At 41.1% G+C, this 72089-nt stretch overlaps 1 protein-coding gene across 1 annotated transcript; it reads left to right on the forward strand.

The window, feature by feature from the left end:
* Positions 1–34155: 34155 nt before the first annotated feature.
* Positions 34156–35568, forward strand: LOC132534680 (tripartite motif-containing protein 75-like). Its single transcript, XM_060179148.1, has one exon. The coding sequence runs from the start codon at positions 34156–34158 to the stop codon at positions 35566–35568; it is 1413 nt and encodes a 470-aa protein (XP_060035131.1).
* Positions 35569–72089: the final 36521 nt, after the last annotated feature.

The raw sequence follows: 72089 nt of genomic DNA on the forward strand, positions 1-72089 counted from the left end.
ATCAATGAGGTGACAGATGTCACAGCCAGATCACCCTCACATACTCACCTCTAGCTTATGATGGTGCAGGGAATTGAACCTGGGACTTTGGAACCTCAGGCAAAAGAGTCTCTGTATAATCATTATTCCATCTACCTCTGTCTGAAGGTTAAAGGCTTTATCCACTGTGCTATTAGCAAAAGGCTTTCATGACTGAGGCTCTATCTCTCCCTTGAATATCATTCATTAAACATCACAAGATTTCCAAAAGAAAAAAGATATAAAGAAGCAGTTACAAACCTATAAATATTTAGTAAATAGGTCTTTTTTCAATTCATAACAAATACTTCTTTCAAGAAAAAAAGGATCTCACAAAATTAATTTCTACAAGGCCAGAATAGAACAAAAAGGTTTTCCGGTAGAAGGAATGTGGCACAGAGAAAATCTTCCTAATCAAAATAATCTATGAAAGTCATAAAACTACCCAAAAAGAAAACTAAATAGAATCTATCTCTTCCTAGGGGAATTCCATGGATGTTGAGATTAATGCCTAGGTGTTGATTTTATGTAAAAAAAAAAATCACAATTTAATTGGGACTGGGGAGGTGGAACAGTAACTAACCATTTGGCTTAAAAGCTTGAAGTCTTGAGTTCATTCCTGATCATCACCTGTGCCAGACTGATGTCTGGTTCTATCCCTCTCTCCTGCTAATCTATATATATTTTTAAAATGAAAATTGAGCCAGGCTAGTAGTTTGGCATTATAGCATAAAACTCATTCCTGTGCACATTGTTCTCAGTTCTATCTCCCACACTATATGTATAAGATAATTAGCTAGTTAAATAAAAACTGGTAACAGAATATTTATTTATTTGATAGATATAGCCAGAAATTGAGAAGAAAGGGTAGATAGAAAGGGAGAGAGGCAGAGATACATCTGTAGCCCTGCTTCCTCCCTGCTGTTGGGGAGCAGGGGCTTGAACCTGGGTCCTTGAGTATTGTAACATGTGCACTTAACCAGGTGTGACACCACCTGGCCCCATTGTATATGCTTTAGAACAGCTTCTTCTTCTTTTCTGATATTTATTTATTTATTTATTTATTTATTTATTTTCCTTTTTGTTGTTTTTTATTGTTGTGGTTATTATTATTGTTGTTATTGATGTCATCGTTGTTAGATAGGGCAGAGAGAAATGGAGAGAGGAGGGGAAGACAGAGACGGGAGAGAAAGATAGACACCTGCAGACCTGCTTCACAGCCTGTGAAGCGACTCCCCTGCAGGTGGGGAGCCGGGGTTCGAACCGGGATCCTTACGCCGGTCCTTGTGCTTTGCGCCACCTGCATTTAACCCGCTGTGCTACTGCTCTACTCCCTAGAACAGCTTCTACAGTGTATAAAAATATGACTAACCGGGAGTCGGGCTGTAGTGCAGCGGGCTAAGCGCAGGTGGCGCAAAGCACAAGGACCGGCATAAGGATCCCGGTTCGAACGCCGGCTCCCCACCTGCAGGGGAGTCGCTTCACAGGCGGTGAAGTAGGTCTGCAGGTGTCTCTCTTTCTCTCCTCCTCTCTGTCTTCCCCTCCCTCTCTCCATTTCTCTCTGTCCTATCCAACAACAACAACAATAATAACTACAACAATAAAACAACAAGGGCAACAAAAGGGAATAAATAAATAAAATAAATATAAAAAATATGAATAACTATGTAGACTAATCACACCTAATAAAGTGATGGAGTAGTACTGCAGTTCTCTCTCCCCACCTCTTTGTCTCTCCTTCTCTCTCTCTACCTCCCTCCTCAGAGTTTCTCTGTTTTGTTTTTTTTTCTTTCATTCCATATGAGAAAATACAATGACTGCCAGGAGTGGTAGATTAGTATTGCAGCCCATAACTTAGACCATAGACTCTAGCCTCACTGTCACAAACCCCAGAATGGAATCTAGAGTGGAGTAGCCCTAGGACTGTTCATAAGAGAAGCTCTCTGGCTCTGGGGACAGCTTAGTCCATTCCTAGGACATCAGGTCAAGATTAGACACCAAAGTGGTCTTTTGTCCCCCCAGGATCCATGATCAATCCTGACTGCTCTAACAAAAGAGCAACCACCCATGACCAAAGTTAATCCCTAGTATAACTTAGAAAAAAATAAGGAAAAGCGGTTCGTAGTGTTTTTGTCAAATTTGTTTTTTTGTTTTTGAATTATCTGTATCTTTTTAATCAGAGCACTTCTCAAATCTGGATTGTAGGGCTATAAGGGGTTAACCTTGGACCTCGGAGCTTCAGGCATGAAAGTCATTTGTCTTCTAGTCCAAATGTCTTCCTTTTCAAAGTTGATCTAGTCCAGTGTGAGTTCTTCTAATTACTGCCCTTACATATCAAGCAGAATGTGAAACAAAGTCACAGTTCATCATAAGTGCCTAGAGCAAAGATTCTAAGCGATTTAGAATCCAGTGCCACACAGAACTAAGGCTTCAGTGCATGAGAAAAGGTCTCATGGAAAGAACGCATGTACACTGGTCACTTCCATCAGGAACATCGTCATAAGCCCTCTACTCCAGGAACTTGTCCTCACTATAAATCATAACATATGTTCTCAACCAGCACCACCACCCAATATATATATGCCCTTGAGTCTAGGTCTGGTTTAGGGGGTAAACAGCTAATTTTACTTATAGATTTTCTTCAAGTTTGAGAGCTATTCTTTGCCCTAATCTAACTTTCTAGCCCTGCTCTCAATTCTGACACCACCTCCCCAGACAATAATTTCAGTCCACCTCCATGTTGGCTATCAAGCTCAAGGAAAAATGACTAAAGTCATGGGCCTCTAGGAATACACCTAAAATAGAGTTCTTAGTTTCTCTCCACCCTAAGATCCCTATTCTCATCTACTCTTTTCCTACCTTTGGTTTTCTGCTTATTAATAATTTAGTCATATTACTGCATTTCAGTCACAGGTTGCAGATGCAACTTTGGAAAGGGAAAAACTTAGGCAGGGGAGACAGCATGGTAATTCTACAAATGACTTTCATGCCTGAGGCTCTGAGGTCCAAGGTTCAATCCCCTGCAACCCCACAAATCAGACGTGAGGCACGCTTTGATTAAAAAGATACAAATAATTCAAATAAACAGACATAAATACTTGAGGATATATACTTAAGGACTGATTTTTTCAATTTTGTTTTAAATTATTAGGGAATAAAAATATGCATAACATTCCCTGTGAAACCCTGTGATTGCATTTTTGATCAAATAACCAATAGTCAGAAGATGCCTGATCACCCCAAGATCCTTCTGACTCTTTGTCCTGGTCACTGGCTTATTCTAGTTCTGCTTCCTTTTTTTTTTTTTTTTTTGAGGTTACAAAATCAAAGTAGGTGAAAAAAAGGTTTATTTTAATTTTTTTTAATTTTTTTATTTCTTTATTGGGGAATTAATGTTTTACATCCAACAGTAAATACAATAGTTTGTACATGCATAACATTCCCCAGTTTCCCATATAACAATACAACCCCCACTAGGTCCTCTGTCATCCTTCTTGGACCTGTATTCTCCCCACCCACCAGACCCCAGAGTCTTTTACTTTGGTGCGATATGGCAATTCCATTTCAGGTTCTACTTTTGTTTTTTTTTTCTTCTGATTTTGTTTTTCAACTTCTGCCTGAGAGTGAGATCATCCCATATTCATCCTTCTGTTTCTTTTTTCTTTTTTTTTTTTTCCTTTTCCTCCTCCAGGGTTATTGCTGGGCTCGGTGCCTGCACCATGAATCCACCGCTCCTGGAGGCCATTTTTCCCCCCTTTTGTTGCCCTTGTTGTAGCTTTGTTGTGGTTATTATTATTGCCCTTGTTGACGCAATTCGTTGTTGGATAGGACAGAGAGAAATGGAGAGAGGAGGGGAAGACAGAGAAGGGGAGAGAAAGAGAGACACCTGCAGACCTGCTTCACAGCCTGTGAAGCGACTCCCCTGCAGGGGGGAGCCGGGGGCTCTAACCGGGATCCTTACGCCAGTCCCTGCGCTTTGCGCCACATGCACTTACCCCACTGCGCCACCGCTCGACCCCCTCATCCTTCTGTTTCTGACTTATTTCACTTAACGTGAATTTTTCAAGGTCCACCCAAGATCGGCTGAAAACGGTGAACTCACCATTTTTTTTACAGCTGAGTAGTATTCCATTGTGTATATATACCACAACTTGCTCAGCCACACATCTGTTGTTGGACACCTGGGTTGCTACCAGGTTTTGGCTATTACAAATTGTGATGCTAAGAACATATGTGTACGCAGACCTTTTTGGATGGATGTGTTGGGTTCCTTAGCATATCTCCTGAGGAGAGGAATTGCAGGATCATAGGGTAGGTCCATTTCTAGCCTTCTGAGAGTTCTCCAGACTGTTCTCCACAGAGGTTGGACCAATTGACATTCCCACCAGCAGTGCAGGAGGGTTCCTTTGACCCCACACCCTCTCCAGCATTTGCTGCTGTTACCTTTTCTGATGTATGACAGGAGTGAACTGGTAATTCGTTGTTGTCTTGATTTGCATTTCTCTGACAATCAGAGACTTGAAGCATTTTTTCATGTGTTTCTCAGCCTTTTGGATCTCTTCTGTGGTGAATATTCTGTCCAAGTCCTCCCCCCATTTATGGATGGGGTTATTTGTTGTCTTGTTGTTGAGTTTGGCAAGCTCTTTATATATGTTGGTTATTAAACTCTTGTCTGATGTATGGCATGTAAAGATCTTCTCCCATTCTGTGAGGGGTCTCTTGGTTTGGGTAGTGGTTTCTTTTGCTGTGAAGAAGCTTTTCAATTTGATGTAGTCCCATAGGTTTATACTTGCTTTAGTCTTCTTTGTAGTTGGATTTATTTCATTGAAGATGTCTTTAAAATGTATGCGGAAAAGAGTTCTGCCAATATTTTCCTCTAAGTTCCTGATAGTTTGTGGTCTAACATCCAAGCCCTTGATCCACTTGGAATTTACTTTTGTATTTGGTGAAATACAGTGATTCAGTTTCATTCTTCTGCATGTTTCAACCCATTGTTTCCAACACCATTTGTTGAAGAGACTCTGCTTTCCCCATTTAATAGTCTGGGCCCCTTTGTCAAAGATTAGATGTCCATAGGTGTAGGGGCCTAGTTCTGCTTCCTGATGACATCTCTGGGAGGTCCCTTCTGCCACCCCTGGTGCCCTGGGGACTCTATTCCTTCACTATCTGCACGGAAGTGATGTGCAGCCAGTAGTGATGAGTGACTTGCTGGAGCTGATGGTGGAGCGGTTGGACACGATAGCCAGACAGGAGAACAGCTATGACCTACACTGGACAGGTTCACCCTGGGGCCAGCTCCATGCAGTGCCTTCAGGTCATTGCCCAGAATGTCTAGGACATCACTGTTAAGGCGGACCAGATTTTGTGCCACAGCATCCAGTGTGAGGACCAGTGTGAGGCACCCAGTGACTCCAAGTTCCCTGACTGCTCTGGAGGTGGGGTGGATGTATGCCCTCTGGACCTCCGACCCCTGATATGCCTTCTTCAATGTGGACAGTGCCAAGGGCTCCTTCTTTATCAACTTTCAGTGAGGTTGAATGATTATGAACCCACTGCCCTGAAGGACTCAGAAAACCCAACCAGATGGCTACCCAAAGTGCTTCCCCAAAGTCCAGGCAAAGTCCTGCTCCACCTCCTGGAACTGATGGGCAGTGGAAAGGGAGAGCCTCTGGAGGAGATGGTGCATCTGAGCTGCAGTCTATGCCCTTGGTCAAAGATTGTCCTTGAAGGAGCTGCAGAGTAATTTAGGGGTGCCTCTGCCAACCGGGAGATCTACTTTGCCCCTTCCTTTAATCTCATCTACACTGACTACCATGCCCTGCAGCAGATGAAATAGCACGTGGGCCTCTCCTTCAAGGAGGACCGCTGTTGCATCCAGGACTTTGACACCTTTGGGACAGCACTGAGCCCATATTGGACCAACTGAGGCTACTGGAACATCAATCCTAAGCAGTTTATGACCATGTTCTAAAGTATAGCAGTCAGAAGACAATAGAATTCTTCATAAGCACTGAGAGAACACTGAAACCCTCAGACTCTATAAGCAGCAAGAGTTTCCTCCGAGGATGAAGGTGGAATAGAAATATTTTTAGAAAAGTTAAAAACAGAGCAAGCCTAGAAAGAGGCTGTAGGATAATGACGCCAGATGGAAGCTAAGAGTTGTAAGAAACAACACAGTGTACAAACTACTGTATTTAACTTTCAACTGTAAACCACTAATACCTTAATAAAGTAATCTAAAAAAGAAAAAAGAAATAACACAGTGATTAAATTTAAAAAGTATTAAATAGATATTTTGACCTGTGAGGTGGTGCAATGAATAAAACACCAGACTCCTAAACATAAGTTTCAATTCAATTGTTGGCATCATCTATGGCAGAGGGATGCTCTAGTTCTCTCTCTCTCTCTCTCTCTCCTCTCCTCTCCTCTCCTCTCCTCTCCTCTCCTCTCCTCTCCTCTCCTCTCCGTAATACATACAGGAATCTATAAAAACTTATTATGTCATCACAGCACCTAAGCATGTATAGTAATGTAATTTACCATATAAGGATGATTTTCATAGAATAAATACCTCTTCAGATCCCTCTCACCACTGTCACTGGTCATCTCCATCAGGAATAGCCCCTATCGGGCCTGGCCCTGAATGTGAATTAACAGTGGTAGGGAATGTTCCATTCTCTGAAGGGAGGTTGGATAGCGTACTGTGCCTATTACCCGAGGATGTTGGGTCCTGAAATTGGCACAGCCTGGAAATTTCCTAGCCATGATCATGGAATGTGAGCTCAAACCTACAGGGTTACAAGGGCTACTGTGCTGACTATGGGCCTCAGTTCAAATCTGTGGGGTTTACAGTCAACAATATTTATAAAATTTTCCCATATTTGGGAGCTACTCTCTTCCCTGATGCACTTTCTGGTTCGTTTTCCAACTATGACACCATCCCCCAGACAATAGCTTAGGTCACCTGTATATTAGATGTCAGGCACAAGCAAAAACTAGTAGGGTCATGGGCCCCTTGTAATATACCTAAAAAAGACCTACTAGTTTTTACCAAAACGGAGACCCCAAATCTTCATCTGCAATATTCCAGCCTTTAGGTTCATGACTAGTCAACAATTTGTTCTGCTTCATATCGTAACTCTTTTTCAGTCACCAGATTCCAGATGCTACCATGATGCCAACCAGACTTCCCAGAGCAGATTAACCCACCAATTTGTCCTGGAACCTCACTTCCCCAGAGCTCTGCCCAACTAGGAAAAGAGGAAGACAGGTTGGAGTAAACCCCATGTTCAGCAGGGAAGAAATTACAGAGCCAGACATTCCACCTTCTACACTCCATAACGAACCTAGTTCCATGCTCCCAGAGGATTAAACTAGGAAAGCTATCAGGGGATGTAATGGGATATGGAGTTCAGGTAGTGGGAATTGTGTAGAATTGTACCCTTCTTATCCTATGGTCTTGACAGTGTTTTCATTTTACAAATAAAAAATTTTAAAAAAGAATAAATACCTGTTCAGATGTAATTCTGATGTTGGGACAATTCTCTAGAGGGCTGGTTCATGTAAGAACCTAGAATCAAGCACCAAGACACTGACAAATTCAACTTCAGTATAGAAAGCTTATTCTGGCACTATTCCTGCTGTATAAATTAAGTTTTAGACCCAAGTGGTGAGTTCCATTTTGCTTTTCAAAAATAATTAGCTGGTTTAATTATAGTCTTACCCTTTTCTTGGTCAGCACATGAACTACATGTAATGCATACAAAATAGAGGTGGTCACGTTTTCATTTGTGTTATCTCTTCCATTATTTTGACACTTAACTTTTAAAATATTACTTGTTTATAGTATAGGGACAGAAAGAAATTGAACTAGAATGGAGAGTAGGGAGAGAGGGATAAAAGTCACCTCCACACTGCTTCACCAGTAGTGATGTTCCCCCTCCTGACTTTTACCTCAAAATCTTTGCCAATAGCTGGGGAATTAGGGTAGTTTTTTTTTTTTTTTTACCAGAGCACTGCTCAGTTCTGGCTTATGGTGGTGAGGGGGATTGAACCTGGGACTTTGGAGCCTTAGGCATGAGAGTCTCTTTGCATAACCATCATGCATTCTACGCTCCACCCATATTAGGGTATCTTAAGTAAAATAGGAATGTTTCCCGTGTTTGGTTTTAGACTTAGCTCCTTACTAATTCTTTCATGTGTGCTGTAGATGTTCATTGAAGATGTTTTGGTGTTCTTATTTCTCTTCTAAAGCTCATTCATTAGGTGTTTGTCCTTGTTCTAGATTCTAGATGTGGCTGTAAGGTTCTTGTCACACCTCTTTTCCTTTCCATTATTTATATGAGGTGGAAGGAATCCTTTATCTTCTTTTTCTCTTTTATTCTTCTGTTCATTCTTCCTCTCTCTTTTTCTTGTTATTCCTTCCTTTCTCCCACTTACTTTCTTTCTTTGCCCCTTCCTTCTTTCTTTTTATTTCTCCCTTTATTTTTTTTCTCCCTCATCTTTCCACTGTTTTCTGTTAGTTAAAACAATGTATCAACTTAAACATATGACTGTCTCTCTGACATACTAAATAAGGTTTAGGAAATGGTTTTTGTTTTTTACTCTATTTCATCTCAGGTCCATCCCTCCATAATAATATTAATGTTGAGAAAAAAGATGGAAGATGTTTAAGACCTTCTGACTTGAGTCAGTGAAATTCTCATGTCACGACTATAGTGGTACTTATGGATCTAACATACCTCCTCTTGTCATACATTTTCCAGATTTGTAAGTGCTTTCAAACTCTCTTTTAAATACATTTCCCTATTTTTGATAAAGACAAAGTGGGAGGGAAGTGGGAGGGAAGCTGGTAAGAAGAGAGAGACAGAGAGACACCTGCAGCACTGTTTCACCACTGGTGAACCCTTCAGTTGGGGACCCGGGCTTGCACCCAGGTCCTTGAGCATAGGAACCTGTACAGTCAACCAAGCACCTCACCACCTACCCCAGTACTTCATCTTGCAGGAGGAAGTAAAGTGACAGTTTCAAACACCGCTAGAGGGCGCCATGTCTGAAAAAGTTAGGAAAGCGCCAAACACCTCCACAAACGCATAGTTCAAACACGCATAATGGGCACAGCCATGGGCCAGAGCCATAGTGGCATGCAGACCAAGTGCATGGTAGTTTGCTCATGGATATAACACTGAAGAACATTTCCAAAGACATGCCTGCTAGGTTCCTTCACATGATGGAGTATTTATTTGCAAAATACTTAGACCAGGCCTCAAAATAAACTTACGTAAAATATGCCATTATATTAAATAGCTGAGTTCAATTCTAAAGTAAGATGATTGGGCATATACAAATGACATGCAAGTTGATCAGTCTTTTATGTTCTTTCCCCTCTTTTTAATATTTTTTATAATTTTCATTTATATTTGCCACCAGACTTATTACTAGGACACAGAGCCTGTGATACCAATGCATCTGTTATGTAAATTTTTTTTTTGTCTCATAGAGAAAGTACGAAAGAAAGAGGGAGGGAAGAAAGAAAGAGAAACAGAATCTATGAGAGGGGCAGGGAGAGGGAGAAAGACACCTGCACTTTTAAAATATTACTTGCTTACTGTATAGGGACAGAGAGAAACTGAACTAGAATGGAGAGATAGGGAGAGAGGGAAAAAACGGCACCTCCACACTGCTTCACCACTAGTGATGCTCCCCTGCGGACTCTCACCTCAAAATCTTTGCCGACAATTGGGGTATTAGCATCTCTTAAGTAAAATACAAATGTTTCCCATGTTTGATTTTAGTCTTACCTCCGGCAACACTACTCCATCACTTTATTCGCTTTGATTAGTCTTCTTACTTATCCATCTGTGTTCTCATTTTAGAAACTGTGTAAAACATATACAGTAGCTCACTGATAGCATCAAATAATATGCCACCTGCTAGGTTAAGAAACTATAACACAGGGCTGGGGAGACAGCATAAAGGATATGCAAAGAGAGTTTCAGGCCTGAGGCTCCAAGGTCCCAGGTTCAATCCCTCAATCCCAAGCACAGCCATAAGCCAGCGCTGAGAAATGCTCTTGTCTGTCTCTCCTCTCTCTGTATCTCTCATATAAAGGGAAAAAATCTTAAAAGATCATATAATACTATTATCTCATATATTTTGTTTCTAAAACTGTCAGTAACTCTACACTACACATAATATTCTATTACCATTTTTTTGTTTTGTTTAAAATATAAATTCTACTTGTATGTACTTTGGGAGACAGAACTGAGAATAATATTCACAGGAGTGAGTAAGATCTTATAATGCCATGCTACAGCCGTGGCTCAATTTTAATTATAACAGAGAACATTAATTAACCAGGGAGAACATCAATCTGACACAGGTGATACTCAGGATTGATTCAAGACTTCTGTGAGACAAGACTAATCCCATTAGAATCTGTGATATAAGAGGGTTGGTTGGATGAACTGTGGTTTGGCTTCCTTTGCTGTCTGTAATGTGAAGACAACACCTAGACGATTCTAGGACTCCCACTGTATGAGAAGAACTTTGGAAGTTCACTGATTTAGACTGACAGCATATTGGTTCTTCAAATGACTATCATGACTCACACTCCAGGTCCCACATTCAACCCCCAGCACCACCATAGACAAGACCTGAGCAGTGTTCTGGGTAAACATATTAACAATGCAAATAAACTAATTTGAAATGAAATCATGAGGACTGTTTTTGTTCTTTCTTTCTTTTTTTTTATTTATAAAATGGAAATATTGATAAGACTATAGGATAAGAGGGCCATGTTTTCACATAATGCCCACCCCCAGAGCTCCATATCCAGTCCCTTCCCTTGATAGCTTCCCTATTGTGTATCCCTCTGGGAGTATGGAACCAGGATCACTGTGGGGTGCAGAAGGTGGAAGATTTGGCTTCTGTAATTGCTTCTCTTCTGAACATAGGAATTGGCAAGCTCCCAGCAAGTCTCTCTCTTTCCTTAGAGGGGCAGGAATCTGGGGAGGAGAGGTTCCAAGACACATGCTGGGGGCCTTTTCCGTAGAAGTTGTGTTGGCAGCATAGTATCACCTGGACCCTGGTGGCTGAAAAAGAGTAAAGATATAATGCAGAACAAATTGTTGACTAATCATGAACCTAAAGGCAAGAATATTGATGATAAAGATTTGGGATCTCCTTTTTGGAAAAAACAAACAAACAAACAAACTTATAGGTCTGTTTTAGGTATGTTCCAGGGGGCCCATGAATTTACTGGGGTTGCCTTAGCCTGACATCCAATATGCAGGTGGATCCAGGGTTTTGTCTGGGGAGATGGTGTCATAGTTGGAAAAAGGACTAGAGAGCTGGATCAAGAAAGAGAGTAGCTCCCAATTATGGGGAAAGAATATAATATTTGTAAATGTAAACCCCGTGAATTTGATCAGGAGCCCATAGTCAGCACTCAAGCCTATGTAAAGTCTGCATCCCTGTAGGTCTGAGCTCATGTTCAGTGGCCACGGCTAGGAACACTCTAGGCTGCACTAATTTCAGGACCCACTGTCCTCTGCAATAGGTAGAGTATGTTGTCCAACCTCCCTTTGGGGAATGGAACACTTCCTACCATTGTTGATCCATATTGAGGTCAAGGTCCTATAGGGGCTGACAAAGGGGTCCAGTATGTTAGCCCTGATTGAGATGACCAACAACAGTGGTGAGACGGATCTGTTCGAGGTCTAGGCCTATCATGTCTATGTGGGAATCCCAGGGCTCCCTGAACTGGGCCCCAGGTGATTGGGTGGACTGGTAATGGCTAAAGAATCATCACTAAAGGATGTCAGTCTCTTGCCCTTTGGCTTTTTAGCATTTGTAGTATGAGGACTGTATTGACTCAGCTTTATTTTTTATTTTGTTTCAATATGTATGCAGTATATTTAGGGAACTAACAGATTAGTTTCATATTTAATAGGTGAATTCAGGCCATTGACATTTATTGATATCAAAGATTGAAGGTGTTTTAATGTCACTAAATTGTAGATTTTTCGAGTGTTATGAGAGATGGCATTTTGATGGTGGTCTGACTGTTTATAGGAGACCTTTCAGAACTTCTTTCAGGGCAGGCTTGGTGATAGTTGATTGTTTCAACTATTGCTTGTCTGAGAAGGTTTTTAGGCCTCCATCTAGTCTGAATGACTATCTAGCAGGATAGAATAGTCTTGGTTGAAAGCCTTTGTCATTGAGCACTTGATCAATATCTTACCATTCTCTTCTGGCCTGTAGCATTTGTGTGGAGAAGTCTGCTGCTAAACTTATAAGATTTCCTCTGTTGGTGACTCTTTGTTATTCTCTTGCAGCCTTCAGGATCCTTTCTTTATCCTCATTCCTTTCCATTCTCAAGAGGATGTGGCTTGGTGCCTTTAAGTCTGGGTTAATTCTGTTTGGGACCATCTAGGCTTCTTGAACTTATATGTCTTTGATGTCTAGACTAGAGCACTTCTCAGCTATTATGTCCTGAAGAATGATTTCTCTCTCTCCCTCTGGTAAGCCAAAAATGCATATATTATTTCTTTTGAAATCATCCCACAGGTCTCTGTTAATGTTTTCAGTATCTCTTAATCTCTTTTTGAGATCTCTTACTTCCTTTTTAGTTGTCCTCTAATTCATCCTTGATCTAATTCTTCCTTGATGCTATTCTCTCTCCCCTCCACTTTTTTTCTGAAGTTCATCTGTTTTGTTACCCTGTTCTGATACTCTTTGAGCTTGTTCAGTTAATTGTGGTCTTAGTTCAGCTATTTCAGCTTTCAGCTCTCTGACAATCTTGAGATAATTGGTGTTTTCCTCCGGGGTCTCTTTAGTTGTTTCTGCATTTCTGGTGACAATTCTTTCAAACTTGTTACTAAGTCCTTTGATTATTTTTATTTTTATTTTTTATTATTTTCTTAACTACTGTTTGGATGTTGATCTCATTGTTTCGTGCTTTAACCCTAGGGAGGCTTTTAGCTAGACTCTTGCCATGCTTCATTCTTGCCAATCTTTCTTGTTGGTTTAACCATTTTATATAGTATGCTATGAGGTCAGCTCCTCTCTCAGTACTTTTCAAATTACTGATCACTCTTGCCTGGATTGACTTGTGTCTAAGTAAGGTAATTATAGGGTTCACAGTTGTGGGAATTGACAGTTGTTTCAATCACAATTTAATCCCTGAGTTGGGGCACAGTAGCTTAAAAGCCTCTTTTGTTTGTTTTCTTCCCTGTAGGCTGTGGGAGCCTGAGGGCTTTTAAGCTATAAATAGGCTTCTTAATCACTGACCCCTGACCAAAAGATAATGCATGGTGGGGCAAAGATAATCCAGTGGTTATGCAAAAAGATTCTCACAGCCTCACCACAAGTACACTGAGTTGTAGATATTCTCAGTCTCCTGGTGTCAGCACAGGGCCTTCCCCCACCCACCAACCCCCACCCCTGCCCCCACCCTGCTGCTCCAGATTCTGAGGGCAGTAGCAATGGAGACTCACAGTCGCATTTTGTGAGTCTTTGGGGAGTCTTGTCCTCCCTTCTTCTGCCCTCTTTTTTGTTGGTGAAACAGACTGTAGATGTTTTCTCACTGATAAACTGTGAGACTGTATCAGAGACTTAATCTCTCCCTAAGCTCTTCTCTGTACAGGAGCCACATGTGTTTGCACTCACAAGTAATTTTGTGGGTTCCTGAAGTTATTCTATCTCTGTCTTGTTGCAGCACCAGGTGGTCTCCTCGTATATGGTGTTTTATGAGGTCACTCTCTCAGTAATTTTCAATCCACTAATCACACTTGCCTAGATTGACTTGTGTGGAAGTAATGTCCTTAAAGAGGTCAGTTATGCAAATTAACACTTGTTTCAATATCTCAATCCTTGAGGTGTAGACCAGTTAGTGTATTTTTTTGTGTTTTTTTTAAACAGAGCACTGCTCAGGTGTGGTTTATGGTGGTGTCGGGGATTGGGGATTAAACCTGGGACTTTGGAGTCTCAGGCATGAGAGTCTGTTTGCATAACCTTTATGCTATCTACCCCTGCCAAGCAGAGACTGTTAAACCTTCTTTTGTTCTTTATCTTTCCAGTAGGCTATGGAAGCCTACAAGCTAAAGTATATGTAGATTATTTTTAGTTTAATTATTCACTCCTAATCTCAAGACAAAATAGGGTGGGTGAGAGATAGCACAGTGCTTATGCAAAGATACTCCCATGCCCCAAGGGTCCAAAGCCCCAGGCCCAATTCAGTTTCTCTGACATCAGTCAGAACCCAGAAGGTCAGCAGGCCTTGGCCTTGTGAATTTCTTTTTTATTATTATTATTTTTTAAAATTTATTTCTTTATTGGGGAATTAATGTTTTACATTCAACAGTAGTGAATTTCTAAACAAATCCTGTTTGTACTTTGTGGCTTCTGAGCAAATTATTGAATATGCCTGAATTCATAAGGAGAATAATGTGTAATGGCTGCCACTATACAGTCCCAATTCCAGACCATTGGAAGTATATTTCTTATCCTGAGTTGCCCGAACAGGTCTGTGCCACCGATGTCAGCACAGGGCCTCTCTGCCACTGCTCCAGCCTACATGGACAGTAGCAATGAAGACTCACAGTTGCATTTGCAAAGCCTTATGGGATCCTCTCCTCAGATCAGCAGTTTAATTGTTAATCAATCTCACACCAGAGGAGGTGCCTCAACTGGCAAGCTGCAGGACTATTCATAGTCGCTCCTGAGTAGGTTCCAGCTCTCAGCCCAGAAATTTCTCCTTGGGCCCTTCTCTGTCCACAAGCCACAGATGTATGCACTCACCCATGACTTGGTTGTTTTCAGAGTCTTGTATTGTGTTCTCAAGGGATCTTTGCTATTCTTATTTGACTGCGTGAGGAAAGAGACACAGCTTTTGGCACTCTGTAGCCTCACCTCTGGAAATCTCAGCACCTTGAATTTACCTTTACAATGTCCTCACTGCACTTATTCCATGTCACCTTAGGAAAAAGCTACATCATGGGAGGGCGGGTGGTGGCAGACCTGGTTGTGCGCCCATGATACAGTGCACAGGGATCCGGGTTCAAGGCCCTGGTCCCCACCTGCAAGGGGAAAGCTTTGAGAGTGGTGAAGCAGGACTACAGGTGTCTCTGTGTCTCTCTACCTCTCATCTCCTTCCCTCTCAATTTCTGGCTGTCTCTAACCAATAAATAAATAAATAAATAAATAAAGTAATAAAATCTATATTGTGTGCATATCACACAAATTTATTTTACTCATTACTCTGGGTTTGGTATTCTAATTGAATTCTGGCTATTTCTTGGTGTAAGGATGGATTTGTGTAAACAAAACTTTAAGAGTGATCAATGACACTGCTATAGTTTAAACCAGAAAAAGAAAAGAAGGAAAGTTTTGGAATGAGGGACTTTTTATTTTTCTTATTTTTCACAAGTTTTAATTATATACAGATGAGACATAGTGAGAGGAATGAAAACCAGAGCACAAGCCTGAAATACACACATTGGTGGGGTCTTCAATCTAGGGAAGCCTAGCCAGCATCCTGGTGGCATCTGGAACCTGGTGATTGAAAAGAGAGTTAACATATGAAGCCAAACAATTTGTTGAGCAATCATGGATCCCAAGCTTGGAATAGTGGAGAGGAAGTGTTAGGGAGGTACTCACTGCAAACTCCAGTGTAGTCCTGCTTTCAGGTATATATTTTGCAGTAGTTTATGGATACGTGTGCACATAAGCTCTCTCTCATAGAAACTGGTGTATATCTAGGTTATGGGACTTTGTTAGAAAGTGAACTACCTGAGATGAAATTAGAGTGTACTATTAAAGGAAAGGTCTCACCTGAGTAATGAAGCTGAAGGGTTGTCATTCCACACGTGAAGTCTCTGGATACATTCTGAGGTAAAGCATGTTGAGGTAGCAATCGTTGCTTTGGTTAGGTTGTGATCGGCAGATGCAATGTTATTTGGTTTGGATTGGGAGATGCATAGGGGAAAGTGGGCCCTATCCAAGGGTTCCAGGACTGGGGGAAGTAGGGGCTCTATAGTGAAGATGTGAGGTTCCTGCTGTCTTAGGGTTCAAAAAGACAATCAATAGTTAATATTATCATCACATTATTTGTTAATTGGGTTAACTTTGAAAAGTCCCTCTCAATTTCTGCCTGTCTCTAACCAATAAATAAATAAATAAATAAATAAATAAATAAATAATAAACAAGGATAATAAAAATCTATATCATGGACATATCACACAAATTGATTTTACTCATTGCTCTGGGTTTGGTATTCTAATCGAATTCTGGCAATTTCTTGGTGTAAGCATGGATTTGTGTAAACAAAACTTTAAGAGTGATCAATGACACTGTTATAGTTTAAACCAGAAAAAGAAAAGAAGGAAAGTTTTTGAGTGAGGGACTTTTTTCTTATTTTTTTTTAAGTTTTAATTATATACAGATGCAACACAGTGAGAAGAGAGAAAACCAGAGCACAATCCTGAAACAGACAAAACCAAGGATCAAACTCATGACCTCACCCTTAAAGTTCCTATGATTTTGGCACTGCTCCAGTCACTCTCTTATAGTTCAGAACAGAGCCCAGGCTGATGTCTTCTATGAACTAAACTACAACCTCCTAGAATATGGCCTTCAGGCTTCAGGAGATATCATGATAGTTATGACAAAAGTGTTTTCTGCCTGAGGCCCCAAAGGTCCTGAGTTTAATTCAAGGCACTGCCATAGGGTAAGACACTGATTTACCTGGTCCTGAATGATTTGTTCTTTTATTATTATTATTATTATTTTTAAGACTGGATACTTTTTCTAAGGTTTTACATTTTCTCCATATAGAATGTAAGTAGTTGGGTGAACTGAAACACATTTAGAAATGATAAAGGATAAAAAAGAAAAAAAGAAAAAAAAGAAATGATAAAGGATAACAAAGTTATTCTAAAACTTGGACCAAGGAGTAAGGGAAATTTCCCAATCTGTTAGGATATTATGGGCTGGCCATATATATAGTCCATACATCAGTACAGAGGTGAGCAAGAGAAAAATCCATTAAACCATTCACGTTGGACTTACATTCCCACACAAGTCCTGCCTTCACTAAAGCAGACAGACAATTCATATTCAAAATGAAGTTTTCAATATTAATGCAAAGGACATATGCATTCCTGTGTTCACAGCTGCCTCATGCACTGTTCATTAACAATGGATGTGCTTAAATGCCCATTTTCAGATTTCTGGATCAATATTTCATGGATAGTGGTGTGGGAGGTGGCACAGGGAATTAAGCATTGGACTCTCAAGCATGAGGTTCTGAGTTCAATAGCAGACAGCACATGCACCAGTGATGTCTGGTGCTTTCTTTTCTCCTATCTTACTGAGTAATAAATAAAAGTATATATATTTAATGAGTTTTAGTTTGGTTATTGGATAGACACCACCAGAAACTGAGTAGGAGGAAGATAGGGAGAGAGAGAGAGAGTCATCTGTTTCAACACTCACAAAGCTTTGCCTCTTAGGTGGGGATCAGGGCTTAAACAGGGTCCTTGTGCTAAATAACATGTACACTCAACCAGGTGCACCATCACCCGGCCCCAATAAATAATACCTTCATATAAAAAGCAAATGTTAAAAAGGAATGTATGGGATATGTACTCCATGCAAAACTATTTTGCAATCAAAAAAGATGATTTTGTGATCTTTTTGGGGAAGGGGTTGTACAGGAGGCAACCATGCATAGCAAAATAAGTCAGACAGAGAAAGAACTCTATGGTAGTTTCACTCATATGTGGTATACAGAAAAAGGAACTTATGAACTTGCAAAAAGAAAAGAGAGAGAGACAGAGAGAGAGGGAGAGGGAGAAGGAGAGAGACAGAGAGAGAGAGAGGGAGAGAAAGAGAGGGAGAGAGAGAGAGAGAGAGAGGAATATGAAGGGAAAAAGAAAGATTGGAGAATAAGAAAGGAGATGTAAGCAAATATTGGTGGCCAGGCAGTGGTCACCTGGTAGAACACACACATTTACCATGTGTCAGGGCCCAGGTTCAAACCCCTGACCTGCATTCGGGGAGTTCAAGATGGTTAAAGCTCTGCTGCAGGTGGCTCTCTGTCAGGATCATTATCCCCCATCCTTCTCAGTGTCTCTCCGTCTCCATCAGATTTAAAGAATGCAAACAAATTGTCTCTAAGACTTAGTGAGGCCTTTGGTAGTTATCTTTTATAGGCTGGGGACACTAAAGGTAAATAGAGTGTGGAAGTAAACTTTAAACATATAATCTTGTAAGCCTACATTAATGATTTTTTGGGATGCATTGGATCGACCTTCTTGTGGTGCATCCTGTGAGTACCCATTCATTGGGGAAACTGACGATCCTTCCTAGCCGACTGAATCCACATGGATCCCAGTCACTTTCAAAGCCAGCAACAAGCAGACATCAGGCTCAACCTGACGCTGTTGACTGGCTACGGAAGAAGGGCAAACGCTAGAAGAAGAAGAATGGTTTTTTAAAAGGCTTAAATTGATGGTTTCAGCTCAAGGAACTGGGTTTGAAGGCACCTGTTTCCCACCAGTTGGGGTTGAGGAGGGCACAGCTTCAGAAGCTGTGAAACACATCTGAAGATCTTTCTCTGAAGCTCTATCTCTCTATCCTCTTTCCACTTCTTTCTGTGTAATAAGGAAAGGGGATGAAATGGCTGCTGGAAATAGTAGATTCTTCATGATGGCACCAAGCACAAGGAATAACCCTGGTGATAACAAAAATAATTCAAGTTTATTTCTTGCTTTCTTTTTCTTTTTATTAACATTACTTTCAAGAGTTGAAGAGAGAAAAAAAGAAGTGATATGATTGTAAAGTGCTGCTTCTTTGATAGTGTGGGAGAGGGATGGCTCCTTAGATGAATTTAGTCTATATGCTCCCCAGCTTAAGGTGCAGTGTTTCCAAAGAGGAGCATGTGGACAGCACCTTGGAATCTGGGGATTTCTGTGTTGAGCACCTTCACATGTTATATGAAAACACAATAGTGGCATGCCAGGTTTTACCTTGTCATGTAGGGTAAATATGCTTCAGAGGGGGTAGATAAAATTATGAGAACATGTACATTTATATATATATATATATATATATATATATATTATAGGATACTTTTATTCTTCTGGTTATATTGTATCTTTGACATTTTATATAACAGGTAATTTTTTCATATAACACTTTTAGACCTAAATATGTTTTATATGTGTCTCCTTCATTCATATAAACTATATTGCTCCACATTAGCTTTATCTAGTTTATTTATTGCTTCCCATATGTTTGCTAGTACATATAGCGGAGATAAAATGCAAACTTACAAAGACATGGTTGAATAAATATTAACACACACAGACACAAACACAAACACAGAGAGAGAGAGGGAGATGGAGATATTTATATATAGAGAGAGGAAGATGAAGAGAGATGTATATGCAGCTACTATAAGAATGGAAAAAAGGGGGCCTGGGTAGTTGTGCAGTGGGTAAACACACATGGTGTGAAGAACTAGGATCTAGTTTGAGCCCCCTGTTCTCCACCTTTAGGGGGCTTCCTTCGCAAGGACAATCTCATCTTTGAGAAGGGTGCCCAAACTATTAAATGGGGAAAACACAGTTTCTTCAACAAATGGTGTTGGAAAAAATGGATTGAAGCATGCAGAAGAATGAAACTGAACCACTCTTATTTCACCAAATATGTGGATCAAGGACTTCAATGTTAGATGAGAAACTATCAGATAGAGGAAAATATTGGCAGAACTCTTTTCCACATAAATTTTAAAGACATCTTCAATAAAACAAATCCAATAACAAAGAGACTAAGGCCAGCATAAACCTATGGGACTACATCAAATTAAAATGCTTCTGCAGAGCAAAAGAAACCACTACCCACACCAAGAGACCTCTCACAGAATGGGAGAAGATCTTTACATGCCATACATTGTTGGTATGCTTCATATTGGTTTGGTCTCACTCCCCCCCCCCCACCTCAGGGAGATTGTGGTTTAGTCTTTGCCTTTTCGCGTTTCTCCCCGCCCCCTATCCTACATACTTCCTGAGTTCCTGCCACTGCTGCTGGAGGAGAAAGATGGAGGAGCACATGGTGTGGAGATGGTGTGGTGATTAAGGTTGGAGTGTTTGCCCGCTCATGAATAAAGATTAAACTGCGTTCTCAGCTCAGCCCTGTGTTTCTGGTGATCTGTTACCTGCCTGTGACACCAGCCCGGAGAAAACGACAATACATCAGACAAGAGGTTAATCACCAAAATATATAAAGAGCTTGCCAAACTCAATAACAAGACAACAAATAACCCCATCCAAAAATAAGGGAGAGGACATGGACAGAATATTTAATACAGAAGAGATCCAAAAGGCTGAGAAACTAATGAAAAAATGTTCCAAGTCTTTGATTGTCAGAGAAATGCAAATCAAGACAAAAATGAGATATCACTTCACTCCTGTGAGAATGTCATACATCAGAATAGGTAGCAGCAGCAAATGCTGGAGAGGTTGTGGAGTCAGAGGAACCCAGCTGCACTGCTGGTGGGAATGTCAATTGGTCCAGCCTCTGTGGAGAACAGTCTGGAGAACTCTAAGAAGGCTAGAAATGGACCTACCCTATAATCCTGCAACTCCTCTCCTGGGCATATATCCTAAGGAACCCAGCACAGCCATCCAAAAAAAAAAAAAAAAAAAAAGCTGTGTACACATATGTTCTTAGAAGCACAATTTGTAATAGCCAAAACCTGGAAGCTGCCCAGGTGTCCAAAAACCAATGAGTGGCTGAGCAACTTGTGGTATTACTCGACTATTAAAAATGGTGATTTCAAACTCTTTTCAACTGATCTTGGATGGACCTTGAAAAATTCATATTAAGTGAAATAAGTCAGAAACGAAAGAATGAATATTGGATGATCTCAGTCTCAGGCAGAAGTAGAAAAACAGGATCAGAAGAGAAAACACAAGTAGAACCTGAACTGGAATTGGCATATTGCTCCAAAGTAAGACTCTAGGATGACTGGGGGGAGGGATGGGAATACAGATCCAAGAATGATGACAGAACACTGAGTGGGGGTTTGTATTGTTATATGGAAAACTGGAAAATGTTATGCATGCACAAACTATTGTATTTACTGTCAAATGTAAAACATTAATTCCCCAATATAGAAATTTAAAAAAAAAAGTGTAACACAATCCGTACAGCCACATCTAGAATCTAGAACAAGGAAAACACCTAATGCATGAGCTTTAGAAGATAAATAAGGGAAAGAAAAATAGAGAGAAATAAGCGCACTAAAACATGTTCAATGAGTATCTAGGGCACATGTGAAAGAATTAGTAAGGAGGTATGTCTAAAACCAAACACAGGAAACATTCCTATTTTACTTAAGATACTGTAATATGGGAGGGGGGTAGATAGCATAATGGTTATGCAAAGAGATTCTCAAGCCTGAGGCTCCAAAATCACAGGTTCAATCCCCCCCCCCCTGCCCCGCACCACCATAAGCCAGAGCTGAGCAGTGCTCTGGTAAAAAAAAAAAAAAAAAAAAAAAGATATCCTAATACCCCAACTATTGGCAAGGTTTTGAGGTGAGAGTCAGGAGGGGGAACATCACTACTGGTGAAGCAGTGTGGAGGTGCCTTCTATCCTTCTCTCCCTATCTTCCCATTCTACTTCAGTTTCTCTCTGTCCCTATACGATAAGCAAGGGATATTTTTAAAGTGAAGTGGCCAAATAATGGAAGAGATAACACAAATGAAAACATGTGACCACCCCTACTTTGTACACATTACGTGTAGTTCAGACTAGGAAAAAGGTCAGATTATAATTAAACCAGCTAATTATTATTATTTTTTTTTAAAGCAGGAGAAGGGTCTCCGGGAGGTGGCACAGTGGATGAGGCACTGGACTCTCCAGCAGGAGGCCCTGGCTTGGCTCCCTGGAAACACATGTACCGGACTGATGTCTGCTTCTTTCCCTCTGTCCTTTCTTTCTCATTAATAAATAAATAAAATATTTTCTTTTTTTTAATAATTTATTTCTTTATTGGGGAATTAATGTTTTACATTCAACAGTAAATACAATAGTTTGTACATGCATAACATTCCCCAGATTCCCATTTAACAATACAACCCCCACTATGTCATTCATCATCTTTCATGGACCTCTATTCTGCCCACCCACACCAGAGTCTTTTACTTTGGTGTAATACTCCAATTTCATTTCAGGTTCGACTTGTGTTTTCTTTTCTAATCTTGTTTTTTAACTTCGGGCTGAGAGTGAGATCATCCAATATTCATCCTTCTGTTTCTGACTTATTTCACTCAACATGAGTTTTTCAAGGTCCATCCAAGATTGGCTGAAAATGGTGAAGTCACCATTTTTTACAGCTGTGTAGTATTCCATTGTGTATATATACCACAACTTGCTCAGCCACTCATCTGTTGTTAGACACATGGGTTGCTTCCAGGTTTTAGCTATTACAAATTGTGATGCCAAGAATATATGTGTACACAGATCTTTTTGGATGGATGTGTTGGATTCCTTAGGATATATCCCCAGGAGGGGAATTGCAGGGTCATAGGGTAAGTCCATTTCTAGCCTTCTGAGAGTTCTCCAGACTGTTCTCCACAGAGGTTGGACCAATTGACATTCCCATCAGCAGTGCATGAGGGTTCCTTTGACCCCACACCCTCTCCAGCATTTGCTGCTGTTACCTTTTCTGATGTATGACAGGAGTGAACTGGTAATTCGTTGTTGTCTTGATTTGCATTTCTCTGACAATCAGAGACTTGAAGCATTTTTTCATGTGTTTCTCAGCCTTTTGGATCTCTTCTGTGGTGAATATTCTGTCCAAGTCCTCCCCCCATTTTTGGATGGGGTTATTTGTTGTCTTGTTGTTGAGTCTGGCAAGCTCTTTATATATGTTGGTTATTAAACTCTTGTCTGATGTATGGCATGTAAAGATCTTCTCCCATTCTGTGAGGGGTCTCTTGGTTTGGGTAGTGGTTTCTTTTGCTGTGAAGAAGCTTTTCAATTTGATGTAGTCCCATAGGTTTATACTTGCCTTAGGCTTCCTTGTAATTGGATTCATTTCATTGAAAATGTCTTTAAAATTTATGCGGAAAAAAGTTCTGCCAATACTTTCCTCTAAGTATCTGATAGTTTGTGGTCTAACATCCAAGTCCTTGATCCACTTGGAATTTACTTTTGTATTTGGTGAAATACAGTGATTCAGTTTCATTCTTCTGCATGTTCAACCCATTGTTTCCAACACCATTTGTTGAAGAGACTCTGCTTTCCCCATGTAATAGTCTGGGCCCCTTTGTCAAAGATTAGATGTCCATACGTGTGGGGCCTCATTTCTGGGCTCTCAATTCTATTCCACTGGTCAGTGTGTCTGTTCATGTTCCAGTACCAAGCAGTTTTGATGACAATGGCCCTATAATACAGTTTGAGGTCTGGGAGTGTGATGCCTCCGGTTCTGTTATTTTTTTCTTAAGATTTTTTTTGGCAATTCTAGGTCTTTTCTGGTTCCAGATAAACGTTTGTAGCATTTTTTCTATTCTCCTAAAAAATGTGCTTGGGATCTTGACGGGGATAGCATTAAATTTGTAGATGGCTCTGGGTAATATATTCATTTTGATGATGCTAATTCTTCCAACCCATGAACATGGAATATCTTTCCACTTCTTTGTGTCTTTTTCAATTTCTTTGAGTAGTGACTCATGATTTTCAGTGTACAAGTCTTTCACTTCCTTGGTTAGATTTACTCCTAGATATTTTATTGTTTTTGTTGCTATAGAAAAAGGAACTGATTTCTGGATTTCAATTTCTTCTTAGTATTTGCATGGAGAAATGCCACTGACATTTGAATGTTAATTTTATAGCCTGACACATTACTGTATTGCCTGATGCTTTCCAAAAGCTTCTTGCTGGATTCCTCAGGTTTTCCCATGTATACTATCATGTCATCTGCAAATAAGGAGAGTTTGACTTCTTCTCTTCCAATCTGTATGCCTTTAACTCCTTGCTCCTGCCTGATTGCTATGGCAAGAAAGTCCAACATTATGTTGAATAGTAATGGTGATAGTGGGCAGCCCTGTCTAGTACCTGATCTGAGGGGAAATGCTTCCAGTTTTTCACCATTGAGTATGATGTTGGCTGTAGGTTTGCTATATATAGACTCCACTATCTTGAGGAATTTTCCATCTATTCCCATTTTTTGTAGTGTTTTGATCATAAAGGGATGTTGTATTTTGTCAAAGGCTTTCTCTGCATCTATTGATATGACCATGTGGTTTTTGGTCTTGTTTTGTTGATGTGGTGGATCACATTGACTGATTTATGTATATTAAACCAACCTTGCATGTCTGGGATAAACCCCACTTGGTCATGATGAACAATCTTTTTGATATACTGCTGTATCTGGTTGGCTAGAATTTCATTCAATATTTTCACATCTATGTTCATCAGAGATATTGGTCTGTAGTTTCCTTTTTTGGTTGTGTCCCTGTCTGCTTTTGGTATCAGGGTGATGTTGGCTTCATAGAAGCTGGCAGGGAGTATTCCAGTGTCTTCAATCTTCTGGAAGACTTTTAAAAGTAGAGGTATTAGTTCTTCTTTGAAGGTTTTGTAGAATTCATTTGTAAAACCATCTGGTCCAGGACTTTTATTTTTGGGAAGATTTTTGATAACTGTTTCAATTTCATTAGCTGTGATGTGCCTGTTCATGTTATCCACTTCCTCTTTACTTAGTTTTGGAAGTTGGTAGGTATCTAGGAAATCATTCATTTCTTCCAGGTTCTCTAGCTTGGTGGCATATAGTTGTTCATAGAAGCCTCACATGATTTGTTGAATTTCCTGGGTGTCTGTTGTGATATATCCTCTTTCATTTACTATCTGATTTATTTGGGTCTTCTCCCTTTTTTGTTTTGTGAGTCTGGCTAGATGTTTGTCGATTTTGTTTACTCTTTCAAAGAACCAACATTTACTTTCCTTGATCTTTTGTATGGTTTTCCTATTCTCAATGTTATTGATTTCTGCCCTAACTTTAGTGATTTCTGGTTGCTTTGGGGTTCCTTTTTTGTTCTTCTTCTAGGTCTTTAAGATGTGCAATCAGGCTGTTTATTTGTGCTTTTTCTTGTTTTCTAATGTGTGTTTGTATAGCTATGATCTTCCCTCTTTGGACTGCTTTCGCTGTGTCCCAAATATTTTGATAGCTTGTGTCTTCATTTTTGTTGAACTCTCAAAACATTTTGATTTCTTCCTTGATTTCCTCTTTCACGCAGAAGTTGTTAAGAGGTGTACTGCTGAGCTTCCACATTTTGGGACTGTTACTAATCTTTTGCTGATTGTTAAGTGTTAGTTGAATTCCACTGTGGTCTGAGAAGATGCTTGGGATGATTTCAATGCTCTTGAATTGGCTGCTGCTGTCTTTGTGGCCTAACATATGGTCTATCCTTGAGAATGACCCATGTGGATTTGAGTAAAATGTGTATTCCAGTTTCTTGGGATGAATGACTCTGAAAATGTCCAATAGTTCTAGTTTATCTATCTCTTCATTTAGCTCCCTTATGTCTTTACTGATTTTCTGCCTGGATGATCTGTCAAGTTGAGATAGTGGGGTGTTGAAGTCCCCTACTATGATTGTGTTACTGTTAATATATTGCTGTAACTCTTTCAGTAGAGGTGTGATGTATTTAGATGGCTTCTCATTGGGTGCCTAGATGTTAATAATTGTTAAGTCCTCTTGATTGACTGATCCTCTGTGCATTAAGTAGTGTCCATTCCTATCTTTTTTAATCTTATCTATTTTAAAGTCTATCATGTCAGATATGAGAATAGCTGTTCCTGTCCTTTTTTGTGGGCCAATGGCTTGTATGATAGTTTTCCATCCTTTCACTTTAAGTCTGTGTTTGTCTTGTTGAGTTAGGTGAGTTTCCTGTAGACAACATATTGTTGGGTTGTGTTTTCTGATCCATGTTCCTACTCTGTGTCTTTTAATAGGTGAATTCAGGCCATTGACATTTATTGATATCAAAGATTAAAGATATTTTAATGCCATTCTTGTAGAATTTTAGAGTGTTTTGACATATGTCCTATTTGTGGTGGTCTGGTTGTTTATAGGAGACCTTTCAGAACTTCTTTCAGGACAGGCTTGTTGATGGTTGCTTCCTTCAACTGTTGCTTGTCTGAGAAGGTTTTGATGCTTCCATCTAGTCTGAATGACAGTCTAGCAGGATATAGTATTCTTGGCTGAAAGCCTTTCTCATTGAGCACTCGATAGATATCTTGCCATTCTCTTCTGGCCTGTAGTGTTTGTATGGAGAAGTCTACTACTAATCTTATGGGTTTTCCTTTGTAGGTGACTCTTAGTTTTTCTCTTGTAGCCTTGAGGATCCTTACTTTATCCTTATTCCTTTCCAATCTAAATATGACATGTCTTGGTGTCTTTAGGTCTGGGTTAATTCTGTTTGGGACCCTCTGGGCTTCTTGAATCTTTATGTCTTTGGTGTTGTCTAGACTAGAGAAATTTTCAGCTATTATGGCCTGGAGAACGCTTTCTTCCTCCCCTTCTCTTTCTTCCTCTGGTAAGCCAATAATGCATATATTGTTTCTTTTGAAGTCATCCCATAGGACTCTGTTGTTGTCTTCAGCATATCTTAATCTCTTTTTGAGATCTCTTACTTCTTTTTTAGTTGTCTCTAATTCATCCTCAATCTTGCTAATTCTGTCTTCAGCCTCATAGATTCTATTCTCTCTGCTCTCTATTGTTTTCTGGAGTTCATCTATTTTGTTGCCCTGCTCTGATACTGTTTTAGCTTGTTCAGTTAGTTGCCTTCTTAGCTCAGCGATTTCAGCTTTCAGCTCTCTAGTAACCATGAGATTATTAGAATTTTCTTCCATATTCTCATTTGTTGTTCCTGCATTTATGATTACAATTTTTTCAAATTCTTTACTCACTCCTGTTATTATTTCCTTAGCTAATGTTTGGATGTTGAAGTCATTATTTTGTGCTTCACCCTCTGGAGGACTTTTAGCTGGACTCTTGTCCTGGTTCAATTCTCCAATATTTTTTCTTGTTGTTTTAACCATTTTATATATTATGTTATGAGTTCCCTTTATCAGTACTTTTCAAATTATTGATCACTATTGCCTGGATTGACTTGTGTCTAAGTAATTTAATTAAAGGGTTTACCATGGCGGAAGTTAACAGTTTTTTCAATCCCTGAGTTGGAGCTCAGTGGTGTAAAAGCCTCTTTTTTTTTTCTTCCCTGTAGGCTATGGGAGCCTGAGGGCTTTTATACTATCAATAGGCTTCTTAGCTTAATCACTGACTCCTGACCAAGAGATAAAGCAGGGTGTGGCAGAGATAATCCAGTGGTTATGGAAAGAGACTTTCACAGACCCTCAGCTATGCCACCAAGGTATAGGTCTTCTCCTGAGTTTCTTGGTTAGATCTCTGTCCCCTGGTGTCCCTCCCTGTTGCTGCTCCAGATTCTGAGGGTAGTAGCAATGGAGACTCAGAGTTGCACTTGGTGAGTCTCTGGGGAGTCCTTTCCTCCCTTCAGCTGTCCCCTTGTTGTGGAGCAGACTGGAGGTGGTGTCTCCACTGATAAATTGTTGAACTGTTAGCAGTCACTTAATCTCTCCTTAGGCCCCTCCCTCCTCTCTGTCTCCAGCCATGCATGTTTGTACTCACGGATGATTTACTGGGTTCCTGTGGTCATTCTAGTCCTGTCTTGTTTCGGTCCGGGTGGTCTCCTTTGGTATTCCTTGTTGATCCGGAGAGGAGAGGAGAGCCCAGCTAATTATTTTTGAAAAGCCAAATGGAAATCACCATTTCCTCTAAAATTTAAATTATGGTGGGGGTAGATAGCATATCGGTTATGCAAAGAGACTTTCATGCCTTAGGCTCCAGAGTCCCAGGTTCAATTCACCACACCACCTTAAAACCAGAGCTGCACAGTGTTGTGGTGTCTCTCTCTCCATCTCTCTCAAAGAAAAATAAAGTAATTAAAATAATAAAATTAAATGTAGTGGTCTGTGAGATGGCGCAGTGGATAAAACACTGGATTCTCAAGCATGAGTTCCCGAGTTTGATCCCCGGCAGCATGTTTTACCAGAGTGATGTCTGGTTCTTTCTCTCCTCCTATCTCTCTCATGAATAAATAAATTTAAAAAAATAATAAAAAAATAAATGTATACAATAGGAGTAGTACCAGAATAAGCTTTTATACTAAAGTTGAATTTATCAGTATTGTGGTGCTTGATTCTAGGTTCCTACATGAACTGACCCTCTAGAAAATTGCCTCAACAATGAACACATCAGAATGACATCAGAACAGGTATTTAGCCTTTTTTAAAAGAAAATTATTTGTAAAATGGAAACACTGACAAGACTGTAGGATAAGAGGGGTACAAGTCTACACAGTTCCTACCACCAGAACTCCATATCCCATTATGCCCCCTGATAGCTACCCTATTATTTAACCCTCTGGGAGCATGGGACCAGGGTCCTTATGGCGTGTAAAAAGTGGAAGGTCCGTCTCTGTAATTGCTTCCCTGCTGAACATGGGGGTTACTCATAACCTGTCTTTCTCTTTCCCTAGTGGGGCAGAGCTCTTGGTAAGTGGGGCTCCAGGACATATTGGTGGGATAATATGCTCTGCAAAGTCCGGTTGACATCATTGTAGCATCTGGAAGCTGATGACTGAAAGAGGATTAGGATATGAAGCAGAACAAATTGTTGAATAGTCATGAACCTATTGCCTGGAATATTGCAGATGAAGATTTGGGGTCTCCATTTTGTAAAAGGCTAGAAGAGGAAAAAGGGATGGACAAATGGAAGGAGCAATAGGTGAATGTGTGACTCAGAAAGGAAGAGACGATGAAACCATAGTAAATAAAAGGGGCAAATATATACAAATATACAGAGACCTTTGTAGAAATAATAGTTAACCCCTTTCTGCAACCTTAAGATAACCCCCTGTAGCTTACAAAGGAGGGATTGTGGATACAGAATTCTACTAGTAGGAAAGGTAGGAAGCTGTACCTTGGTAACCCTGTAATTTTTTTAAATTTCTTTATTGGAAATTAATGTTTTACATTCAACAGTAAATACAATAGTTTGTACATGTATAACATTCCCCAGTTTCCCATATAACAATACAACCACCACTAGGTCCTCTGTCATCCTTCTTGGACCTGTATTCTCCCCACCCACCCACCACAGATTCGTTTACTTTGGTGCGATACGCCAATTCCAGTTCAGGTTCTACTTGTGTTTTCTCTTCTGATCTTGTTTTTTGACTTCTGCCTGAGACTAAACCCTGTAATTTTGTAGATCAATATCAAATCACTAATACAAATTTTTTTTTCAAGAACTTTTGCCATAACCCAGAGGGAAAACATATTGAGTGACGTACATCAGGGTTCTGAACTCCAATTCCACCCAAACCAGGAAAAAAAAGAGGTAAAAGCAGGACAGTTAGAAGTAGTAATAGGTGTTAGTGGGATTTAGAAAGGATTTGAAGGCAGGACTATAGCAAGATGCATATATATATATATATATATATATATATATATATTCCTAGAAATATCACTCAACCTATATCTGTAATATATATATTCCTAGAAATATATGTATTCCTAGATATATATTTCCAGAAATATATATATATTCCTAGAAATATCACTCAACCTACATCTGTGATATATATATATCCCTAGATACATATATATATTCATATTCCTATATATATTCATATTCCTATATATATATTCCTATAAATATACATATTCTAGATTTATATATTCCTAGAAATATCATTCAACCTACATCTGTGAGCGTGTGAGAACTACTGCAGTTTCCAATGTGGTGACTCAGATGGAGACTCAGAACTCTTGTAGTGGGAGTGGTGTGGAATTATATCCATGTTATCCCATAATTGTGTTCCTTAAGATTAATTCTACATTTAAAAGGAGGGACATCTCATTGTTTTTTAGCTTAATGACCCTCTTTTCTCTCTACTCTCATATTTCTAGAAATAAATAAAAAGAGATCAAGTAGCTCATGGAAGGAGAAACTGGCTCAGACATAGCTTCAGGAATAGGAAGATAGTTGGATAGACCTCTAGGCAAGTCTACACACTGTAGACAGTGAGAAGAACTAACAGAGATCTGAACCAGGAAACTGGGCTGAATATGAATTCAGCACTCATCTGTTCGTTTTACTTACTCTTCCAGTAAGTGTGGATTAAAGGGGGCACTGAGAGGATCCATGAGGAATGAAAAGATGAAGTATGATTATGGAGATTTCCACAGCTCCAGAGAGGCAGGATCCCATGAGGAGAACTGAGTTCCCTCCCAGAGCCAGAGGAGCCAATCCTCTCAGCTCCAGGCAAGCCCCACCCTGCCTTAGATGGAAGCAGTCAGCAGTCACTCAAGGGTGTGTCTCCAAGCTCCACCCAACTAGTTTACTATAAGTAGCCTGGTACAACACACCAAAGCACACATTTTGCTTCCAGACTGGTTGCAAGTCCTTTGTTTGGTAGCACCTGAATGACCAGACCCTTGGAGTGACCGAAAAACCTGCCTTGAAGAGAGCAGACTCCCCAGCTGAGGTAAGAAGACAATGGAGACTTTCTGGGACCATACCTCCCCCCAGGCCCTATGGTGAAGGTGACTGGGAGATATCACTCAACTCTGGGCATATTTTCCCTAATCTCATACATTTTCCTTCCTTTTTTAAAAAAAGATTATTTAACTATTATTTTAATATAGATTTATAAGATTATAAGAGGTATAATATGATAGAGATATAATCGCATACAGTTCTCACCACCAGAGTTCTGTGTAATATCTCCTTTATTGGGAACTTTCTCATTGTTTAATCCTTTGGGAGTGTGGATGAAACTTCATTTGGTGGGTACAGAAGGTAGGAGTTCTGACTTCTGAAATTGGTTCACTGCTAGCTAGACATTGACATTGGCAGGTGAGTCCCTACCTCCATCTTATTTCTGTCTTTCCTTAGTAGAGTAAGGCTCTGGAAGTTGAGGGTCTAGAAGAAACTGGTGAGTTGATGTCATCTGTTCAGGAAAGTCTGGATGTAATCATTGGATTTTGTGGCTGAAAGGCAGTAAGATAGAAACAAGACAGAATGTCTTTTTTTATTATTAATTTTTATTTTTGAGAGAGAGAGAGACATCAGAGCACTGCTCAGCTCAGGCTTATGCTAGTGCAGGGGATTGAACCTGGGACTTAGGAGCCTCAGGCATGAGAGTCTGTTTGCATAACCATATGCTATCTCCCCCACCCAAGACAATGTTTAATAAACAGGAAGCCTAACCTCGAAATAGAGGAGTTAGATGTAAGAAGTGACATTAGGGCAGAAGGAAGCTAAGGAGAGTCTATTTTAGCAATGTTACTAGTAGCTTGTTTTAAAATATATAGCTCACATGAGGGTGAATTAGAAATATCAAATGGGAAGCTTGTGTCAGAGGTCCCAAACTTGATGAAGAAATATCAATGCAATTAACTGTGCCACACTCATCTAAGCCAGGACCCACATCTATTCATATTTAGCACAGGAGCCTGTAAAGCCTCGGAGACCATGTCACACTGAGCTCACAGTCCATAGTCATAGCTGGGAACATTCTAGGCTGAACTCATCTCACAGAAGAATAAGATGGCCCTGCCTTGGGCGGAGGGTAGATAGCATAATGGTTATGCAAACAGACTCTTCGTACCTGAAGCTCCAAAGTCCCAGGTTCAATCCCCTACACCAGCATAAGCGAGAGATAAACAGTGCTCTGGTTAAAAAAAAAAAAAAAAAAGATGGCCCCTGCCTTTTTCAGAGAGTAGGGCAGACACTACCACGACTCTGTCATAGTGAAGGTATAGTCCTGAAGAAGTCTACAAAAGTGTTTACAATGATGTTCCCAGTGGGTGTGGCCAGTGATGATAGACAGGGCTCTCTGAGAGGTGTAGGTCCATACTATCTCTGGAAGAATCCAAGGATTCCCTGTTTAGAATCCCGGCTGACAGGGTGGCCTGGTAGGGACCAGAAGACCATCATTAAATGAGCCAGTCTCTTGCCTTTATCCAGTACTTGTGGTCAATTCTTGATCTGACAAGCTTAGACTGTATCCGAGGTATTAAAGCATTGAATGTCATATGCTGAATCCAAACCCTTATTAGGTTTATGGCATCTGGCCTCAAGTTACAGGAGAAATAGAGCTAGGTTTTACTGGTGTATCAGATAGCCTCAAGTTCTTCTGCATTTACATTTGAAGATTCTAACAAAGTCAAAGGGACAATAACTGTCCTTTACTTCAACTGTAATTTTTCCAGTATTGTTCTTGGATAGTTTTTTAAAATTTATTATACTTTATTTTTTTATTGGGGAATTAATGTTTTACATTCAACAGTAAGTACAATAGTTTGTACATGCATAACATTCCCCAGTTTCCCATAAAACAATACAACCCCCACTAGGTCCTCTGAATCCTTCTTAGACCTGTATTGTCCCCACCCACCCACCCCAGAGTCTTTTACTTTGGTGTGAAATTTATTTTATTTTATTTTATTGGGTAATTAATGTCTTACACTCAACAGTAAATACAATAGTTTGTACATGTATTCTTGGACAGTTTTATGGTGTTTCTTCTGAAACTTATCAATGGGTTACTATAATGCTGATGCTCTATCAGAAAAGATTTAAAAAAGATGGAAAATGTGAGTCTGGCAGTAGAGAAGCAGATTAAGTGCACATGGTACAAAGAGCAAGGATGGGCATAAGGACCCCAGTTCGAGTCCCCGACTCCCCACCTGCAGGGAGTCACTTCACAGGCAGTGAGGCAGGCCTGCAGGTGTCTATCTTTCTCTCCCTCTCTCTTTCTTCCCCTCCTCTCTTCATTTCTCTCTGTCCTATCTATCAATGACATCAATAACACAACAATAATAACTACAACAATAAAACAAAAGCAAGGGCAACAAAAGGGAAAATAAACAAATAAATAAATACAAAATTTTTAAAAAATATGGCAAAGTCTTCTTTTTTCCTTTAATATAGTGAACTCAATAGATAGAACAATTGTGGGAATCGATGTAAGAGATCAAAGGGGAGGGTGTTTAGAACAAAGTAGTGCAGATATCATTGCAGAGTTAGATGCCTTTTCCAGGCCATGGGACTAGAATATCAGGCTTGTCAGGTCAAAGTCTAACTGCCGATGACTATTTGGCACATTTGTTTGAAGTAGATCATAGCCTCTGGTTTGTGGATAGTGATACACAGGTCCCTAGGACATAGTCTACCTGAAACTGAAAAAAAAAGTCATCTGAAATGGAAGGGGATAGTGCCATGTGACAGGAAATGTCTCACCATAATATAGGAATTGGGAGGTTGACATCTCAGGCTTGGCATCTCTGGAGCCAGTCAGCAGTAAAAATTCAGGAGCAGTATAGCATATTAAGGTAGCATTGTTAGTTTTGATTGAGCTGAGGTCAACAAAGGCAATATAACAGGGTTAACTATGCAAGGAAAGAAACACCAAGAAAGAAAAGGAGAGACTAGGAAAATATGGGACTTAAAGGCAATGGAATGGAAAGAGTTCCTGTAGTCTTAGACAAAGGTTCATATAGTAAGAATTTATTATTATTATTACCAAGTGAGTAGTTACAGTAATATACCCAAAGTCTCCAGGCCGGGCTCATCTACTTTCCTCAGATGTAGTCACAACTGTGGGGTTGTTTTCAGTGGAGTTGTCTTGTGGGCAGGAGAAAAGCTTCACTGGTTGCCTCAGTTAAGATTTGAGGAATTTCAAAAAAGAAACAAAGAAAGAAAGCTCCATTTTTGTTTAATTTTCTTCCTCAGGTAGAGTTGAGACTTTTCATGTGACCACAACAGTTTAGAAAATCATAGAAATTAAACTGTAGGTGGTGAGCAGATTTTTGAGCACCAAGCAGGACACCTGAGGCCACTTTCAGGGCCTGCCTTTGTTCCAGAGATCCTCGGCACCAGGATAGAGAGGCCTGAGCCTGTGTCTTGAGAGAAACCTCAGAGCCAAAGGCCGTGAAGAAAACGAGTGTGTTCCAGCCCTTCCCACTGAGCTGAAATGGAGGCATCAGGAATCTTGGAAGCAATCCAAGCCGAGACCACATGTGTCATCTGCTTGGACTACATGAGAGAGCCCGTCACCATTGAGTGTGGGCACAACTTCTGCCAAGTCTGCCTGCAAGCATCATGGCAAGATCATCAGGACAGATTCCCTTGCCCTTTCTGCAGGTACCCTTGTCAAGAGAGGCAGTGGACTGCCAACAGCCAGCTGGCAAAAATCATTGACACCTGCCAGCTCCTCCACAGCAGCAGGAACGAGATGAGGCAGCAGGGCCCTCACTTGTGTGAGAGGCACAACCAGGTGCTGAGCTTCTTCTGTGAGGAGGACTTACAGATGCTGTGTTCTGACTGTGTTCAGCCCCCTGACCACCAGGACCACCATGTGGGGTCTGTGGAGGAGGTTGCCCCCTACTACAGACAGTGTATCACCCAGTACAGCAGTCTCCTGACGAAGTATAAAGGAGGATTCCAGGAAGAAGAAGACAGGCAAAACAGAAGAGTCCAGGAACTGAGAGACCAAGTGACTAAGAAGAGGGTGAAGTTAGCCTCTGAGTTAAAGCACACTGTAGACTTTCTGAACAGGCAGCATGAGGCAGCTCTCTCCAGCCTAGCTGAGGAAGAGAAGAGTGTTCAGCATAGATACAACACCAATAGCACTGCCTTTGAGGACAACATCTCTAGCACTGAGGCTCTGCTCAAGGACATAGCAGAAAAGAGTGTGCTGCCAGATCTGGATATGCTGACCGAGGTCAAGAGGATCCATGACAGATATGGGAGCCTGAAGCCCCCAGCTCTTTACTCTGTCCAGCTAAGGAGGCCGCTGTGTGGTCTGCCTCCACTGCAGTCAGCCATGGAGAAGATCAGGGAGAAATTCAGAGCAGATGTGACTCTGGATCCACACACTGCACACCCTAATCTCCATGTGTCCAAGAACAAGAAATCTGTGACATTGCTGAAGGAAAGGGGTGAAGATCATCTCCAAAGACAGCAGGGAATTCCATTTGATCTCGAAGTCCTGGGCTCTGAAGAGTTCTGTGGCGGCCGCCATTACTGGGAGGTGCAGGTAGAGGACAAGCCTACCTGGGCCATAGGGGTGTGTAGCCACTCCCCTTCTGGCAGGTTGCAGCAGCTCCCCCTCTTTCAGAAGAAGCGCTGGACCATTCAACTGCAGGATGGAGACTATGTGGCAGGAGGTGCCCGTCCTGCTGTTCTGACTTTGAAGACCAAGCCCAGAGGCATTGGAGTTTACCTGGACTGGGAGCTGGGGCAGATTTCCTTCTACAACTTGAGTGACAACTCCCACATCCATTCTGTCTGGCAGACATTTGATGACTCACTGAAGCCTTATTTCTGCCTGGGCCCAGACTCTCTTCCTCTTACACTCTGTGCAGCAGGAGGTTGTGAAGAATGACCCCTGAAATTACCTCATTTGCCTGTAAATAGCGATGATTTATAGTGAGTTGTACAACAGTTAGCATTCTAGAAGTGATTTTCTAAACATCTGATCAGGAAATAAAGAGTCTTGGATGTTAACTCTACCAGGAGTTACCTGCCCTGCATTCTTCAAGCTTAAAGACACGCACGCACAACTGAGTGCAGTGACATCCAATTGCTCAATCCCATGTCTTTTCCCCCATCCTGCTCTGTCTTCCTCTTCCCACATCCTTCTGGTCAAGTGTTCAACTATAAAATCGTTTAAATTAAAGTTTGATGTCAACACCGAGTAAAGAGTTAGAGCTCATTTAATGCTTTTTTGTTCTATTTCTCCATGGTGACTATTCTTTGGGAATAATCGGTAGAAAAAAATCAATGTGTCTGCAGTCTCTCAAGTGTCCAGGTACATAAATCAACACTGAGTCCTGAGGGCTTCCCAAGCATCACATGTCCCAGCTTGAGGCACTGGTCTCATTTCTTCATATCCTTAAGACATAAAATCAATGTTGAGAAAGTGGAAGTGAAGATGTTGAAGACCTTCTGACTTGCTTATCCTATGGAGACAGAGAGAAACTGAACTACAATGGAGCGATAGGGAGGGGGTGGGGGAAGGCACCTCCACACTGCTTCACCAGTAGTGATGTCCCCTTCCTGACTTTCACCTCCGAATTGTTGCCAGTAGTTGGGGTAGTAGCATATCATAAGTATAATACAAATGCTTCCCATCTTTAGTCTTAGTTCCTTTCTAATTCTTTTACATATGCCCTAGATGTTTTTTGAAGATATTTTGGTTTCCTTATTTCTTATATAAGGCTCATTCGTTATGTGTTTGTCCTGGTACTAGATTCTAGATGTGGCTGTAAGGTTCTTGTCACGCCTCTTTTCCACTCTTTATATATGAGATGGTAAGAATCCATTTTCTTCTTTTTCTCTTTCATTCTCCTGTTCTCTTTCTCTGTTTTCTCTTGTTCTCATTATTTCTTCTCTCCCTTTTATTTTCTTTCTTCTTTCTTTCATTGCCCCTGCTTTCCATGATTTCTACTTCATTCATTTTTTCTCTCTCCCTTTCTCCCTTTCTTTTTTCTTTGTCCCTTTCTTTATTTCTTTCTTCTTTCCTTTTTCCCCTCTTCATTTAACTGTATTCTGTTAGTTAAAAAATGTATCAACTTAAAAATATGACTGTCTCTCTGATATCCTAACTAAATTTTAGGAATTGTTTTTTGGTTCTTATTCTATTTCAACTCGGGCACATGCCTTCCTAACCTCAATAAATAATATTAATGTTGAGAAAATAAGATGTGAAGATGTTTAAGATCTTTTGACTGGAGTAAGTGAAACTCTCATGTCATGACTATAGTGGTACTTATGGATCTAACATACCTCCTCTTGTCACACCATTTCCAGATTTGTCAGTGCTTTCAAACTCTTAAATTCATTTCCTTATTTCTGATAAATACAGAGACAAGTGGGAGGGAAGCTGGCAAGATAAGAGAGACCTGTAGCACTGATTCACCACTCATGAACCCTGCAGGTGGGGACCCTGGCTTGCACCCAGTTCCTTAAGCATAGTAACCTGTATATTCAACCAAGCACTTCACCCCCTGTCCCAGTGCTTCCGTCTTCCAGGAAGTGAAGTGACTGCTTCAAACACCGCTTGAGGGCACCATGCCTAAAAAAGTTAGGAAAGTGCCAAACACCTCCACAAACACATAGTTCAAACACGCATAATGGGCACAGCCATGGGCCAGAGCCATAGTGGCATGCAGACCAAGTGCATGTTTGTTTGCTCATGGATATATGACCAAAGAACATTTCTGAAGGCATGCCTGCCAGGTACCTTCACATGATGGAGTATTTATTTGCAAACTACTTAGGTCAGGGCTCAACATAAACTTACCTAACATATGCCATCACATTAAGTAGCTAATTTCATTCTAAAATAAGCTGATTGGGCATATATAAATGACATGCAAATAGATCAGTCTTTTATGTTCTTTCTCCTCTTTTAAGATATTACTTGCTTACTGTGTAGGGACACAGAGAAACTGAACTAGAATGGAGAGATAGGGAGAGAGGGAAAAAACGGCACCTCCACACTGCTTCACCACTAGTGATGCTCCCCTTCGGACTCTCACCTCAAAATCTTTGCCGACAATTGGGGTATTAGCATCTCTTAAGTAAAATACAAATGTTTCCCATGTTTGATTTTAGTCTTACCTCCAGCAACACTGCTCCATCACTTCATTTGGTTTGATTAGTCTTCTTAGTTATCCATCTTTGTTGTCATTTTAGAAACTGTGTAAAACATATACAGTAGCTCACTGATTGCATCAAATAATATGCCACCTGCTAGGTTAAGAAACTATAACACAGGGCTGGGGAGACAGCATAAAGGATATGCAAAGAGAGTTTCAGGCCTGAGGCTCCAAGGTCCCAGGTTCAATCCCTCAATCCCAAGCACAGCCATAAGCCAGCGCTAAGAAATGCTCTTGTCTGTCTCTCCTCTCTCTGTATCTCTCATATAAAGGGAAAAAATCTTAAAAGATCATATAATACTATTATCTCATATATTTTGTTTCTAAAACTGTCAGTAACTCTACACTACACATAATATTCTATTACCATTTTTTTTTTTTTGTTTAAGATATAAATACTATTTGTATGTACTTTGGGAGACAGAACTGAGAATAATATTCACAGGAGTGAGAAAGATGTCATAATGCCATGCTACAGCCTTGGCTCAATTTTAATTATAACGGAAAACATTAATTAACTGGGAGAACATCAATCTGACACAGGTGATACTCAGGATTGATTCAAGACTTCTGTGAGACAAGACTAATCCTATTAGAATCTGTGATGTAAGAGGGTCGGTTGGATGAACTGTGGTTTAGCTTCCTTTGCTGTCTGTAATGTGAAGACAACACCTAGACGATTCTAGGACTCCCACTGTATGAGAAGAACTTTGGAAGTTCACTGATTTAGACTGACAGCATATTGGTTCTTCAAATGACTATCATGACTCACACTCCAGGTCCCACATTCAACCCCCAGCACCACCCTAGACAAGACCTGAACAGTGTTCTGGGTAAACATATTAAAAATGCAAATAAACTAATTTGAAATGAAATCATGAGGACTGTTTTTGTTCTTTATTTTTTTTTTTGATTTATAAAATGGAAATATTGATAAGACTATAGGAAAAGAGTGGCATATTTTCACATATTGCCCACCCCCAGAGCTCCATATCCAGTCCCTTCCCTTGATAGCTTCCCTATTGTTTATCCCTCTGGGAGTATGGAACCAGGATCACTGAGGGGTGCAGAAGGTGGAAGATTTGGCTTCTGTAATTGCTTCTCTTCTGAACATAGGAATTGGCAAGCTCCCAGCAAGTCTCTCTCTTTCCTTAGAGGGGCAGGAATCTGGGGAGGAGAGGTTCCAAGACACATGCTGGGGGCCTTTTCCGTAGAAGTTGTGTTGGCAGCATAGTATCACCTGGACCCTGGTGGCTGAAAAAGAGTAAAGATATAATGCAGAACAAATTGTTGACTAATCATGAACCTAAAGGCAAGAATATTGATGATAAAGATTTGGGGTCTCTTTTTTGGAAACAAACAAACTTATAGGTCTGTTTTAGGTATGTTCCAGGGGGCCCTTGAATTTACTTGGCTTGCCTTAGCCTGACATCCAATATGCAGGTGGATCCAGGGTTTTGTCTGGGGAGATGTGTGTCTGTTGTGATAGTTGGAAAAAGGACTAGAAAGCTGGATCAGGAAAGAGAGTAGCTCCCAATTATGGGGAAAGAATATAATACTTGTAAATATAAACCCCATGAATTTGATCAGGAGCCCGTAGTCAGCACTCAAGCCTAGGTAAAGTCTGCATCCCTGTAGGTATGAGCTCACAATCTGTGGCCAAGGCTAGGAACACTCTAGGCTGCACGAATTTCAGGACCCACTGTCCTCTGGCAATAGGTAGAGTATGTTGTCCAACCTCCCTTTGGGGAATGGAACACTTTCTACCATTGTTGATCCATATTGAGGGCAAGGTCCTATAGGGGCTGACAAAGGGTTCCAGTATGTTAGCCCTGATTGAGATGACCAATCACAGTGGTGAGACGGATCTGTTCGAGGTCTAGGCCTATCATGACTATGTGGGAATCCCAGGGCTCCCTGAACTGGGTCCCAGGTGATTGGGTGGACTGGTAAAGACTAAAGAATCATCACTAAAGGATGTCAGTCTCTTGCCCTTTGTTTTTTTTAGCATTTGTAGTATGAAGACTGTATTGACTCAGCTTTATTTTTTATTTTGTTTCAATATGTATGCAGCATATTTAGGGAACTAACAGATTAGTTTCATATTTAATAGGTGAATTCAGGCCATTGACATTTATGATGTCAAAGATTGAAGGTATTTTAATGTCACTAAATTGTAGATTTTTGGAGTGTTTTGAGAGTTGACATTTTGATGGTTGTCTGACTGTTTATAGACGACCTTTCAGAACTTCTTTCAGGGCAGCCTTGGTGATAGTTGATTGTTTCAACTATTGCTTGTCTGAGAAGGTTATTAGGCCTCTATCTAGGATGAATGACAGTCTAGCAGGATAGAGTACTCTTGGTTGAAAACCTTTGTCATTGAGTACTTAATCGATATCTTGCCATTCTCTTCTGGCCTGTAGCATTTGTGTGGTGAAGTCTGCTGCTAACCTTATGGGATTTCCTCTGTTGGTGACTCTGTTATTCTCTTGAAGCCTTCACAATCCTTTCTTTCTTTTTTTTTTTTTCCCTCCTCCAGGGTTATTGCTGGGCTCGGTGCCTGCACCATGAATCCACCGCTCCTGGAGGCCATTTTTTTTCCTCCTTTTGTTGCCCTTGTTGTAGCTTCATTGTGGTTATTATTATTGCCCTTGTTGACGCAATTTGTTGTTGGATAGGACAGAGAGAAATGGAGAGAGGAGGGGAAGACAGAGAAGGGGAGAGAAAGATAGACACCTGAAGACCTGCTTCATCACCTGTGAAGCGACTCCCCTGCAGGTGGGGAGCTGGGGGCTCGAACCGGGATCCTTACACTGGTCCCTGCGCTTTGCACCACATGCACTTAACCCACTGCGCCACCGCCCGACCCCCACACAATCCTTTCTTTATCCTCATTCCTTTCCATTCTCAAGAAGATGTGGCTTGGTGCCTTTAAGTCTGGGTTAATTCTGTTTGGGACCATCTAGGCTTCTTGAACTTATATGTGTTTGATGTTGCCTAGACTAGAGCACTTCTCAGCTACTATGTCCTTAAGAACAATTTCTTTCTCTATTTCTGTTTCTTCCTTTGGTAAGCCAAAAATGCATATGTTATTTCTTTTGAAATCATCTCACAGGCCTCTGTTAATGTTTTCAGTATCTCTTCATATCTTTTTGACATCTCTTACTTCCTTTTTAGTTATCTCTAATTCATCCTTGATCTTCAGCCTCATTGATACTATTCTCTCTCCCCTCCACTTTTTTCTGGAGTTCATCTATTATGTTTCCCTATTCTGATACTCTTTTAGCTTGTTCAGTTAATTTTGGTCTTAGTTCAGCTATTTCAGCTTTCAGCTCTCTAATAATCTTGAGATCATTGGTGTTTTACTCCGGGGTCTCTTTAGTTGTTTCCGAATTTCTGGTGACAATTCTTTCAAAGTCATTACTAACTCCTTAAATTACTTTCTTAACTACTGTTTGGATGTTGACCTCATTGTCTTGTGCTTCAGCCCTAGGAAGGCTTTTAGCTAGACTCTTGCCGTGCTTCATTTGTCCAATTTTTCTTCTTGTTGGTTTAACCATTTTATAGTATGCTATGAGGTCAGTCCCTCTCTCAGTACTTTTCAAATTACTGATCACTATTGCCTGGATTGACTTGTGTCTAAGTAAGGTAATTAAAGGGTTCACAGTTGTGGGAATTGACAGTTGTTTCAAACATAATTTAATCCCTGAGTTGGGGCACAGTAGTTTAAAAGCCTCTTTTGTTCTTTTTCTTCCCTTAGGCTGTGGGAGACTGAGAGCTTTGAAGCTATAGGTAGGCTTATTAGCTTAATCATTGACTCCTGACCAAGAGATAATGCAGGGTAGGGCAGAGAAAATCTAGTGGTTATGAAAAGAGATTCTCACAGCCTCACCACAAGGACACTGAGTGGTAGATATTCTCAGTACCCTGGTGTCAGCACAGGGTCCCCCCCCACCCCGCCCACCCCTGTCCCCACCCTGCTGCTCCAGATTCTGAAGGCAGTAGCAATGGAGACTCACAGTTGCATTTGGTGAGTCTTAGTGGAGTCTTGTCCCGTCTGCCGTCTTTTGGTTGGTGATACTGATTGTAGATGTTTTCTCACTGGTAAACTGCTAGTCTGTATCAGAGACTTAATATCTCCCTAGGCTCTTCCACGAGCCACATGTGTTTGCACTCACCAGTAATTGTGTGGGTTCCTGAAGTCATTCTATCTCTGTCTTGTTGCACCCCAGGTAGTCTCCTCCTATAGGTATTTTATGAGGTCACTCTCAGTAATATTCAATCCACTAATCATACTTGCCTAGATTGACTTGTATGGAAGTAATGTCCTTAAAGAGGTCAGTTATGCAAATTAACTGTTGTTTCAATGTTTTATCAATTCTTCAGGTGAAGACCAGTGATATTCAAACCCTCTTTTTTTAAAAAAAATTATTTCTTTATTGGGGAATTAATGTTTTACATTCAACAGTAAATACAATAGTTTGTTCATGCATAACATTCCCCAGTTTCCCATTTAACAATACAACCCCCACTATGTCATTTATCATCCTTCATGGAACTGTATTTTCCCCACCCACCCACCCCAGTGTCTTTTACTTTGGTGCAGTACGCCAATTCCATTTCAGGTTCTACTTGTGTTTTCTTTTCTAATCTTGTTTTTCAACTTCTGCCTGAGAGTGAGATCATCCCATATTCATCTTTCTGTTTCTGACTTATTTCACTCAAAATGAGTTTTTCAAGGTCCATCCAAGATCGGCTGAAAGCGGTGAAGTCACCATTTTTTTTTTACAGCTGAGTAGTATTCCATTGTGTATATATACCACAACTTGCTCAGCCACTCATCTGTTGTTGGACACCTCGGTTGCTTCCAAGTTTTGGCTATTACAAATTGTGCTGCCTAGAACATATGTGTACACAGATCTTTTTGGATGGATGCATTGGGTTCCTTAGGATATATCCCCAGGAGAGGAATTGCAGGGTCATAGGGTAGGTCCATTTCTAGCCTTCTAAGAGTTCTCCAGACTGTTCTCCACAGAGGCTGGACCAATTGACATTGCCACCAGCAGTGCAGGAGGGTTCCTATAACCCCACACCCTCTCCAGCATTTGCTGCTGTTACCTTTTCTGATGTATGACATTCTCACAGGAGTGAAGTGATATCTCATTGTTGTCTTGATTTGCATTTCTCTGACAATCAGAGACGTGGAGCATTTTTTCATGTGTTTCTTGGCCTTTTGGATCTCTTTTGTGGTGAATATTCTGTCCAAGTCCTCCCCCCATTTTTGGATGGGGTTATTTGTTGTCTTGTTGTTGAGTCTAGCAAGCTCTTTATATATGTTGGTTATTAAACTCTTATCTGATGTATGGCATGTAAAGATCTTCTCCCATTCTGTGAGGGGTCTCTTGGTTTGGGTAGTGGTTTCTTTTGCTGTGAAGAAGCTTTTTAATTTGATGTAGTCCCATAGGTTTATACTTGCCTTAGTCTTCCTTGTAATTGGATTCGTTTCATTGAAAATGTCTTTAAAATTTATGCGGAAAAAAGTTCTGCCAATATTTTCCTCTAAGTATCTGATAGTTTGTGGTCTAACATCCAAGTCCTTGATCCACTTGGAATTTACTTTTGTATTTGGTGAAATACAGTGATTCAGTTTCATTCTTCTGCATGTTTCAACCCATTGTTTCCAACACCATTTGTTGAAGAGACTCTGCTTTCCCCATGTAATAGTCTGGGCCCCTTTGTCAAAGATTAGATGTCCATACGTGTGGGACCTCATTTCTGGGCTCTCAATTCTATTCCACTGGTCAGTGTGTCTGTTCATGTTCCAGTACCAAGCAGTTTTGATGACAATGGCCCTATAATACAGTTTGAGATCTGGCAGTGTGATGCCTCTGGTTCTGTTCTTTTTTCTCAAGATTGTTTTGGCAATTCTAGGTCTTTTCTGGTTCCAGATAAACATTTGTAGCATTTGTTCTATTCTCCTAAAAAATGTGCTTGGGATCTTGATGGGGATAGCATTAAATCTGTAGATGGCTCTGGGTAATATATTCATTTTGATGATGTTAATTCTTCCAACCCATGAACATGGAATATCTTTCCACTTCTTTGTGTCTTTTTCAATTTCTTTGAGGAGTGACTCATTATTTTCAGTATACAAGTCTTTCACTTCTTTGGTTAGGTTTACTCCTAGATATTGTATTGTTTTTGTTGCTATAGAAAAAGGAACTGATTTCTGGATTTCAATTTCTTCTAACTTAGTGTTTGCATAGAGGAATGCCACTGACTTTTGAATGTTAATTTTATAGCCTGACACATTACTGTATTGCCTGATGATTTCCAAAAGCTTCTTGCTGGAGTCCTTAGGTTTATCCATGTATACTATCATGTCATCTGCAAATAAGGAGAGTTTGACTTCTTCTCTTCCAATCTGTATGCCTTTAATTCCTTGCTCCTGCGTGATTGCTATGGCAAGAACTTCCAACACTATGTTGAATAGTAATGGTGATAGTGGGCAGCCCTGTCTAGTACCTGATCTGAGTGGAAATGCTTCCAGTTTTTCACCATTGAGTATGATGTTGGCTATAGGTTTGCTATATATAGACTCCACTATCTTCAGGAATTTTCCATCTATTCCCATTTTTGAAGTGTTTTGATCATAAAGGGATGTTGTATTTTGTCAAAGGCTTTCTCTGCATCTATTGATATGACCATGTGGTTTTTGGTCTTGCTTTTGTTGATGTGGTGGATCACATTGATTGACTTACGTATATTAAACCAACCTTGCATGTCTGGGATAAACCCCACTTGGTCATGATGAACAATCTTTTTGATATACTGCTGTATCCGGTTGGCTAGAATTTTGTTCAATATTTTCGCATCTATGTTCATCAGAGATATTGGTCTGTAGTTTTCTTTTTTGGTTGTGTCCCTGTCTGCTTTTGGTATCAGGGTGATGTTGGCTTCATAGAAGCTGGCAGGGAGTATTCCAGTGTCTTCAATCTTCTGGAAGACTTTTAAAAGTAGAGGTATTAGTTCTTCTTTGAAAGTTTTGTAGAATTCATTTGTAAAACCATCTGGTTCAGGACTTTTATTTTTGGGAAGATTTTTGATAACTGTTTCAATTTCATTAGCTGTGATGTGCCTGTTCATGTTATCTACTTCCTCTTTACTTAGTTTTGGAAGTTGGTATGTATCTAGGAAATCATTCATTTCTTCCAGGTTCTCTAGCTTGGTGGCATATAGTTGTTCATAGAAGCTTCGCATGATATGTTGAATTTCTGCAGTGTCTGTTGTGATTTCTCCTCTTTCATTTACTATCTGATTTATTTGGGTCTTCTGCCTTTTTTGTTTTGTGAGTCTGGCTAAAGGTTTGTCGATTTTGTCTACTCTTTCGAAGAACCAACATTTACTTTCATTGATCTTTTGTATGGTTTTCCTGTTCTCAATGTTTATTGATTTCTGCCATCACTTTAGTGATTTCTGTCCTTCTGTTTGCTTTAGGATTCCTTTGTTGTTCTTCTTCTAGGTCTTTGAGATGTGCAATCAGGCTGTTTATTTGTGCCTTTTCTTGTTTCCTAAAGTGTGCTTGTATAGCTATGAACTTCCCTCTTAGGGCTGCTTTTGCTGTGTCCCAAATATTTTGGTAGCTTGTGTCTTCATTTTCATTGAACTCTCGAAACATTTTGATTTCTTCCTTGATTTCCTCTTTGACCCAGAAGTTGTTAAGAAGTGTACTGTTGAGCTTCCATGTTTTGGGACTGTTATTAATCTTTTGTTGATTGTTAAGTATTAGTTTAATTCCACTGTGGTCTGAGAAGATGCTTGGGATGATTTCAGTGCTCTTGAATTGGCTGCTGCTGTCTTTGTGGCCTAACATATGGTCTATCCTTGAGAATGACCCATGTGGATTTGAGTAAAATGTGTATTCCAGTTTCTTGGGATGAATGACTCTGAAAATGTCCAATAGTTCTAGTTTATCTATCTCTTCATTTAGCTCCCTTATGTCTTTACTGATTTTCTTCCTGGATGATCTGTCAAGTTGAGATAGTGGGGTGTTGAAGTCCCCTACTATGATTGTGTTACTGTGAATATATTGCTGTAACTCTTTCAGTAGAGGTGTGATGTATTTAGATGGCTTCTCATTGGGTGCATAGATGTTAATAATTGTTAAGTCCTCTTGATTGACTGATCCTCTGAGCATTAAGTAGTGTCCATTCCTATCTTTTTTAATCTTATCTATTTTAAAGTCTATCATGTCAGATATGAGAATAGCTGTTCCTGTCCTTTTTTGTGGGCCAATGGCTTGTATGATAGTTTTCCATCCTTTCACTTTGTGTTTGTCTTGTTGAGTTAGGTGGGTTTCCTGTAGACAGCATATTGTTGGGTTGTGTTTTCTGATCCATCTTCCTACTCTTCGTCTTAATAGGTGAATTCAGGCCATTGACATTTATTGATATCATATATTGAAGATATTTTAATGCCATTCTTGTAGAGTTTTAGAGTGTTTTGATATATGTCCTATTTGTGGTGGTCTGGTTGTTAATAGGAGATCTTTCAGAACTTCTTTCAGGGCAGGCTTGGTGATGGTTGCTTCCTTCAACTGTTGCTTGTCTGAGAAGGTTTTGATGCCTCCATCTAGTCTGAATGACAGTCTAGCAGGATATAGTATTCTTGGCTGAAAGCCTTTCTCATTGAGCACTCAATAGATATCTTGCCATTCTCTTCTGGCCTGTAGTGTTTGTTTGGAGAAGTCTGCTGCTAATCTTATGGGTTTTCCTTTTTAGGTGACTCTTTGTTTTTCTCTTGCAGCCTTGAGGATCCTTTCTTTATCCTTATTTTTTCCATTCTAAGTATGACATGTTGGTGTCTTTAGGTCTGGGTTATTTCTGTTTGGGACCCTCTGGGCTTCTTTAATCTTTATGTCTTTGATGTTGTCTAGACTAGGGACGTTTTCTGCTATTATAGCCTGGAAAATGATTTCTTTCTCTCCTTCTCTCTCTTCCTCAGGTATGCCGATAATGCGTATATTGTTTCTTTTGAAGTCATCCCATAGGACTCTGTTATTGTTTTCAGCATCTGTTAAACTCTTTTTGAGATCTATTACTTTTTTAGTTGTCTCTAATTCATCCTCAATCTTGCTAATTCTGTCTTTAGCCTCATAGATTCTATTCTCTCTGCCCTCTACTGCTTTTGGAGTTCATCTATTTTGTTGCCCTCCTTTAATACTGTTTTAGCTTGTTCAGCTAGTTGCCTTCTTAGCTCAGAGATTTCAGCTTTCAGCTCTCTAATAACCATGAGATTATTAGAATTTTCTTCCATATTCTCATTTGTTGTTCCTGCATTTCTGATTACAATTTTTTCAAATTCTTTACTCATTCCTGTTATTATTTCCTTAGCTAATATTTGGACGTTGAATTCGTTGTTTTGCGCTTCACCCTCTGGAGGACTTTTAGCTGGACTCTTGTCCTGGTTCGAGTCTCCAACATATTTTCTTGTTGTTTTAACCATTTTATATATTGTTATGAGTTCCCTTTATCAGTACTTTTCAAATTATTGATCACTATTGCCTGGATTGACTTGTGTCTAAGTAATTTAATTAAAGGGTTTACCATGGTGGAAGTTAACAGTTTTTTCAATCCCTGAGTTGGAGCTCAGTGGTGTAAAAGCCTCTTTTTTTTCTTCCCTGTAGACTATGGGAGCCTGAGGGCTTTTAAACTATCAATAGGCTTCTTAGCTTAATCACTGACTGCTGACCAAGAGATAAAGCAGGGTGTGGCAGAGATAATCCAGTGGTTATGCAAAGAGGCTTTCACAGCCCCTCAGCTATGCCACCAAGGTATAGGTCTTCTCCTGAGTTTCCTGGTTAGATCTCTGTCCCCTGGTGTACCTCCCTGTTGTTGCTCCAGATTCTGAGGGTAGTAGCAATAGAGACTCAGAGTTGCACTTGTTGAGTCTCTGGGGAGTCCTTTCCTCCCTTCAACTGTCCCCTTGTTGTGGAGCAGACTGGAGGTGGTGTCTCAACTGACAAACTGCTGAACTGTTAGCAGTCACTTAATCTCTCCTTAGGCTCCTCCTCTCTGTCACCAGCCACACATGTTTGTACTCACGTGTGATTTACTGGGTTCCTGTTGTCATTCTAGTCCAGTGTTGTTTCAGTCCCGGGTGGTCTCCTTTGGTATTCCTAGTAGATCCTGTAGAGGAGAGGAGAGGAAAGAAAGCGATATGCTGCTTGTAGCTCTGTCTCCAGAAGTCTAGTCAGGGGTCTTAAACATCTTCACGTTCATTTACTCAATGCTAATTTTATTCATTGATGATATAGAGAAATGGAAGCAGAGCATCACTCTGGTACATGTGATGGTGAGGATCCAGCCGGGGAGTAAAATATTGTAAGCACAATGCTTTATCCGCTTTGACACTTCTGTCCCTGCATACATGGTGAGTGTACTATTCACTATTTACAAATACTACTAGTTACAATGATAATAATACTCCAAGATACAAAGACTTATCTGGTGTCTATTTCAGTCTTTAATTGCTTTTAGTTTTTTGTTTGTTTAATTGTTTATTACTAAACTCTAGAAAGAAGGAGAACAGAGCAACATGGGACCCCTGCCCCCATAGGATTCCACACTTGTATCACATTGTAGACAGTTCTACTAATTACACCCAAGGCTTCCTGAATACAACGCAAGTGACACTTTATTGAGCCACTCCTAGGGATGCATTTTTCCAGATCAAACATTTCAAATGTCTGTAGTGGGATACTGACTGTTGGACAACACTCTACAGAGCATCCATCTTTACAGGCAGCAAATGAAAGCTAAGTGTTCTGCTTTTCTCCTTATCTTCCTCTTTCTCCATTTTCTTTCATAGATACACTGTTTTACATCTTATAACGAAAAACACAAACAAAATCTTTCATACTTAAATAAATTTAAACAAACAATCAAAAAGCCCTTTCAGGTTTAAAAATATAAGAACTGACTATATTTTACATAATATATGCCATTTTTATGTGGTGGTGCACCTGTTGAGCGCACATGTTATAGTGCACAAGGAGAGAGGTTCAAGCTCCTGTTTCCCCCCTGCAGGGGGATAGCTTCACAAGTGGTGAAGCAGTGCTTCAGCTCCCTATCTGTCTGTCTGTCTATCTATCTATCTCTTTATGTTAACCAGAGCACTGTTCAACTCTGGTTTATGGTGGTGCAAGGGACTGAACCTGGAACTTTGGAGCATCAGAGATGAGAGTCTCTTTGCATTACTGTCATGCTATCTACCCCTGCAGTCTCCTCTCTCTGTCTCCCCATACCTCTCACTTTCTGGCTGTCTCTATCAAATAAATTAAGATAAAAAAAAACAAAACAGACGGGTTATACAGTCAACAATATGTATACCCCTTTCCCATGTTAGGGAGCTACTCTCTCCTTTGATCCAGTTTTCTGTTCCTTTTCCAGCTATGACATTATCTCTCGACACAATAACTTTGATTTACCTGCATATCAGATTTCAGGCTCAGCGGCAAAAAGAAACAAACAAACAAAAAAAACTAGTATAGCCACAGACCCTTTGGAATTTAACTAAAGTATGCCTACTACCTATCTGCAAAATGGAGGGTGCCCCCACGTCTTCATCTACACTATTCCAGACTTTAGGTTCATGATTGATCAATAATTTGTTTGGCTTTGTATGTTAACTCTCTTGTCAACCACTAAGTTCCAGATGCTAGCATGATGCTGAACAGACTTCCCTGGACAGAAAACCCCAGCAATGTGTCCTGGAGATCTGCTTCCCCAGTGTCCCTCCCCACTAGGGAAAGAGAAAGATAGGCTGGGAGTATGGATTGACCTGTCAATGCCCATGTTCAGCGTGAAGCAATTAAAGAAGCCAGACCTTCAACCTTCTGCATCCCACCATGACCATGGGTCCATACTCCCAGAGGGTTAAAGAACAGTAAAGCTATCAGGGAGGGGATGAGATACAGTGGTGGGAATTGTGCCAAGTTATACTCCTCTTACTGATGGTTTTGTCAATATTTCCTTTTTATAAATTAAAAATTAAACATAAATAAATAAATTAAATTTGTATATAAATGATTCATTAAAGTATATGAAAAGGAAGAAATGCTACATAGTAATGTAGAAACAAAATTGAAATAATTCACATCATTATCAGGTCATGAAAGCTCTTTTGTTTTTTTTCCCCTCTCTCTCACTCTCTCCCGAGCACTGCTCAGCTCTGGCTTATGGTGGTACAGGGGGTAGAACCTAGGACATTGGAGTCTCAGGCATGAGAAACTCTTAGCATAGCCATTATGCTATCTCAGCTATAGATAATATAAATTTAACCTGGAATTCAGTGTGAGTACATTTGGAGGAAAAGTTGTAATAGAGTTTATAATTTAAGTGGGAATATGTGTATTATTCTCAGGTAATAACATGTTGATTCCCTGACATAAGCATTTTAAGCTCATATTTCATCTGTTTATCAAATTCAAATGATTGTAGCATTGGACCAACCCGAGAATATTTCCAGCTATATACCTGGGCACCAGAGAGGTAATTGGAAAGGTCTTTGTGCCTTCAGGATTGTGGTGTGGAGAAACGTGATAAAGACTGCCCTAGATGCTGATGGTCTCATAAGGGGTTAGGGCAGGCCACCTGCACAAGGTTCTCAGGTGTTTAAGCCCACAAGATTGTGTAGATCTCCATAGCTGCAGGGAGACCTAATCATATCATATACTATCCCAGAAGGTGTTGTGTTAAGGGGCATTGAGGGGATTAAGGAGAAATGCAAAGGTGTATTATGTAAATCTCCTTATCTGTAGGGAGGCCTGATCCCATAAAGGGGAATGAATCCCTCCCACAACCAAGCTAATAATCCTCTCAGTCTCAGGCCAGCCACACACACACCCTGATGCTGAGCCAATAGCTACTGAAGGTGGGTGTCAAGCTCCACCCACTGGTTACACATAAATACTCTGGTGACAGTGGAACAGAATTGAAAGCCCAGAAATAAATCCCAACACCTATGGGCATCTAATCTTTGATAAGGGGGCCCAAAGGATTAAATGGAAAAAGGAGGCTCTCTTCAATAAATGGTGCTGGGAAAACTGGATTGTAACATGCAGAAGAATGAAATTGAACCACTTTATCTCACCAGAAACAAAAATCAACTCCAAATAGATCAAAGACCTAGATGTCAGACCAGATATAATCAAATACTTAGAGGAAAACATTGGTAAAACACTTCCCCACCTAAACCTCAAGGACACCTTTGATGAATCAAACCCAACTGCAAGGAAGACCAAAGCAGAAACAAACCAATGGGACTACATCAAATTGAAAAGCTTCTGCACATCCAAAGAAATTATTAAACAAACAGAGAGACCCCTCACAGAATGGGAGAAGATCTTCACATGCCAGACATCAGACAAGAAACTAATCACCAAAATATATAAAGAGCTCAGCAAACTTAGCCGCAAAAAAGCAAATAACCCCATCCAAAAATGGGCAGAGGAAATGAACAAAACATTCACCACAGAGGAGATCCAAAAGGCTAACAAACATATGAAAAACTGCTCTAGGTCACTGATTGTCAGAGAAATGCAAATTAAGACAACACTAAGATACCACCTCACTCCTGTAAGAATGGCATACATCAAAAAGGACAGCAGCAACAAATGCTGGAGAGAATGTGGGGACAGAGGAACCCTTTTACATTGCTGGTGGGAATGTAAATTGGTACAGCCTCTGTGGAGAGCAGTCTGGAAAACTCTCAGAAGGCTAGACATGGACCTTCCATATGACCCAATAATTCCTCTCCTGGGGTTATACCCCAAGGACTCCATAACACCCAACCAAAAAGAGGTGTGTACTCCTATGTTCATAGCAGCACAATTCATAATAGCTAAAACCTGGAAGCAACCCAGGTGCCCAACAACAGATGAATGGCTGAGAAAGCTGTGGTATATATACACAATGGAATACTATGCAGCTATCAAGAACAATGAACCCACCTTCTCTGACCCATCTTGGACAGAGCTAGAAGGAATTATGTTAAGTGAACTAAGTCAGAAAGTTAAAGATGAGTATGGGATGATCCCACTCATCAACAGAAGCTGACTTAGAAGATCTGAAAGGGAAACTAAAAGCAGGACCTGATCAAATTGTATGTAGGGCACCAAAGTAAAAACCCTGTGGTGAGGGGTAGACATGCAGCTTCCTGGGCCAGTGGGGGGTGGGAGTGGGTGGGAGGGATGGGTCACAGTCTTTTGGTGGTGGGAATGGTGTTTATGTACACTCCCAGCAAAATGTAGACATATAAATCAGTAGTTGATTAATATGAGAGGGGGAAAATCAATAGTATGTGTCAAAGTTTTTCAAAACACAAACTGAATCTTTTTAATATATAGGCTGTGTATTTGATATGAGGACACTCTCAAAAGCTTAGACCAAGTAGATTAGAAGCATCCAATAGCACAGCTATATACAAGATACTGGATACTGTACAGCAAACCATAACAAAAGGACTTTTCAAAGTTAAACCAATTACCAAATAATGTGATGATAACATTAACTATTGATTGTCTTTTTGAACCCTAAGACAGCAGGAACCTCACATCTCCACTATAGAGCCCCTACTTCCCAGTCCTGGAACCCTTGGATAGGGCCCACTTTCCCGTATGCCTCTCCCAATCCATACCAAATAATATTGCATCCACCGATCACAACCTAACCAACGCAATGATTGCCACCTCAACATGCTTCACCTCAGACTGTGTCCAGAGACTTCATGAGTGGAATGACAACCCTTCAGCTTTATTACTCAGGTGAGACCTTTTATAGTACACTCTAATTTCATCTCAGGTGGTTCACTTTCTAACAAAGTCCCAAAACCTAGATATACACCAGTTTCTGTGAGAGAGAGCTTATGTTCACACGTATCCATAACTACTGCAAAATATATACCTGAAAGCAGAAGTACACTAGAGTTTGCAGTGAGTACCCACCTAGCACTTCCTCTCCACTATTCCAAGCTTGGGATCCATGATTGATCAACAAATTGTTTGGCTTCATATGTTAACTCTCTTTTCAATCACCAGGTTCCAGATGCCACCAGGATGCTGGCCAGGCTTCCCTGGACTGAAGACCCCACCAATATGTCCTGGACCTCAGCTTCCCCAGAGACCCACCCTACTAGGGAAAGAGAAAGGCAGACTGGGAGTATAGACCGACCAGTCAGCGCCCATGTTCAGTGGGGAAGCAATTACAGAAGCCAGATCTTCTACCTTCTGCAAGCCTCAATGACCCTGGGTCCATGCTCCCAGAGGGATAGAGAATGGGAAAGCTACAAGGGGAGGGAGTGGGTTATGGAGATTGAGTGGTGGGAATTGTGTGGAGTTGTCCCCCTCCTACCTTATGGTTTTGTTAATTAATCCTTTCTTAAAAAATAAAAAATATATATATAAATTTAAAAGTAAAAAAAAGACTGTAAAAGTTATATATTATCTTATAACAAATGAATCCTATACAAATGAGCTTTTAGATTATAGAATAGAAAATATTTCTTCTTAGCTATGAAAAATAAGCTTTTATTTTATTGATATGTATGATATAAGCCAGTTTTGTATCTAATTTAGAAATTTTATTCTAGCATTTTTTTCATTTAGGTTCTCTCTCTCTCTCTCTTTCTCCTATTTACTTTCTCTGTTTCCTGACTAGCTTTATCATTTTTCTGGCTGCCTTATTAATGAAAAATAAATGGTGCTTGTTTACTAAGTATTTATATGAAAATTCTGAATGTTAAATATTAAGAATTATATTGTGACAGCTGTAAGTGATGTAATTTTATTAAGATATTTGGAACACTCATGTTCAGTGGGGAAGCAATTACAGAAGCCAGACCTTCCACCTTCTGCAACCCACAATGACCCTGGGTCCATGCTCCCAGAGAGATAGAGAATGGGAAAGCTATCAGGGGAGGGGGTGGGAAATGGAGATTGGGTGGTGGGAATTGTGTGGCATTGTACCCCTCCTACCCTATGGTTTTGTTAATTAATCCTTTCTTAAATAAAAAATAATAAAATAAAATAAAATAAAAAATACTCTGGTGACATCCAAAGAGAGCACACTTCAATTCCAGACTGCCTCTTCACTCCAGCCTGTGGAACACAGCTCAGGAGCCTGCCAAAAACCTGCCTTGAAGAGAGATGCGTCACCAGCCCAGGTAAGGAGGCTGTGGAAACTTCGGGCTCCCATCCTTTCCCCAGGACTCTAGGGTGTCCAGGGTGTACATTCCCATGGGAGATTTCACACTTCAAAGCTAATCTGCTTTCCTCAGACCTAGTCCCATCATGTGTAGTTGATGTCGGTAGAAATGGCTTCAGGGTGTAGATTAGTGTGGAAGGTTTCATTTTGCCTCTGAGGATCAAGTACCAGAGCTCATTTTCTTTCCTGAGACCTAGTCCCATCTTGCGTAGTTGGTATGTGCAGAGATGGCTTGGGAGGAGAAGAGAAGCTTCACTGATTCCCTCAAGTGGAGAGTGAGCAGGCTGAAACAAACCCGAAGCATTGTTATATCTTTGATCTCCCTCCTTCAGGTGCAGTGGCTACTTTGGAGGACTGACTGCCTGCAATCAAATCCCTAAACTGAACTTAATATTCTAGCAGCTATGTGAGGCAACAAACTGACTGAAACAGAGCTTCAGGTGTTGAGTAGAAATCTTGGCCACCAACTTCTGTACTTGGGGCCACTGTGATTGTACTTCAGTAGTAGCTGTGCTTCCATCCCAGGGGTGCTGAGCAAAGAGGCCTGACGCTGCCTCTTGCCACTCAAGTGAAACCTCAGACCCAAAGTTGCTGAAGAAAAGCAGCGTGTCCTTCTCACCCAATGGAGGCATCTGGAGTCCTGTCAGCCATGCAAGCAGAGTTCAACTGCCCCATCTGCTTGACCTGCATGAGAGAACCTGCCACCATTGAGTGTGGGCACAACTTCTGTTATTCCTGCATCCAACAGTGCTGGGAAGGTCCTCAGGATACTTTCTCTTGACCTGTGTGCCTGAACCGATGTCAGAAGAGGCACTGGACTGCCAACAGGAAGCTGGCAAAAATAGTTGATTTCATTCAGCTCGTGGACATCGGAAGCAAGGAGGTGAGTCCACAAGAAGAGAGACTGTGTGAGAGGCACAGCCAGGTGCTGAGTCTCTTCTGTGAGGAGGACCTGGAGGTGCTCTGTCCTGACTGTATTCAGCCCCATGACCAACAGGGACACCATGTAAGGTCTCTGGAGGAGGCTGCTTCTTATTACAGACACAAGACAAATGATTCCATCACACACTTGAGAGAGGACTTACAGAAATTGCAGAAAGCGGAAGAGAGGGAAGATAGAAAGTTCCAGGAATTGAAAGACCAAATACTTAAACACAAGTCCAAGTTAGACTCTGGTATAGAGAACTTGAAAGAATTTGTGGACAGACAGCAAGAGGCAGCTCTATCCAGACTAGCTCAAGAAGAGAAAGAGCTTCTGCAGAGGATCAAGATAAATATCACTGACTTTAAAGACCACATCTGCACCACCAAGGCTCAGCTCCAGGAAGTTGCCGAGAGATGTGTGATGCCAGACATGAAGCTTCTGAGTGAGGTCAAGAGGATTCATCATATCTATGAGAGCCAAGAGGTCCCAACTGTGTGCTTCTCCCAGCTACGGAGGGAGTTATATCATCTGCCTCCACTGTAATCAGCCCTGGAGAAGATTCAACAGAAATTCAGAGCAGAGGTGACTCGGGATCCACATACCACAGATCCTCATCTGTGCGTGTCCAAGGACAAGCGATCTGTGACACTGAGGAAGAGAAGGAGTAAAGTTCTCCAGAGAGAGCAGAGGATTCCCTTTGATCTGGAAGTCCTGGGCTCCCAAGAATTCCATGCTGGCCGCCATTACTGGGTGGTGCAGGTGAATGACAAGCCCAGCTGGGCCATAGGGCTGTGTAGCCACTCCCCGTCCAGCAGGGGGCAGCAGCAGCTAAGGTCTGGTCAGAACAGGCGCTGGACCATTCACCTGCAAGATGGAGACTATGTGGCAGGAGGTGCCTGTCCTGTTGTTCTGACTTTGAAGAGAAAGCCCAGAGGCATTGGAGTTTACCTGGACTGGGAGCTGGGGCAGATTTCCTTCTACAACTTGAGTGACAACTCCCACCTCCATTCTTTCCAGGAGACATTTTCCCACTCACTGAAGCCTTATTTCTGTGTGGGACCAGATTCCATTCCTCTCTCCCTCTGTGGACTAGCTGATCTTTAGAATGTTGTACTATGGGTTTGGATTCTTGTTCTGAATTGTTTAAATGTCTCATCTAGAAAAACTGCCTGTATGAAAACTTAAAAACTCTGTACAGGAGAATTGTTCATGCTGAAACATACATTCAATCACATCATGCTTTCTGCTAATAAAAGTTAAAATGTATGTGTTATGCATATACACACTATTGTATTATGCTGTGGACTGTAAACCCTTTGTCCTCCAATCAATAAATTAAAAAAAAATAACATTTATGTAATAATCCAGTAAATTTCTGTTTTTCTTTTTGAACTTCCTTTTTTTAAATAAAAAATATTTATCAATGAGAAAGCTAGGAGGAGAGAGGAAAGAACCAGCCCTCACTCTGGTACACGTGTTCCTGGGGGTTGAACTCTGGACATCATACTTTTGAATCCAAATCTTTATTGACTGCACCACATCCTGTACCACAGTTTTCACGTTTCTTCATTGTGACTAGTGCTGCATGTAGACTTTTATAACAATGAGCTGCTTATAGCTTCTCAGCAGGCAAAGTGGAGAAACTCCTTGCTTCATCAGCACTGGCTCCTGAGTTTGGGCCCCACCATTGCATGGATGAGTCTGGTTCTCCAGTTTCATCTCCCTTAGTGAATAAAATGAACTGGAAGGGAAAGAAATTGAAGGTATTTTAGTTATGCTCTGATGTGAGTATGAAAAATTGCAATTCTATGACTAAAGGGGTTCTCATGTATTCTACACACTCCCCCTTTCTACACCTGTTCCTGATTTGTACATAACTTGTATCTTCCATGTTAGAGCAAAGTGAATATTTCACACACAGCTCTGAGGGGGTCTCTCCTACCGCTCTATGGTTTTGGAGGGATTGTGGACCTCCCCAGATTAGCACTTCAGATGATAATACTGGGCACGACCTTGTTCAGGCCAAGGGCTTGTTTGTTGTTCCTGATAGAATCAAATAAGGATTTTTTCCCCCAGGGACTGGGAGATAACAGAGAGGTTTTTCAGGGAAATTTTCATACCTACAGCTCCAAAGGCCCATTGCCTTTTTCTCTTTTCTTTCTTTCTTTCTTTCTTTTTTTTTTGTGTGTATGTGTAATTTAATAATGAACATGCATATTATGTGAGAAGAGGGGTACAGTTCCCACCACCAGAATTTCCATATTCCATCCCCTTCATTGGAAGATTCCTTATTTTTATCCCTCTGGGATTATGGGCCAAACATCTGTGTGTGGTGTAGAAGCTGGAAGGTCTGGCTTCTGAAATTTCTTCTTTACTGGACATGGGCATTGACAGGTGGATCCATACCCCCAGTAAGGCCCATTTTGATCCCCACTAACAGTATGAACCAGAGCTGAGTGGTGTTCTGGTGAAAAGTAAAAATATAGTGGTCTGGGAGGTGGCACAGTGGATAAAGAACTAGATTATTAAGCATGAGGTCCTGAGTTCTTTCTCTTCTCCTCCTCCTTTTCTCATGAATACATAAATAAACTTTAAACAGTAAAAATATAGATAATAAGTAAATAATTTACATTAAAGGGTGGAGATAGGTAGCATAATGGTTATGCAGAGATTCTCATACCTGACACTCCAAAGTCCCAGGTTCTATCCTCCACACCACCATAAGCTAGTTCTCTGACTTAATAAAAGAAGATGAAGAAGAATTTGTTTTTAACACACACATTTCAGTTCACATTGCACGATAAGCAATTTAGTTTTTGTGGACTACCTATTGTGTATCCTCTACTTAAGCTCTTATAAGCTCTTACTTGAATGTGACCTGAAGTAAACAGTCAGTTATTACATAGGATGATTTGGGCACACAGAGGTGATACACAAGTTCATTCGTCATTTCTTTTCCTTTATTGTGTATTTATTCTTGTCATCAGCATTCTCTCTGGGGGTCGGGAACTGCCCTAAAAATCTACCACTCCTACAGTAGGTGATGCAAGAGTGGGCATTTCTCTTTACTTTTCACACCTTCACTCAAAGCAAACTCAAAGAGAAGGAGACACTGCAGATGAAGGGATGTGGCACAGCTTCAATTTGGGTCAGACAGTTAAATTACCTGAATAGATAGATAGATAGATAGATAGAGAGCTGCAGCACTGCTTCACTATTTGTGAAGCTATCCCCCTGCAGGGGGGAGGGAACAGGAGCTCAAACCTCTCTCCGTGTGCACTATAACATGTGTGCTCAACAGGTGCACCACCACATAAAAATGGCATTTATTATGTAAAACATATAGTCAGTTCTCATATTTTTAAACCTGAAAGGGCTTTTCAATAGTTTGTTTTAAATGTATTTAAGTATGAAAGATTTTGTTTGTGTTTTTTGTTATAAGATGTAAAACAGTGTATCTATGAAAGAATATGGAGAAAGAGGAAGATAAGGAGAAAAGCAGAACACTTGGCTTTCATTTGCTGCCTGTAAAGATGGATGCTCTGTAGAGTGTTGTCCAACAGTCAGTATCCCACTACAGACATTTGAAATGTTTGATCTGGAAAAATGCATCCCTAGGAGTGGCTCAATAAAGTGTCACCTGCCTTGTATTCAGGAAGCCTTGGGTGTAATTAGTAGAACTGTCTACAATGTGATACAAGTGTGGAATCCTATGGGGGCAGGGGTCCCATGTTGCTCTGTTCTCCTTCTTTCTAGAGCTTAGTAATAAACAATTAAACAAACAAAAAACTAAAAGCAATTAAAGACTGAAATAGACACCAGATAAGTCTTTGTATCTTGGAGTATTATTATCATTGTAACTAGTAGTATTTGTAAATAGTGAATAGTACACTCACCATGTATGCAGGGACAGAAGTGTCAAAGCGGATAAAGCATTGTGCTTACAATATTTTACTCCCCGGCTGGATCCTCACCATCACATGTACCAGAGTGATGCTCTGCTTCCATTTCTCTATATCATCAATGAATAAAATCAGCATTGAGTAAATAAACATGAAGATGTTTAAGACCTTCTGACTAGAGTAAGTAAAATTGTAATTAGTTGTCTAACAATGGTATTTATGTTTATTAACATTCTTCCATTCTGTGTAAATATTTATATAAATATTATGTGTAGCTGAGGACTTATTCTCCGCCCCCAGGTTTTTCTATGCCCCGCTAAATCCTAGAGTGCCCCTTTCAACCAATCCTGGCTCCGCCCCCAGGTTTTCTATGCCTCGCTAAATCCTAGAGTGCCCCCTTTCAACCAATCCTGGCCCTACACATCACCCCTGGTTGTCGCCCAATAAAAGCCCCCTCACCCCTCCCCTCTCTCTCTGTGGGCTCTCTGCTCTCCCTCTCTGAGGTCTCGCTTGCTGCTCTCCCCCCGTGGTCAGCCATTGCTGGCTTGCTCCACGTGGTCTGAACCAAACCTCCCCCCCCATCCTATAATAAAGATCTGTGTACCCCTTTGCTCTGGATGTCCGCTCTCTTCTCCGCGGTGCAGCCCGACACCAGACCACCTCAGCAACATCTGGCGCCCATCGTGTTCCGTACCCACACCACGCCCAGCCTGAGGTCTCTGAAACCACCCAGACACAGGTAAGTGGCATCCGCCCACTTCTGTGGCCCCGCATTTCCCTCCACCATGGGAAATTTCTCGTTTTATGAGGAGGTGTCCCAGTCATTATCTCTTGACCTGGGACAGATTTCCACTGTCATAAAAGGTTTAATTTTCGCTACCCCTTGGATTTTTTTAACTGTGGTCGCCACTTTCAAGATATGTAAAACGTGGTATGCCATAAGGATAAGTGACCTTGAGGCTGAGGTACGAGAGTTAAATCACATGTGCTTAAGACTTAGACATCCTAAGCGATCAGTGGCTAAACCCAAGAATTCCGTTCCCACAGACACGCACACGTGTTCGGACGCTCCTCCTCTGACCCCACCCCCTTCCGCCGTTCCGGTTTCAGCTCCGCCTGCGTTCCTGAACCCCGCCCCTTCCGTTCCGGTTTCAGCTCCGCCTGCAGCTCCGTTTTTCCTGACCCCGCCCCCGGCCCCTGCTGCCACGGTTTCAGCTCCGCCTGAGGCTTCCTCGTCCCTGACCCCGCCCCCTGGTGATACATCACCATTAAGGGGCCTAGTGGCTGAGATACGAGAGCTAAAGGATATTTTTTCAGCATTCAAGGATTTTAAACCATGTGCAGTCCACCCCGGGAGCTCCGTCCCCATAGATATGTGTTTAGTCTCCCCTGCAGCCACTACAGCAGTTTCTACTGAACTTTCCACTTCTGTAGCTCCCTCTCCCGCGCCACTGGACCAAATCCACACATTCCTGGTAAGCTTGGCCCCTTCTAAACAAAACCCTCAGCCGTGGCAGCCATATTCCTCGAAAGAACTTGGAAAGCTCAGGCAAGCAGTCAGGGAGGACGGTATGCACTCTCCATGGACCAAGTCCATTTTGAGAAGCTTTTACCAGCATTTAAATACACCACAAGACTGGAAAGAACTGGCTCGTGCTGCACTCCCAGACCCTCTCTATCTTCAGTGGCAGGCATGTTTCCGCGATGAGTGCTCTAGGCAATCGCAGGAAAATAGTAACAAACAGATAGAATGGAATTCTGATGCTTTGTTTGGAGCAGGAGCTTATGAATCTGGAGCTCAGCAGGCAGAAGCCAGGTTTCCAACTGGTTATTTTGAACAGGTACGCATCTGTGCAACACAAGCATGGGAAAGGGTGACCACACCTGATGTAGATCCATCAGCTCCCATTAACTCTTTTCACCAAGGCTCTGATGAGTCATTGGCGAGCTTCATCTCAAGGGTGAAGAGAAGCTTAGAGAGAAAGGTTTATAATCCTGACGTCCGCACACTACTCCTGCGCTCTATTGTCTGGGAAGGCATGACACCACAATTCCGTCAGGTATGCCTTAATCTTAAACACCTACACCCAGATAATTGGATTCTAGTGACACAGGAACTTACATCAGGCAATTATGGGGCACCTGCTATGACGCAGGTCTATGCAGTTGCCCCATGTAAGCAAAACGGGGCCTGCTTTCAGTGCGGTCGCCAAGGACATTGGCGTAACCAATGTCCTGATAAGTTGCGACCACGCCTCCAGTCAGGGAAACCATGCCTCCAGCCAGAGCAACCCCACTTTCATTCAGGGAGCCAGAGAACACGTACTGTTTGTCCAAAATGTCGTAAGGGGTTTCATTGGAAGAGAGATTGTTGGTCCCAATTTCATAAAGATGGTTCGCCCCTGAATAGTACAAATTCGGGGCCTGAGATTTTGTGGACCACTCCTGTTTTAGAACAAGGTCACCCTTCTATGACAGTAAAGATTGGCAATATTCCTTTTAAATTTTTGATTGACACGGGGGCAGCAAAGACGATTTTAAGGCAAGAAGAGGTTCCCCAAGATTGGGAACTTATCCCTGGACCCAGTTTACATGGAATAGGAGGGATGACAAGAGCATTTTGCACACGAGACTCGCTTATGTGGGAAGACCCAGAAGGTTCTACCGGACACTTCCGCCCTTTGGTAGCTAATATTAGCACCAACTTACTGGGCAGGGATCTTCTGGAATGTCTTAATGTTAGGATATCCACAGACGCAGAGCGTAAAACTCATTCCCGCGATACCAGGTCTATTCAGCACCCCCAATACTAAATGCCACTGTTCGTAGCCAAACACCCCGCTTAAGCTGGCTTTCTAATGAGCCTGTCTGGGTGGAACAGTGGCCTTTACCTAGGGATAAGCTAAAAATTTTAAAAGAGCTCGTCCGAGAGCAGTTGTCCTTGGGACACATTCGTCATTCTCGAAGCCCATGGAATACTCCTGTCTTTGTGATTAAAAAACGCTCAGGAAAATGGCGCCTCCTTCAAGATCTCCGTGCAGTAAATAAAACCATGCAGGTCTGGGGCTCCCCCCAAAGGGGTTTGCCTCTTGCTTCTGCAATTCCCACGGGAATTCCAATCATAGCTATTGATATACAAGATTGTTTTTTCTCTATCCCCTTGCATCCACGAGATTGTAAACGTTTTGCCTTCTCTGTTCCGTCTATTAATAAAGCCAGCCCTGCTGATAGATTTGAATGGGTGGTGCTGCCCCAGGGTATGGACAATAGTCCTACTATTTTTCAGGAGGCTGTTAAATCTGCCCTTGTCCCATATATTCATAAGGGCCTCAATATTTTTCATTATACAGATGATATTTTAATATGGGGAAAATCAGATACAGATCTCTATGCCTTACGTGATTTTCTCATTCCTGCATTAAAGAAAAGTGGCCTTAATGTAGCCCCTGAGAAGATACAGCTAATCCCTCCAATATCCTTCCTAGGTTCAGAGATTTCTCTAACGCAAATTCGTCCCTTAAAACCTAATGTTACCTTCCCTTCTAACCTTACTCTTGCTTCTTTACAAAGTTTTCTAGGAAATTTAAATTGGCTTAGGCAGTATCTCTATCTGCCCACAAGCTGCCTCCAACCACTGTTTGACCTGTTGAAAGGAAACAAACAGCCCTCTTCAAAATGTAAGTTAACTCCTGAGGCCTCCTTGGCACTGGAAAGGGTTAACCAGGCCCTCCAGGACATGCACCTTGTTCGATTCTCCCCCTCCTCTCTGGTAAACCTTCTAATCTTCAACTCCACCCCCACAGTAGTAGGGGCACTGTGGCAAGACCATGGGGTTCTCGAATGGCTTCACACGCCACTAGGAGGAGTTCCAAGACTCCCCACTGAGATAGATGCGTTAGCATTCATGGTTCGCCAAGGGAGAAATAGGTCTGTGCAGGTCTTAGGGAAAGAACCGGATTTAATCATTCTGCCCTTTTCTCTCACAGATACAGAGTGGCTTATACGCCATCATTCCCACTTTGCCATAAGCTTCGTGGGGTTTCCAGGACAAATAGATAACCATTTTCCTTCTAATAAATTGATAGCTTCTTTACCTCTTCTGCCTCTACTAGCACCTAAACTTTTCTCTCGGGATCCCATTCCCTCTGCTCCTACAATCTTTACTGATGGCGGAAAAAGGGGAGCTGCTGCCCTTATATATTACCCAGACAAACAATCTCCTAAACCTCTCTTTACTGAGCTTCCTGATAATTCCCCTCAGTACAAAGAACTTTATGCTGTTTTTCTTGCACTAAAAGCTGTACCAGAATCCTTCAACCTTTTTTCTGACAGTGTGTATACTGTTAACTTACTTCCATGGCTTGCTCGTTCGTATGTGAAAATTGATGACAACCCACTTTCCCCTCTCTTGATTCAAATCGCCTCTATGCTCTGTTCTCGAACCCAACCACTGTATATTCAACACCTTCGTTCCCACAGCCCTCTTCCTGGTTCCCTGTCCGAAGGGAATGCCGCAGTTGACCGCCTTGCCTCCACAGGAACTTTCCCAGTCTCTGTCTCTGATCCTGCTAATTTTCACTCTCTAACCAATGTTAATCTTAAAGGCCTTCAAACTCGATTCCCTGATGTTCCTGTACCACAGTTAAAACATATCCTTGCTACATGCTCTTCTTGTGAAAATCTCATAAAGACACCTGCTATTCAGACCCTTGGGGTTAATCCCCGAGGTTTAAAAGCTAATGCTATTTGGCAAATTGATGTCACCCACATACCAAACTTTGGCAAACAAAAATATGTGTTTTTCTCAATTGATACCTTTTCTAAATTTATGTGGGCTACAACTCAGACAGGAGAAAGTGCTAAAAAGCTTGTAAGCCATATGCTCTCTTGTTTTGCCGTTATGTGGGTCCCATTACTTTTGAAAACAGACAATGCACCTATGTTTTCAAGCAAACAATTTAAAGATTTTTGTTCCCTCTGGAATATTACTCATACCACGGGCATTCCCTACAATCCACAGGGACAAGGCATTGTCGAGAGGGCCCATCAAACACTGAAGGCTCAACTAAATAAAGATAAAGGAGGAACATATCCCCCCAATATCCAGCTAGCAAAAGCCTTAACTACGTTAAATCTCTTTAATATTTACAATAACTCAGCCTTACCCCCTATTATTCTTCACTGGCAAACACCATCTACCCTCCCATCTATTAAGGTGAAATGGAGAGACCCACTCGATAAAGTTTGGAAAGGGCCTGACCCATTATTGACCATGGGAAGGGGTTTCACATGCATTTTCCCTCAAAATCTCTCTAAACCTGTCTGGGTTCCTGCCCGCCATGTCCGACAATACCCGCAGGATGGCACTGTTATTCCTGAAGAACAAGAAATACTACAAGAGGACCAGATGCAGGATACATCCCAGGACCCGTAATACGACATGGCAGAACCTGCAAAGTCTGGCTCACAGAGACCTCTCTCCTACCCTTTCCCTGTATGTCTTATGTTATAACTGGCCAGTTGTTTTTGTGAGTGAGTGTGTTAAATGACAAAAATTTTTTTCTTTTTTTTGCATGACCCATCTGCTTGGAGTACTCTAAAAGGTTATGGGCCTTATATAAAAATGCTGGACGCAGCCAAAGTTCCTGGAGACGTCCAGAAACATTCCAAATTTTTTTTTCTTTCTCCCTCTTTTGAATTTTATATATAGTTTTGGTATATATGTAAGTGTTTAGTCTTAAACTGTGTGACTAATGACAGATTTAAAATTGTTTTTAAATAATGTGTTTTTATAACAAAAGTTCTTTTTCCTCCAGTTTGTTATAACTAAATGTTTATGGGTATGTCTCAAGTTTGGTAACACTAACTTAACGGTCAGAAGTGTAACCCTACAGCTACACTTTTACCAGACAAGGTAAAAATTAATTGTTAAGGTAACTTACTATTTAGGTAAAAGTCTAAATGTTCAACGTGACTATTCATTCCCAAAACTAAACTCTATAAATTTTATATACAGGACACCTTTGAATGGCCCCCAAAGGTGCCCTGTAAACTATCTTGTGGAAATTAATCCACAACAGATTTGGCATCAATCTGGCACTGTAAACGTTGAAATCATTGTCACGAATATGCATTAACTCTCTAAGCAATTTGAGTCTGTTTAAAATACATATTTTAGCTAAAATTGGTCTTAGATCCTGCAGTAGAGGCTGCTACAGGAGGTCACATTAGATGACCTTTAAATAAAATCATAAAGAGATCCTAAACCAATTATAATCATCGAGGTATCAACTATAACAAACCTATAACTTGTTACAAGTTCAAATTAACCACGAGAAGCAGATTGTTTGTGTTTCTTTCACAGGAATCCCGGAAAAAACCATCTGAGCCCCTGCACACCCTGACGTCACTCACTAGATGGCACGACTACCGTGGCACAGCCCCCAAAACCCTAGATGTCACTCAACGTGATCTGAAGAACCTGATACACGAATTCCAAGGACAGAACTTTCTTCATGCCTGGTCACCATTCCTGCTTCTGACCTGCTTGTTATGTATTGGCAGTTCCAGCTAGCTATCTACAAAAGAGCAACATTCCAGCGGCTGACCTCCCTCATGCAGCGTTGCATCCCCTGCCAATTCTTCCCCTAGCCATCTACTTCGGACTGAGACTTGTATCGGACTTTCTGACATACCCTATATACATTTTACACAATTTTGAAGCAGCTTATTTCCCTTCACGCTGCTGGTTTTTCATAGACTGATCCTGAGTAATTCATAGACTTTACAGACTGTTGCCTTGAGGACTATACAATGCCAAATAGCCCCTCTGTTTGGTGGGTCATGCCTCCCACCTCCCCCTCATGATGTACCCTTGCCCCTTTCCCCACCCAAGCAGGGAATGTTCCTTTACACACCAATCCTTCCCTTCACACCACACTGACTTTTACTTCTCCCCTTCGTGTCCCTTCCTATTTTGTTATGTCATTTAGGCTTATGCCCAAAAGGTTTCTGCCCCATGATAGTCTTTCATAGACTTTGTACATCTTATTCAATTACTAGATAGAAAGATAGAAAAGATGTAGAGATACTGTGAAGAGATGGTTGAGTAGGCTGCGCTTAAACCTATGAGATGAGTCTCTCCAGGTAAGTCTCTCTCTCTAAAGAGGGGTTGAGCACAGGAGGACATTTAAATCTCACAAGGTTGGCAGCCATTTAAGCCTTCCCTCCTCCACAGAAAGTCCTACATCTTCCCACCTGAGCATGGCATTCCTCTAAAACATTTAAGCCTGCTCCATTTTTCTTTACTGTGTCCATATATATACAAAGAGATAGGAGGAGATGTTGCTGAGGACTTATTCTGATGCAGTCTCCGCCCCCAGGTTTTTCTATGCCCCGCTAAATCCTAGAGTGCCCCTTTCAACCAATCCTGGCTCCGCCCCCAGGTTTTCTATGCCTCGCTAAATCCTAGAGTGCCCCCTTTCAACCATTCCTGGCCCTACACGTCACCCCTGGTTGTCGCCCAATAAAAAGCCCCCTCACCCCTCCCCTCTCTCTCTCTGGGCTCTCGGCTCTCCCTCTCTGAGGTCTTGCTCGCTGCTCTCCCCCCGTGGTCGGCCATTGCTGGCTTGCTCCACGTGGTCTGAACCAAACCTCCCCCCCCATCCTATAATAAAGATCTGTGTACCCCTTTGCTCTGGACGTCCGCTCTCTTCTCCGCGGTGCAGCCCGACACCAGACCACCTCAACAACAATTATGTTTAACAAAAATAAAAATTTTCAATTTAAAAGTGTTTTCAATCTTCCAGGTGAAAGCAAAGTGACAGTTTCAGGACAGAGGGTAGGCAGCATAATGGTTATGCAAACTGACTCTCATGCTTGAGGCTTTGAAGTGCCAGGTTCAATTCCCTGTACCACCATAAGCCAGAGCTGAACAGTGCTCTGGGAAATAAATAAAAACAAGATTTTAAGGGAGTCAGGAGGTAGAACAGTGGGTTAAGAGCACGCGGCACAAAGCACAAAGGACCAGGAGTAAGGATTATGGTTTGAGCCCTCGACTACCCACCTGCAGTGGGGTCACGTCATGCCACAATTATCCGAAGGCTTCACAAGCGGTGAAGCAGGTCTGCAGATGTCTATCTTTCTCTTTTCTCTCTGTCTTCCCCTCCTCTCTCCATTTCTTTCTGTTCTATGCAACAAGGACGACATCAATAACAACAACAATAATAACACCAATGCCAAAAACAAGGGCAACAAAAGGGAATAAAAAAATATGTTTTGAAAAGAAAGCAAGCATACAAAGGGAGAGTTTCCAACACATCTCCCAGGTGGAACTTCGGCAAAAGTGAAGAGGGGGCCACAGACATCCACACACTTTGAGCTCAGACATGTTTACTGGACACAGCCTTGGAGGAGAGAAGAGCAGTAGAGTCAGGCAGGCCAAGTGCATGTCTGTTTGCTCATGGATATATGGACTTCACTGGGATTATTTTTTTCCAGATAGAGGCAAAGACAAAATGTGTAGAAGAGGAGAGAGAGAGAGAGGAGAGAGAGAGAGAGAGAGAATATGAATTAGAGCATAGAGTGGAAGCCTTCTACAGTGCATTAGGCACTAGGTTCAAAATTGAATCATCAAATGGTAAAGCTGGGCATTATCCAATGAGCTACACTGTTGGCCCTGTAATGGTTTTGAAGCATATTTTGAGACTTCTTTTAGTGCACTTGCATTGAAGATTGTCATAGACTGTATCTTTTAAGGAATTTTATGTGGGAAACTGAGAAATGTTACTTATGTACAATCTACCCCAATGAAGAAAAATATATTAAAATAGGGGACACCAGGTGGTGGAACCTCTGGTTAAGAGTATGCATTACAGCTTGCAATGACCCAGTTTCAAGCCCATGGTCCCCATCTGCAAGGGGTAGTTTCACCACTTGTGAAGCAATGCTGCTTGTGTCTCTCTGTCTCTTTTCCCTCCTCTAGCTCTCCTCCTCTCTCAATCTCTATCCAATAATAAATAAGTAAAATAAAATACAAATGTATTAAAAAATAAATCAGAGTTATTTCTACTTATTCCTGTTTACAGAATATTTTAAGGAACTAATTGGTTTTCTGGTTTAGAAATTATTTTATTACCATATGCCTTCTACTAGAAAAAAAGTGTTCTTTTGTCGTAATGCAAATCTTTTCTTTTTTTTTTTTTTCCTGCCTCCAAAGTTATCTCTGGGGCTCAGTGCCTGCACTACAAATATTCTGCTCCTGGAGGCTATTTTTACCCTTTTGTTGCCCTTGTGGTTTATATTTGTTGTTATTATCATTGTTGTACTTGCTGCCATTGTTGTTGAATAAGACAGAGAGAAATGGAGAGTGGAGGGGAAGACAGACAGAGGGAGAGAAAGATAGACACCTGCAGACCTGCTTCACTGCTTGTGAAGTGACTCCTCTGCAGGTGGGGAGCTGGGGGCTCAAACAGTGATCCTTATTCAGGTTCTTGCACTTTCCACCACTTGGGTGCAACCTGCTGCGCTACTGCCCAACTCCCCCATAACTTTCCATTTATTAATTGTGCTATGCAAGGTGGCCCCTCCACTGTGGGGACCTGTTGTTTTCTCCGGGCTATGTTGTTTTTGCCGGGCTGGCTTCATGGGCGGGTAACAGACGACCAGGGACTCATGGTTGAGCTGTAGGCAGTATCTCTTTATTCATGCAGGACGCAGCACAATCTAAGACGAGCTAAGCTAAACTCAAGGTACAGTACTGTAAAACTCACAAATCTGTCTTTATATATACTTGCCAAGTAAGGTGGAAACAGGATGTGACATAGAGAGGGTGGAGAGAAAAGTGACTGGTGAAAATCAGAGTGTGACGAAGAGGGGGCAGATTAGGCGAGAATCCTATCACTGAACCACAAATGCCCTGGAGGGAGGGTGGAACTTGTTAACAGTCGTTATGTAAATAGAATGAAGTGGTTATGTAAATAGAATAGTGTTAAGCAGGGGGGATTTAAACCAAATGAAACAGAAGGGGTCTCATGCATACCAACAATGGGTCTCATGCATACCAACAGGGACCACCAAACTTTCCATATATTTTAGGGAGAATACTAAAGGAATTGTTGTAGATAAAGGGGAAAACAATTCTTCCTCTCAGAGTCTCCCTAAAAATTCTGCATTACTGATACTACTTGGTTCATTCTGGTCAACCTTACAGAGTGCAGTGAAGATTTTGTCATTAATTTCATTGTGATCAGGCTCTGATCCTGGACATAGGTAAATACTATTAAGACCACACAGAGTTTAATCCCAAGCCCTATACATGGCAAAAGGCAAGATGGTTTCAGTTTGGCCTGGCGAGTCCAGCTGTGCTAAATTTCCTGCGATGAAAGGGTTATCACAGGGGCTGGGTGCCTGAACTATGAATCATCTTTCTTTTTTGACTGCAAAGTACTTTTCCATGGAGTACATATCCCATACATTCCTTTTTAACATTTGCTTTTTATATGAAGTTATTCATCATTGGGGCCGAGTGATGGTACACCTGGTTGAGAGTACATGTTATTTAGCACAAAAACCCTGTTTAAGCCCCGATTTCCATCTGAGAGGCAAAGCTTTGTGAGTGTTGAAGCAGATGACCCTCTAGTCTCTCTCCTTATCTTCTTCCTACTCAGTTTCTGGTGGTGTCTATCCAATAACCAAACAATAACTCATAAAATATATATGTATTTTTTATTTATTACTCAGTAAGATAGGAGAACAGAAAGCACCAGACATCACTGGTGCATGTGCTGTCAGGGATTGAACTCAGAACCTCATGCTTGAGAGTCCAATGCTTAATTCCCTGTGCCACCTACCACACCACCATGCCATGAATTATTGATCCAGAAATCTGAAAATGGGCATTTAAGCACATCCATTGTTAATGAACAGTGCATGAGGCAGCTGTGAACACAGGAATGCATATGTCCTTTGCATTAATATTGAAAACTTCATTTTGAATATGAATTGTCTTCCTGCTTTAGTGAAGGCAGAACTTGTGTGGGAATATAAGTCCAACGTGAATGGTTTAATGTTTTTTTCTCTTGCTCACCTCTGTACTGATGTATGGACTATATGGCCAGCCCCAAAGATCCTAACAGATTGGGAAATTTCCCTTACTCCTTGGTCCAAGTTTTAGAATAACTTTGTTATCCTTTATCATTTCTTTTTTTTATATTTTTTTTATTTAAGAAAGGATTAGTGAACAAAAGCATAAGGTAGGAGGGGTACAACTCCAGACAATTCCCAACACCCAATCCCCATAACCCACCCCCTCCCATGGTAGCTTTCCCATTCTCTATCCCTCTGGGAGCATGGACCCAGGGTCGTTGAGGGTTGCAGAAGGTAGAAGGTCTGGCTTCTGTAATTGCTTCCCCGCTGAACATGGGCGTTGACTGGTCGGTCCATACCCCCAGTCTGCCTCTCTCTTTCCCTAGTAGGGTGTGTCTCTGGGGAAGCTGAGCTCCAGGACACATTGGTGGGGTCTTCAATCCAGGGAAGCCTAGTACACTCTAATTTCATCTCAGGTAGTTCACTTTCCAACAAAGTCCCATAACCTAGATATACACCAGTTTCTGTGAGAGAGAGAGCTTATGTGCACACGTATCCATAAACTACTGCAAAATATATACCTGAAAGCAGGACTACACTAGAGTTTGCAGTGAGTACCTCCCTAACACTTCCTCTCCACTATTCCAAGCTTGGGATCCATGATTACTCAACAAATTGTTTGGCTTCATATGTTAACTCTCTTTTCAATCACCAGGTTCCAGATGCCATCCTTTATCATTTCTAAATGTGTTTCAGTTCATCCAACTACTTACATTTTATCTTGGGAAAACAGAAATAAAAGAAAAAATAGAAACTCCAGTGTAGCTCTCAAGCCAAATACAATAAAAATCCTGGATGAGACTAAACAGGAGATATTTATCTTGAGTACACACTTATTTTGTTGCAGATCCAATAGTTTCCCATGGAAAATGACAAATGATTCTGTTCACTTTATAGGCAATGATCTTAATAGTGGTTAGATCCTAATTCAATAGGCACTCACAACATTTTCTTAGAAAAGCTTCTTCCTTAATGCATAAGTTAAAATATTATAAAAGCATCCATTTAAAAAAAAAAAAAAAGAACAAATCAAGCAGGACCAGGTAAATCAGTGTCCTGATTTCAAGTCAAACCTGAAATGGAATTGGAGTATTACACCAAAGTAAAAGACTCTGGGGTGGGTGGGTGGGTGGGGAGAATACAGGTCCATGAAAAATGATGAATGAAATAGTGGGGGTTGTATTGCTAAATGGGAACCTGGGGAATGTTATGCATGTAAAAAAAAAAAAAGAAGTAGAAACACAAAGCAGAAATTGACTGAGTTTGGAGTATGGCACCAAAGTAAGAAAGCAGAAGTATACTAGAGTTTGCAGTGAGTACCTCCCTAATACTTCCTCTCCACTTTTCCAAGCTTTGGGTCCATGATTGCTCAACAATTTGTTTGGCTTTGTATGTTAACTCTCTTTTCAGTCACCAGGTTCCAGGTGTCATCAGGATGCCGGCCAGACTTCCCTGGATTGAAGACACCACCAATGTGTCCTGGAGCTCAGCTTCCCCAGAGACCCATCCTACTAGGGAAAGAGAGAGGCAGACTGGGAGTATGGACCAACCAGTCAACGCCCATGTTCAGCGAGGAAGCAATTACAGAAGCCAGACCTTCTACCTTCTGCAACCCTCAATGACCCTGGGTCCATGCTCCCAGAGGGATAGAGAATGGGAAAGCTATCGGGGGAGGGGGTGGGATATGGAGATTGGGCGGTGGGAATTGTGTGGAGTTGTACCCCTCCTACCCTATGGTTTTGTTAATTAATCCTTTCTTAAATAAAAAATAAATAAATAAATAAATAAATAAAAAGTTTTGTTTACACAAATCCATGCTTACACCAAGAAATAGCCAGAATTCAATTAGAATACCAAACCCAGAGTAATGAGTAAAATCAATTTCTGTGCTATGCACACAATATAGCTTTTTGTTATCTTTATTTATTTATTTATTGGTTAGAGACAGGCAGAAATTGAAAGGGAAGGAGATGAGAGGGAGAGAGACACACAGACACCTGTAGTCCTGC

This window comes from Erinaceus europaeus, chromosome 19 (genome assembly GCF_950295315.1).
Source record: "Erinaceus europaeus chromosome 19, mEriEur2.1, whole genome shotgun sequence".
Taxonomy (NCBI): domain Eukaryota; kingdom Metazoa; phylum Chordata; class Mammalia; order Eulipotyphla; family Erinaceidae; genus Erinaceus; species Erinaceus europaeus.

Excerpts from the sequence above, each read along its gene's own strand:
- LOC132534680 (XM_060179148.1), top strand. The coding sequence starts at position 34,156 with ATGGAGGCATCAGGAATCTTGGAAGCAATCCAAGCCGAGACCACATGT.